The sequence below is a fragment of the Arachis stenosperma genome, chromosome 7 (genome assembly GCF_014773155.1).
Source record: "Arachis stenosperma cultivar V10309 chromosome 7, arast.V10309.gnm1.PFL2, whole genome shotgun sequence".
NCBI lineage: Eukaryota > Viridiplantae > Streptophyta > Magnoliopsida > Fabales > Fabaceae > Arachis > Arachis stenosperma.
The window spans coordinates 29,841,081-29,913,169 of NC_080383.1; the positions used below are offsets into that span (position 1 = coordinate 29,841,081).

At 36.7% G+C, this 72,089-nt stretch overlaps 4 protein-coding genes, 1 long non-coding RNA gene and 1 other non-coding gene across 6 annotated transcripts; 2 read left to right on the plus strand and 4 right to left on the minus strand.

Moving 5' to 3' along the window:
* Nucleotides 1-5,228: 5,228 nt before the first annotated feature.
* On the plus strand, nt 5,229-5,336 carry LOC130943061 (small nucleolar RNA R71). The gene has a single exon (XR_009071597.1). It is a non-coding gene; the product is annotated as a small nucleolar RNA R71 (small nucleolar RNA).
* Nucleotides 5,337-13,225: 7,889 nt separating this feature from the next.
* On the minus strand, nt 13,226-14,420 carry LOC130939650 (uncharacterized). Its single transcript, XM_057867738.1, has 3 exons — nt 13,802-14,420; nt 13,328-13,495; nt 13,226-13,236 (listed from the first exon to the last, which is right to left on the minus strand). The coding sequence occupies exons 1-3, from the start codon at nt 14,418-14,420 to the stop codon at nt 13,226-13,228; spliced, it is 798 nt and encodes a 265-aa protein (XP_057723721.1).
* Nucleotides 14,421-16,830: 2,410 nt separating this feature from the next.
* LOC130939651 (uncharacterized) lies at nt 16,831-17,748 on the minus strand. The gene is made up of 2 exons (XM_057867739.1): nt 17,172-17,748; nt 16,831-17,093 (listed from the first exon to the last, which is right to left on the minus strand). The coding sequence occupies exons 1-2, from the start codon at nt 17,746-17,748 to the stop codon at nt 16,831-16,833; spliced, it is 840 nt and encodes a 279-aa protein (XP_057723722.1).
* Nucleotides 17,749-19,183: 1,435 nt separating this feature from the next.
* On the minus strand, nt 19,184-22,515 carry LOC130942056 (uncharacterized). Its single transcript, XR_009070765.1, has 4 exons — nt 22,351-22,515; nt 22,210-22,259; nt 21,988-22,116; nt 19,184-20,978 (listed from the first exon to the last, which is right to left on the minus strand). It is a non-coding gene; the product is annotated as an uncharacterized LOC130942056 (long non-coding RNA).
* A 15,014-nt stretch (nt 22,516-37,529) lies between these two features.
* Nucleotides 37,530-38,876, plus strand: LOC130939652 (uncharacterized). The gene has a single exon (XM_057867740.1). The coding sequence runs from the start codon at nt 37,530-37,532 to the stop codon at nt 38,874-38,876; it is 1,347 nt and encodes a 448-aa protein (XP_057723723.1).
* Nucleotides 38,877-67,260: 28,384 nt separating this feature from the next.
* Nucleotides 67,261-72,046, minus strand: LOC130941819 (phosphoinositide phospholipase C 2-like). The gene is made up of 9 exons (XM_057870417.1): nt 71,640-72,046; nt 70,647-70,843; nt 70,431-70,566; nt 70,072-70,248; nt 69,576-69,805; nt 69,365-69,482; nt 69,114-69,257; nt 68,925-69,011; nt 67,261-67,609 (listed from the first exon to the last, which is right to left on the minus strand). The coding sequence occupies exons 1-9, from the start codon at nt 72,000-72,002 to the stop codon at nt 67,316-67,318; spliced, it is 1,746 nt and encodes a 581-aa protein (XP_057726400.1). The 5' UTR covers nt 72,003-72,046; the 3' UTR covers nt 67,261-67,315.
* Between the last annotated feature and the right edge of the window lie 43 nt (nt 72,047-72,089).

Consider the following 72,089-nt stretch of genomic DNA (forward strand, 5'->3'; position numbering starts at 1 on the left):
GGCGCAGCGCAGGCACAACTCCCTGGAAAATGTATGGAATGTAGAACTTCTCAATCGACGCGTACGCACACATGGCGCGCGCGCGTGGATGGTTGGTGCGCGAAATCGTGATCACTACAACTTCGCACAACTAACCAGCAAGTGCACTGGGTCGTCCAAGTAATAAACCTTACGCGAGTAAGGGTCGATCCCACGGAGATTGTTGGTATGAAGCAAGCTATGGTCACCTTGTAAATCTTAGTCAGGCAGACTCAAATGGGTATAGATGATGAATGAAGCATAAAGATAAAGATAGAGATACTTATGTACATCATTGGTGAGAGCTTCAGATAAGCGTATGAAGATGCCTTCCCTTCCGTCTCTCTGCTTTTCTACTGTCTTCATCCAATCCATCTTACTCCTTTCCATGGCAAGCTTATGCAAGGGTTTCACCGTTGTCAGTGGCTACCTCCCATCCTCTCAGTGGAAATGTTCAACGCACCCTGTCACGGCACGGCTATCTATCTGTCGGTTCTCGTTCAGGCCGGAATAGAATCCATTGATTCTTTTGCGTCTGTCACTAACGCCCCGCCTGCTAGGAGTTTGAAGCATGTCACAGTCATTCAATCATTGAATCCTACTCAGAATACCACAGACAAGGTTAGACCTTCCGGATTCTCTTGAATGCCGCCATCAGTTCTTGCCTATACCACGAAGACTCTGATCTCACGGAATGGCTGGCTCATTTGTCAGGCGAGCACTCGGTTGTCAGGCGATCAACCATGCATCGTGTATCAGGAATCCAAGAGATATTCACCCAATCTAAGGTAGAACGGAGGTGGTTGTCAGTCACACGTTCATAGGTGAGAATGATGATGAGTGTCACGGATCATCACATTCATCAAGTTGAAGAACAAGTGATATTTTGGACAAAGAACAAGCGGAATTGAATAGAAGAACAATAGTAATTGCATTAATACTCGAGGTACAGCAGAACTCCACACCTTAATCTATGGTGTGTAGAAACTCCACCGTTGAAAATACATAAGAACAAGGTCTAGGCATGGTCGAATGGCCAGCCTCCCAAAGTGATCAAAAGATCTAAAGAAAAAGGTTCCAAAGATCAGAAGATGTAAATACAATAGTAAAAGGTCCTACTTATAAAAAACTAGTAGCCTAAGGTGTACAGAGATGAGTAAATGACATAAAAATCCACTTCCGGTGCAGGGAGGTCAGAATCCAACAGCATCTGCAGTCCTTTTCAGTCTCTGAATCAGATTTTTGCTCAGGTCCCTCAATTTCAGCCAGAAAATACCTGAAATCACAGAAAAACACACAAACTCATAGTAAAGTCCAGAAAAGTGAATTTTAACTAAAAACTAATAAAAATATACTAAGAACTCAACTAAAACTACTAAAAACATACTAAAAACAATGCCAAAAAGCGTATAAATTATCCGCTCATCACAACACCAAACTTAAATTGTTGCTTGTCCTCAAGCAACTGAAGATCAAATAAGATAAAAAGAAGAGAATATGCAATGAACTCCAAAAACATCTATGAAGATCAGTATTAATTAGATGAGCGGGGCTGTTAGCTTTTTGCCTCTGAATAGTTTTGGCATCTCACTTTATCCTTTGAAATTCAGAATGATTGGCTTCTTTAGGAACTCAGAATCCAGATAGTGTCATTGATTCTCCTAGTTAAGTATGATGATTCTTGAACACAGTTACTTTATGAGTCTTGGCCGTGGCCCAAAGCACTCTGTATTCCAGTATTACCACCAGATACATACATGCCACAGACACATAATTGGGTGAACCTTTTCAGATTGTGACTCAGCTTTGCTAGAGTCCCCAACTAGAGGTGTCCAGGGTTCTTAAGCACACTCTTTTTGCCTTGGATCACAACTTTATTTCTTTCTTTTTCTTTCTTTTTCTCTTTCTTTTTCGTTTTTTTTTTTCGCTTGCTTCTCTTTTTTTTTTTTTTGTATTCACTGCTTTTTCTTGCTTCAAGAATCATTTTTATGATTTTTCAGATCCTCAGTAACATGTCTCCTTTTTCATCATTCTTTCAAGAGCCAACATTCACGAACCACAAATTCAAAAGACATATGCACTGTTTAAGCATACATTCAGAAAACAAAGTGTTGCCACCACATCAAAATAATTAAACTGTTATAAAATTCAAAATTCATGCAATTCTTATCTTTTTCAATTAAGAACATTTTTCATTTAAGAGAGGTGATAGATTCATAGGACATTCATAACTTTTAGGCATAGACACTAATGATCACAAGACACAAACATAGTCAAACATAAGCATGAAAATTTCGAAAAACAGAAAAATAAAGAACAAGGAGATTAAAGAACGGGTCCACCTTAGTGATGGCGGCTTGTTCTTCCTTTTGAAGGTCTTATGGAGTGCTTGAGCTCCTCAATGTCTCTTCCTTGTCTTTGTTGCTCCTCTCTCATGATTCTTTGATCTTCTCTAATTTCATGGAGGAGAATGGAGTGTTCTTGGTGCTCCACCCTTAGTTTAGTGATGGGCTTTGAGGTCATGCCTTCTCAGTTGAACCGGCTTTCCTCTTGAATCTCTCTTCCATTGAGCGCCCTCTTCACAAATGTCTGTGAAGACTTGGTCCAACCTTTGATCAAAGTTGACCCTTCTTCATGGCCACAACTTCATAGAAGTGGTCTTCATGCACCCTTGAGATGAATCTCTCCATCTCTCATGACTTGGAGGTGAAAGCTTTTGCCTTCCCTTTCCTCTTTCTAGAGGTTTCTCGGGCCTTGGATGCCATAAATGGTTATAGAAAAACAAAAAACAATGCTTTTACCACACCAAACTTAAAAGGTTTGCTCGTCCTCGAGCAAAAGAAGAAAGAAGAGAGTAGAAGAAGAAGAAATGAGGAAGAAGGGAATGGCTTTGTGTTCGGTCAAAGAGGGGGAGAAGTGGTGTTTAGGTTGTGTGAAAATGAAGGGGTGAAGAAGGGTTTATATAGGAGAGTGGGGGTTCATGGTTCGGTCATGTATGGGTGGGTTTGGGAGGGAAAGTGGTTTGAATTTGAAGGGTGAGGTAGGTGGGGTTGGTGGGGATCCTGTGGGGTCCACAGATCCTGAGGTGTCAAGGAAAAGTCATCCCTGCACCAAATGGCATTCAAAATCACGTTTTGAGCCAATTCTGGCGTTAAACACCGGGCTGGTGCCCATTTCTGGCGTTTAACGCCAGGTTCTTGCCCTTTTCTGGCGTTTAACGCCAGTCTGGTGCCCCTTTCTGGCGTAAAACGCCCAGAATGGTGCCAGACTGGGCGTTAAACGCCCACCTGCTAGCCTTACTGGCGTTTAAATGCCAGTAGGTTCTTCCTCCAGGGTGTGCTGTTTTTCTTCCTGTTTTTCATTCTGTTTTTGCTTTTTCAATTGATTTTGTGACTTCTCATGATCATCAACCTACAAAAAACATAAAATAACAAAAGAAAATAGATAAAATATAACATTGGGTTAACTCCCAACAAGCGCTTCTTTAATGTTAGTAGCTTGACAGAGGGCTCTCATGGAGCCTCACATTTTCTCAGAGCAATGTTGGAACCTCCCAACACCAAACTTAGAGTTTGAATGTGGGGGTTCAACACCAAACTTAGAGTTTGGTTGTGGCCTCCCAACACCAAACTTAGAGTTTGACTGTGGGGGCTCTGTTTGACTCTGATTTGAGAGAAGCTCTTCATGCTTCCTCTCCATGGTGACAGAGGGATATCCTTGAGCCTTAAACACAAAGGATTCTTCATTCACTTGAATGATCAGTTCACCTCCATCAACATCAATCACAGCCTTAGCTGTGGCTAGGAAGGGTCTGCCAAGGATGATGGATTCATCCATGCACTTCCCAGTCTCTAGGACTATGAAATCAGTAGGGATGTAATGGTCCTCAATCTTCACCAAAACATCCTCTACAAGTCCATGAGCTTGTTTTCTTGAGTTGTCTGCCATCTCTAATGAGATTCTTGCAGCTTGAACCTCAAAGATCCTTAGCTTCTCCATTACAGAGAGAGGCATGAGGTTTACACTTGCCCTAAGTCACACAGAGCCTTCTTGAAGGTCATGGTGCCTATGGTACAAGGTATTGAAAACTTCCCAGGATCTTGTCTCTTTTGAGGTAGTTTCTGCCTAGACAAGTCATCCAGTTCTTTGGTGAGCAAAGGGGGTTCATCCTCCCAAGTCTCATTTCCAAATAACTTGTCATTTAGCTTCATGATTGCTCCAAGGTATTTAGCAACTTGCTCTTCAGTGACATACTCATCCTCTTCAGAGGAAGAATACTCATCAGAGCTCATGAAGGGCAGAAGTAAGTCCAATGGAATCTCTATGGTCTCATTTTGAGCCTCAGATTCTCATGGTTCCTCATTGGGGAACTCAGTGGAGGTCAGTGCACGCCCACTGAGGTCTTCCTCAGTGGCTTTCACTTCCTCTCCTTCCACTCCAAATTCGGCCATGTTGATGGCCTTGCACTCTCCTTTTGGATTTTCTTCTGTATTGCTTGGAAGAGTACTTGGAGGGAGTTCAGTAATTTTCTTGCTCAGCTGTCCCACTTGTGCCTCCAAATTTCTAATGGAGGACCTTGTCTCAATCATGAAACTTTGAGTGGTTTTGATTAGATCAGAGACCATGGTTGCTAAGTCAGAGTGGTTCTGCTTAGAATTCTCTGTCTGTTGCTGAGAAGATGATGGAAAAGGCTTGCCATTGCTAAACCTGTTTCTTCCACCATTATTGTTGTTGAAACCTTGTTGAGGTCTCTCTTGATTCTTCCATGAGAAATTTGGATGATTTCTCTATGAAGAATTATAGGTGTTTTCATAGGGTTCTCCTAGGTAATTCACCTCTTCCATTGAAGGGTTCTCAGGATCATAGGCTTCTTCTTCAGATGAAGCATCCTTAGTACTGCTTGGTGCATTTTGCATTCCAGACAGACTTTGAGAAATCAGATTGACTTGTTGAGTCAATATCTTGTTCTGAGCCAATATGGCATTCAGAGTATCAATCTCAAGAACTCCTTTCTTCTGACTTGTCCCATTGTTCACAGGATTCCTTTCAGAAGTGTACATGAATTGGTTATTTGCAACCATTTCAATTAGCTCTTGAGCTTCTGTAGGCGTCTTCTTCAGATGAAGAGATCCTCCAGCAGAGCTATCCAAAGACATCTTGGATAGTTCAGACAGACCATCATAGAAAATACCTATGATGCTCCATTCAGAAAGCATGTCAGAAGGACATTTTCTGATCAATTGTTTGTATCTTTCCCAAGCTTCATAGAGGGATTCTCCATCCTTTTGTCTGAAGGTTTGGACTTCCACTCTAAGCTTACTCAATTTTTGAGGTGGAAAGAACTTTGCCAAGAAGGCATTGACTAGCTTTTCCCATGAGTCCAGGCTTTCTTTAGGTTGTGAGTCCAACCATATCCTAGCTCTGTCTCTTACAGCAAAAGGGAATAGCATAAGTCTGTAGACCTCAGGGTCTACCCCATTAGTCTTGACAGTGTCACAGATTTGCAAGAATTCAGCTAAGAACTGATGAGGATCTTCCAATGGAAGTCCATGGAACTTGCAATTCTGTTGCGTTAGAGAAACTAATTGAGGCTTAAGCTCAAAGTTGTTTGCTCCAATGGCAGGGATAGAGATGCTTCTCCCATAGAAGTCGAGAGTAGGTGCAGTAAAGTCACCCAGCACCTTCCTTGCATTGTTGTTGTTTTCGGCTGCCATGGGTTCTTCTTCCTTGAAGATTTCTGTTAGGTCTTCTACAGAGAGTTGTGCCTTAGCTTCTCTTAGCTTTCGCTTCAAGGTCCTTTCAGGTTCAGGGTCAGCTTCAACAAGAATGCCTTTGTCTCTGCTCCTGCTCATATGAAAGAGAAGAGAACAAGAAAATATGGAATCCTCTATGTCACAGTATAGAGATTCCTTGAGGTGTCAGAGGAAAAGAAAAATTAGAAGGAAGAAGGAGAAGAATTCGAACTTAGTCAGATAGAGTTCGAATTGTGCATTGAGAAGGAGTGGTACTCCATAAATAGAAGGATGTGAGAAGAGGGGAAGAGAATTTTCGAAAATTAATTAAAAAGATTTTAAAAACATTTTGGAAAGTTGATTGATAATTTTCGAAAACTAAAAGTGGAAAAGAAATCAAGTGATTTTTGAAAAAGATTTTGAAATTAAAAATAAAAAAGATATGATTAAAAACTAATTTGAAAAAGATGTGATTAAAAAAAAGATATGATTAAAAAGTTATGCTTTTAAAAAGATATGATTGAAAAGATATGATTTGAAAACAATTTTAAAAAGATTTGATTTTGAAAATTAATGACTTGCCTAACAAGAAAAGATATGATTCAAACATTAAACCTTTCTCAACAGAAAAGGCAACATACTTGAAATGTTCAATCAAATCATCAATTGTTAGTAAGTATCTTTGAAAAAGGAAAGAAATTGAATTTGAAAACATTTGATTGAAAAGATATGATTTGAAAAAGATTTGATTTTGAAAAACTTTGAAAACTTGAAAAAAAAATTGATTTGAAAACAAAATCCTCTCCCTTGTGCCATCCTGGCGTTAAACGCCCAGAATGGTGCACATTCTGGCGTTTAACGCCCAATGCACTACCTTTTTGGGCGTTAAACGCCCAACCAGGTACCCTGGCTGGCGTTTAAACGCCAGTCTGTCCTTTTTCACTGGGCGTTTTGAACGCCCAGCTTTTTCTGTGTAATTCCTCTGCTGCATGTTCTGAATCTTCAGTTCCCTGTACTATTGACTTGAAAATAGAACCAAGATCAAATAAACAATGCATGCAAGACACCAAACTTAAAATTAGACACTAGACTCAAACAAGAAACATAAAATATTTTTTTGGTTTTTATGGTTTTGTAATTTTTTTGTGCTTTTTCGAAAATTATATGAAAATAGAAAATAAAGGTTTCAGAATTCTCAGTTTGGATTCCAGGAATCATTGCAATGCTAGTCTAAGACTCCGGTCCAGGAATTAGACATGGCTTCACAGCCAGCCAAGCTTTCAAAGAAAGCTTTGGTCCAAAACACTAGACATGGCCAATGGCCAGCCAAGCCTTAGCAGATCATTGCTCCAATAGCAAGATTGATAGAAATCAACAAGCTCTTGTGATGATCAGTTGAAACCTCGGTCCAATAAGATTAGACATGGCTTCTCAGCCAGCCAGATTTCAGCAGATCATCATGAAACACTAGAATTCATTCTTAAGAACTCTGAAGAAAAATACCTAATCTAAGCAACAAGATGAACCGTCAGTTGTCCATACACAAAACAATCCCTGGCAACGGCGCCAAAAACTTGGTGCGCGAAATCGTGATCACTACAACTTCGCACAACTAACCAGCAAGTGCACTGGGTCGTCCAAGTAATAAACCTTACGCGAGTAAGGGTCGATCCCACGGAGATTGTTGGTATGAAGCAAGCTATGGTCACCTTGTAAATCTTAGTCAGGCAGACTCAAATGGGTATAGATGATGAATGAAGCATAAAGATAAAGATAGAGATACTTATGTACATCATTGGTGAGAGCTTCAGATAAGCGTATGAAGATGCCTTCCCTTCCGTCTCTCTGCTTTCCTACTGTCTTCATCCAATCCTTCTTACTCCTTTCCATGGCAAGCTTATGCAAGGGTTTCACCGTTGTCAGTGGCTACCTCCCATCCTCTCAGTGGAAATGTTCAACGCACCCTGTCACGGCACGGCTATCCATCTGTCGGTTCTCGTTCAGGCCGGAATAGAATCCATTGATTCTTTTGCGTCTGTCACTAACGCCCCGCCTGCTAGGAGTTTGAAGCACGTCACAGTCATTCAATCATTGAATCCTACTCAGAATACCACAGACAAGGTTAGACCTTCCGGATTCTCTTGAATGCCGCCATCAGTTCTTGCCTATACCACGAAGACTCTGATCTCACGGAATGGCTGGCTCGTTTGTCAGGCGAGCACTCGGTTGTCAGGCGATCAACCATGCATCGTGTATCAGGAATCCAAGAGATATTCACCCAATCTAAGGTAGAACGGAGGTGGTTGTCAGTCACACGTTCATAGGTGAGAATGATGATGAGTGTCACGGATCATCACATTCATCAAGTTGAAGAACAAGTGATATCTTGGACAAAGAACAAGCGGAATTGAATAGAAGAACAATAGTAATTGTATTAATACTCGAGGTACAGCAGAGCTCCACACCTTAATCTATGGTGTGTAGAAACTCCACCGTTGAAAATACATAAGAACAAGGTCTAGGCATGGCCGAATGGCCAGCCTCCCAAAGTGATCAAAAGATCTAAAGAAAAAGGTTCCAAAGATCAGAAGATGTAAATACAATAGTAAAAGGTCCTACTTATAAAAAACTAGTAGCCTAAGGTGTACAGAGATGAGTAAATGACATAAAAATCCACTTTCGGTGCAGGGAGGTCAGAATCCAACAGCATCTGCAGTCCTTTTCAGTCTCTGAATCAGATTTTTGCTCAGGTCCCTCAATTTCAGCCAGAAAATACCTGAAATCACAAGAAAACACACAAACTCATAGTAAAGTCCAGAAAAGTGAATTTTAACTAAAAACTAATAAAAATATACTAAGAACTCAACTAAAACTACTAAAAACATACTAAAAACAATGCCAAAAAGCGTATAAATTATCCGCTCATCAATGGTCGAAAACACTTGATGCACGCGTACGCGCACAGTGCGCGTACGCGTGGATGGTGCTCTATTTTTCAAAAAGTTTTGCTATATTTTTGCACCAATCCAAGCATTCCAAACCTCCAAACAGCTACCAAAACACCCTAAAACCTTATTTAACATGATAAAATGCTAATTAAAATCAACAAACTAATCAAAACATGAAATTAAACTACTTTTACCAATATGTACAAAAAAAAAAGAAAATGAAAAGAAGTTACCATGGTGGGTTGTCTCCCACCTAGCACTTTTGTTTATTGTCCTTAAGTTGGACTTATGGGGAGCTCCTCTCAAGGTGGCTTGTGCTTGAATTCATCTTGGAACTCTCACCAATGCTTGGTTCTCCATTGTGCCCCAAGATTTCGTATGGATTGAGCCGAGTGTTGATGGAGTTCTTCACAAGCTTGGGGCTCCCAAAGTTGATCCTCTTTTTCTAATCCGGGATCCCACACTTTGTTTTCACACCCGTCTTGAGGTTGATCATCATTATTAGTCCATCCGGGTGGTGAACAAGGTGAATTCTCTATGAAGTGCCCAACAATTCTCCTAGACCCATCTATTTGAGCACTATTCCCACCTTTGTATTCAACTCTTGAAGTATCAACCAAAATGGGCCTTGATTTGCAACGCCAACCACGAAACATCTTTCGCTTACGCTTCATCCCACAAAGCATCCTAAGTTGACCATCCATTTCAAGCAAGCCATACTCAAGTGGGACAATGAAGCTATCGTTCATGGTTCGATATTCTGGTGTCCTAGGCGTAGAGGAACCACACCAATCCATCCCGAACTTGGTAGTTAAACTCTACTGTAGTGACGATACTGTAGGGGAGGTCCTGCGAAAAAATAGCTCGGCGCCAGGATGATAAAAAGCTTAAGACCTCTCTTATTACTTTTTCATAATTTTACCCACTCAAGTGAAGGGGTAGATGACAACCTAGACAAAGATGCCTCCAAAGATCTTGACAAAGCATAACCAACCCCCGTTCTTCTATTTCTAGGGACTTCCACCTCTTCATAAGATCTCTTAATTCCAATCCTTGGTTCATCAATTTTATCTAAACATTTTCCCTTACTCAAATCATAATAGGGAGGGTGAGAAAAATTTACCTCCTCTACGCCTTCAAATCCAATGGGAGAAGGTTCATCATGCTCAAAAGATTCTTCACCATTAAGACTTGATGCTTGATTTTCATACTAAGGGAACTCAATTCTTGCTCTATCCCATCCAAGTCTTCATATGGAATATGCCTTGGAAGGTGTGCACTTTCCTCCCTAGCATCAATTTCAATCATCTTGGAGGGGTTTTCTTCAACTCTATGTTCCCATGGAGGCTCCGCATCTCCTAAGTCTTCTACCACTTCTTCTTTGTCTTCAACAATTAAAGCTTTCTCCAATTGTTCCAATACAAAGCAACTTCCCTCATTTTCCACCAGAGTTTCTAATCTCTCCTTCATGCTATGTTCATTCGATTCTCCACATGTAGCCATGGGAGTTCCTTGAGTGTTCAAGCATTGGGAGGTTAATTGATTTGTTACCGTATCCAAGGCGGTCATGAAATTTTGCACATCCCTTTTCATCTCTTCTTGCCCTTGAACAAGAACACTAAGGGTTTCATCCATTAGAGATTGGGGTGGATGGAAGGGTTCCTCATATTGGGGAAATGGTTCATAGTAGGAAGGTGGTTCTTCTTGGTAGAGTTGTGGTGGTTCAATATTTTCTATTCTTTCCACTTATTGCACAACACACTCCATGGTTGCTTGAAATTGATCCAATGCTTCCTCGAGATGATCTCTTGACTCTTGTTCCTCTTGGATATCATGAGTAGGATCATAGGGCTCTTAGATTGAAGGACATAAGTATTCTTCCATGGGAGGTTGTGATGGAAAGTAGTATTCATCTTGTGGTTGGAAATTTTCATATATTGGAGGTGGTTCATCTTGGTAATAATATAGAGGGGATGGCTCTTGAAAATGTTGATGTTGGAATGGTGGTGGCTCTATATGTGGTTCATATGGCTCGTATGGTTGTTGGTAGGATGGATATGGATTAGGGTCATATGAAGGTGGTTGGTAAGACGGGGCTTGTGAGTATGGTTAAGAGTTATGTTGAGGGTATGGATCATAGGCATATGGTGGTGGTTCTTGAAAGTCACAAGGTGATTCACCATAGCCATTAGATTGATATGCATCATAGAATGGTTCTTCTTCATAGTGCATTGGTGGGGGTTGTTGCCATGAGGATTGATCACAAGCATATGGCTCTTCCCACCCTTGATTATCCCATTCTTGATACACATTCTCATTGAAGCTCTCATTACCTACAACATAGTTGTAACTACACTCATAGCCAAAGTGAGAATTCATAATGAAAAGAGAAAATAAAATTCAAAAGCTAATAGAAATCAAGAGAAACAAAATTCTACAACTAGTAAATAAAGTAAAAGGCAATATATTCACAATATTCACATATATACAATAACCAATAACACAACACCATTGCAACTCCCCGGCAACGGCGCCATTTTGATGATTGGATTTTTGATGGTTTAGAATTTCACAAATGAATTTTCGTTGCAAGTATAGTTCCTAAACCAAACAATAATCTTTTCATACAAAAAGTTGTTTGTCACTAAAACAAACCCCTAAATTTATAAATCGAAGTATTGAAACCTCGGGTCGTTCTCCCTAGGAATTACAATAAAGTGTCTTGTTATTGGTTATGAGATATTTTGGGGGTTTTGAGATTTTAGACAAGAAATATAAATGGCAAAGAAAATAAAATAACAAATAACAAAACTCTTGGCAATATATGAGAACTAGAAATTCTATCCTAGTTATCCTCCTCAATCATGACCACAAATTGTTCATTGCTCCCACTTAGTTAACCTCTAACCATGGAGGAAAGTCAAGTGGATGAATCAATTTGATTCCTCAAGTCCTAATCAACTCCTAAAGAAGAGACTAGCATTAGAGGCATTCAAATCAATTAGAAACTTCTAATTATCAATCAACAAAGAAATTAGATAACTCAAGAGTCACTAATTACTCTACCTAGGCCAAGAGGAACAAAATCTATACTAAAATCCAACCAAGCATTTCATCAAACACTTGGAAGGTACAAAAGAAAAGCAAAGAAAATTGACAACAAGAATAGAATCTAACAACATTTATTGCAAGGAATTAACAACAACAATCAAAAGAAACACATTTATTATGAATTACCTTGATTGAATTGAAAGAGAGTAGAAGAAACAAAAGTAGATCTACAACAAAACACAAGAATAACATAAAAGAGATTACAACAAAAGAATGAAAGAAGAATGAACGTAACTACAAGGAATTGAGAAGAAGAAGTAGAAGAAGATGAATCAAAAACCTAGATCTAAGAACTAACCTAATCCTAATCCTAATCCTAGAGAGAAGTGAGAACTTCTCTCTCTAAAACTAACTTTCTCTCTAAAACTAAGCTAAACTAAACTAATGGTAACTAGATGTCTTATCCCTCTTCAATTCTTGGCTTAAATAGCATCAAAAATGAGTTGGATTGGGCCCACAAGGCTTCTAAAATCGCTGGCCACGAGTTGCATTAAGTGGATCATGTGCCACCATCGGCGCGTCCGCGTACCGTGCGTGTGCGCGCTCTTATGCGCGATGCAACTATGGCGAATCTTATATCATTTCAAAGCCCCAGATGTTAGCTTTCCAACCCAACTGAAATCGCATCATTTGGATCTCTGTAGCTCAAGTTATGGTCGATTAAGTGCGAAGAGGTCGGCTTGACAGCTTTTGCGATTCCTACATTTCTTCATGAGTTCTCCATTTTTACATGCTTTTCCTTCATTCCCTTGATCCAATCTTTTCCTCCTAAATCTGAAATCTCTTAACAAACATATCAAGGCATCTAATGGAATCAACGTGAAATAAATTTAGCTATTTTAAGACCTAAAAAGCATGTTTTCACTCTTAAGCACAATTAAGGGAGAAGTTATAAAACCATGCTATTTCAATGGATAAATGTGGGTAAAAGGTTATAAAATCCCCTAAATCAAGCACAAGATAAACCCTACAAATGGGGTTTATCACCATCCAAAATTAATAACTAATTATCCGATAAACTTCAACCAAATATATTCATCGACAAATTACTAAACATTAAACATACACCTGCATTCCAACTTATCCTATGGTCGTCTAGCCTAAGTTTTCACAGAACATTATATATTAAATACAAGAAACCTAAACCATACCTTAGCCGATTCCCAAGTATTATTCCAAGACAATTTTTCTAAAAGAAATCAGCCCTCAAAACCTTAACTAATCTGCTTCTTCCAAGTTCTAATATTCACAATTTCAAGCTCCAATTATTTATTTTCAACCTAATACACATATATAACACATATATATATATCCAATTTAATACTCAAAGCTCAAATTCAAAGAAAATAAAATAAAATTATCGTATCCTCACCTTACCCAAGCTTCACATAAGCAAGAGTGAACGTTTCCCTCAAACTAATTGGATCCTAAAACATCAGAAATCAAAGAAATTCAACATTCCCACTTAAAATTTGAAAATTGGGGGAAAAGAGGGCTGAGAGTGATTAAACAAGTTACCAGTAAAATTGTTCCGGTAGAAATTTAGAGCTCGACGCGGTGGATGCGTGGCTGCAAACGGTGCGGCAATCGGAGCTCGGACGGAGAAGTTACGGGGATCGGAACCATCGTAAGGGTTTTCGGCGAAGTTCTCATCCTTCCCTTCCCTGGAAGCTGAAAGCTTCGTTTCTGTTAAAGTGAAGGGAGGAAAGGCTTTGGGTTCACTTAAAAGGGCTGGTCTGGTTGGACCGATAGCCCGGTTCGGGTCCGGTTCAATCGGTTCGGCCCGTTCGGTCCAATTTTGGACCGTTTTCTTCAAAATTGGTGTCAAAATTTTTGTTTCGATGAGCTCTATCCTAATTTGATATAATATTCACATTTCTAATCCTCCTTATTAAAAACTAATTTATTGACTAATTATTTACTAATTTAACCGGGGTTTACATCCTACCCACCTAATAAAGAATTTTGCCCTCAAAATTCAAATCTAGTTACCTGAAAAGAGATGTGGACAGTCCTTTTGCATATCTGATTCGAGCTCCCATGTATGTTCCTCGATACCAGCTCGACTCCAAGCTACTTTTACCAATGATACTTCCTTTCCGCGTAATCGTTTAATATTAGTATCATCGATTCTCACTGGAATTACTGGAAGTGTTAGATCTTCTCTCACTTGGATTGGTTCTGGTTCCAGAACATGACTTGCATCAAGAGTGTACTTCCTAAGCTGTGACACATGGAACACATTGTGCAAATTTGAAAGATACGGTGGTAAGGCAATTCTATAAGCCACTGGCCTAATTCTCTTCAGGATCTCAAACGGTCCAATATCACAGGAATTCAGTTTCTTAGTCTTAATAGCTCTTCCTACCCCAGTGGTTAGTATAACCTTCAGAAAGACATGTTCTCCTTCTTCAAATTCCAAAGGCTTTCGCCTCTGGTCATCATAGCTCTTTTGGCGGCTTTGGGCTGTAAGCATTCGACTACGAATCTTCTTTATCTGCTCAGTCATTTCAGCTATCATCTCAGGCCCTAATAGACTCCTTTCTCCAGTTTCATACCAACACAACGGAGATTGAGATTTTCTGCCATACAGAGCCTCATATGGAGCCATTTCGATGCTCACATGATAGCTATTATTATAAGCAAATTCTATTAATGGCATATACCGATCCCAGCTCGCTGGCTGGTCCAAAACACAAGCCCTTAGCATATCCTCCAAGGTTTGAATAGTTCTCTCTGATTAACCATCTGTCTGAGGGTGATATACAGTACTCAAACTTAGCTGAGTTCCAAATGCACGCTGAAAAGCTCCCCAGAACCTTGATGTAAAGTGAGGATCCCGATCAGATATAATGGTAGAAGGCACGCCATGCAACCTGACAATCTCTTTAATATACATTCGAGCTAATTCCTCCATTGTGCAACTTATTCGGATAGGAAGAAAGTGAGCTGATTTTGTTAGTCGATCCACAACCACCCAAATAGCGTCACAACCTGATTGGGTTCTAGGCAAACCTATCACAAAATCCATTGCAATACTCTCCCATTTCCATTGTGGAATCTCCAAAGGCTGAAGGGTCCCTGATGGTCTCTGATGCTCAATCTTAACCTTCTGACACGTTAAACATTTAGATACATGAAATGCCACATCATTCTTCATACCTGGCCACCAGAACATCGCTTTCAGATCTTGATACATTTTAGTACTCCCCGGGTGAATTGACAATCCACTCTTATGAGCTTCCTTCAAAATACTCTGTCGCAGGTCTCCAATATCTGGCACAATAATCTGGTTCTTGAACCTCCACAAACCATCCTGTCCTTCTGACACTCTCCACTGTTTTTCCTGTTCAACTACTGGTAATACCTTACGTAACGCTTCACTGTCTCGATGAGCCTTCAGAAGTTCTGATTTAAAATCACTTGAAATCTGTAACTGACTCAAACACAAAATTCCAGATTCTTCTCTAATTCCCAAATTCAAACCTTGAAATGCTTTCAGTAACTCTTCCTCTTGTAGAGTCATCCAAGCTGCATATAAAGACTTCCGACTCAAAGCGTCCACCACAACGTTCGCTTTTCCTGGATGATAATTCAATTCAAAATCATAATTTTTCAGAAGCTTCATCCACCTTCTCTAACGCATATTCAACTCTTTCTGCTCAAAAAGATACTTCAAACTCTTATGATTTGAGAAAACATGAAACCTAACGCCATAGAGATAGTGCCTCCAAATCTTTAAAGCAAACACAATAGCAGCAAGTTCTAAATCATGTGTCGGATAGTTCATTTCATGCGGCCTTAATTGCCGTGCAACATTCTGGTGCTGCATCAAAACGCACCCTAAACCTTTTGGCGATGCATCATAGTACACTTCAAACGGTTCACTTGGTTCAGGTAATACCAATACAGGTGCAGTAGTCAACCTATGCTTTAATGCTTGAAAACTCTCTTCACACTCCGGAGTCTAGATAAAAGGCATATCCTCCCTAGTCAATTTAGTTAAAGGTAAGGCGAGCTGTGAAAATCCCTTAATGAATCTGCGATAATACCCGGCCAGACCTAGGAAACTCCTGATCTCTGTTACTGAAGTTGGTCGCTCCCAATTCATCACTGCTTCCACCTTAGCAGGATCCATAGCTATTCCCTGCTTACTCACCACGTGGCCAAGAAACTTCACTTCACTCTTCTAGAACTCGCATTTAGATAACTTAGCATATAACTTCCTGTCTCTCAGAATTTGCAGCATAGTTCGCAAGTGATCAACATGTTCCTCTTCAGACTTCGAATAAACAAGAACATCATCAATGAAGACAATAACAAACTTGTCCAGGTACGGTCAGAAAATCCTGTTCATATAATCCATAAATACTGCCGGGGCATTAGTTAACCCGAAAGACATCACTGTATATTTATAATGACCATAACGGGTTCTAAAAGCAATTTTTGGAATATCCTCGTCTCTAACCCTTATCTGATGATACCCGGATCGTATCAATCTTAGAAAACACACCGGCACCCTGTAACTGATCCATTAGGTCATCAATTCTAGGCAATGGATATTTGTTCTTCACAGTGATCTTATTCAATTGCCGATAATCGACACAAAACTGCATACTACCATCCTTCTTCTTTACCAGTAACATTGGCGCTCCCCATGGAGAAACACTTGGTCGGATAAAATGCTTACACAACAGATCTTTCAGCTGAGCCTTCAGTTCAGCCATTTCTAAAGGTGACATCCTATAAGGAGTAATTGAAATTGGACCGGATCCAGGTACCAACTCAATTGCAAATTCAACCTCTCGGTTAGGTGGAAATTCATTAATATCATCCGGAAACACATATGGAAATTCACATACAATCGAAATCTGCTCTAAACTCTGATCATCACCTGATACTCCCGCAGTTAATAACATAATACCCTGACATTCAGTTCCAGAACAGTTTACTATCATAGAATTCAAATAGTAACTATTCACCACAACCGGTGCTTCTGACCCTTCCGGCATAAACTGTACTTACTTCTCAGAATAATCAAGCAAAACATGATTCTTGGATAACCAATCCAATCCCAAAATGAGATCAAGACCAGTCATAGGCAAACAAATCAAATCATGCACAAATTCACGCTGTTGTACTCGAAAGAGAACTTGTGGACATCCTATCCTAGTCACCATAGCTTCATGAGTAGCATTATATACTTTCAAATCATAACCTAAAACCACCATTCTCAATCCTAACTCATAGGCCTTTTCAAATGCAATAAATGAATGACTTGCTCCTGATTCAAATAAAGCATTTAAGATTTTACCAGCCATTTCACAGTTACCTCTAATCAGTGTCTCAGATCCCTCAGCACCTATGGTAGAAGTAGTGTATACTCTCCCTGGCTGCTGCACCCTTCCAGTCTCATACTTCTTCTTTTCCGGGCAATTAGTGGCCATATGTCCGGGCTGTCCACAGGAATAGCATACTCCAAGTCCTACTCTACACGGAACTCCAGGATGATACCTTCCGCACCTCTGACAATTCAGATCCTGCTGTGGCTGCTTCCCAAACCTTCTTCCCTGATTAACATTGGTATTCAGCCTTCTGTAATTACTTTGACCCTGAGTCTGCTGTGGAACAAAGCCTCCATGCTTGAAATTCCTACCTCTCGGAGCAAAGTTTCTTCTTGAAGGTCTCTGAAAAGGCACCCTCAAACTCCCTTTCTCTGCTGTTGCCTTTCTCACACAATTCTTAGCCACCCTACTCTTATTCACTAATTCAGAAAACACCCTGATCTCCATTGGGGCAACAAAGCTCAGAATATCACTCTGAAGACCTCTCTCATACTTAATACACTTCCATTCGGCAAAATCTTCTGGTGCCCCTTGACAGATACAAGAAAAGTGACACAACTCCTTAAACTTACTAGTATACTCAGCAACAGTCATCTACCCCTATTTTAACTGTATTAATTCAAGTTCCTTGGCATTTCTAGCTGAATTAGGAAAGTATTTCTTATAGAACTCTATCCGAAAAACTTCCCAAGGAATCGCAGCACCATTAGGATGCAGGATACGTCGTGTTCCCTGCCACCAATACTGAGCTTCACCTTGCAACTGATAAGTTCCAAACTCAACCCATTACTATTCAGGAACCTGCTATGCCTGTAATGCCCTTTCCATAGCCTGAATCCAATTATCTGCATCAGTAGGATTTGAGGTTCTCCTAAAAGTCGGAGGGTGAACTTTCAGAAATGTAGCAAGTGTCATAGGACCGTCCTCATCATTATTGTTCCCATGATTACCCTGGTTTATCTGATTACCCAATGCCTCGGCTGTTGCCTGCATAGCTGCAGCCATATTTCCCAGGGCAGCTATAAAGTCTACTGGAGCAGTCCCTATAGGGGCAGGAGTAACAGTGCCTGTCCTACCTCTACCTCGCCCGTGACCGCGTCCGCGAGTCGACATCTGGTCCCTATACACACCAAACAAGTGATATTAAGTTGATCAGTCTCAATATCGCAGGTCTAATGCTTTAAGTTCCAAATGCATGCTCACAAACATTTATGCCATATATATCAATCAGATATCCTAATAGCACATAAACACATATACAGAGAATGCACAGAAGTACAATCAGTCCGTCTCTCAGGCTCTTGATGATTGGATTTTTGACGGTTTAGAATTTCACAAATGAATTCTCGTTGCAAGTATAGTCTCTAAACCAATCGCTAATCCTTTCATACAAAAAGTTGTTTGTCACTAAAACAAACCCCTAAATTTATAAACCGAAGTATTCAAACCTCGGGTCATTCTCCCTAGAAATTACAATAAAGTGTCTTGTTATTGGTTTGAGTTGTTTTGGGGTTTTGATAAGAGGCATGAAAGTAAATGGCAATAAAAATAAACTAACAACTATAAAAGGCTCTTGGCAAGGTATGAAAATTAGAAGTCCTATCCTAGTTATCCTTCTCAATTGTGATGAGAATTGTTCATTGCTACCACTTAGTTAACCCTTATTAGATAAAGGAAAGTCAAGTGGATGAATTGACTTGAGCCACAAGTTCTAGCCAACTCCCAAGGAAAGACTAGCTTTAGTGCACTCCAAACCAATTAGCAATCTCTCCAATTATCAATCAACAAAGGAATTAGATAACTCAAGTGTCACTAATTACTCTACCTAGGCCAAGAGGAACAAAATCTACACTAAAACTAAAAGAGACATTTTAACAAACACATAGAGTGCAATAAAAGTAAACAACATAAATTGCAAGAATTAAAGAGAGATCTAACTACAAAGGCAAGAGATTAACAATGGAAAAGCAAAGAAGAACAATTATTATGAATTACCTCTTATTGAATTGAAAGAATGTAGAGGGAACAATACTAGATCTACAACAAAATGTAAGAACAACATAAAAGCAATTACAACAAAAGAGTAGAAGAAGGTGAATCTAACAACAAAGAATTGAAATGTAGAAGTAGAAGAAAGCAAAGATTAAAATCTAGATCTAAGAACTAAACCTAATCCTAATCCTAATTCTAGAGAGAAGTGAGAGCTTCTCTCTCTAGAAACTACTTTTAAACTAATCCTAATGTGTGTGTAATGAACTAATGAGTTGGAATCTCCTTTGCTCTTCAATCCTTGGCTTTAAATAGCATCTTTGGCGCCAAATTTGGTTAGGATTGGGCCCCACAACCCTTCAGAATTCGTTGGCCACGTTTTCATTAAAAATCATAAACCAACACCGACGCGTACGCGCACAGCACGCGTACGCGTCCATGGAGTGATTCGCAGGTGCGCGCAAGCGCCAGGTGCGCGTGCACGTCCATGGGCGATTTCAACTTCTTTGGCTTTTCATCATTTCTCCACTTTGCATGCTTTCCTTTTCACTCCTTTGATCCATTCCTAGCCTTTTCAATCTGAAATCACTAGCAAACATATCAAGGCATCTAGTGGAATCAAAGGGAGATTAAAACCATCAAATTAAGGGTCTAAAAGCATGTTTTCACATCTAAGCACAAATAAGGAGACAATCACAAAACCATGCTATTTCATTGAATAAATGTGGGTAAAAGGTGATAAAATCTCTTAAAATCACTACAAGATAAACCGTCAAAACGGGGTTTGTCAGCTCTATAGGAACGAACTGCTCTGATACCATAATGTAACACCCTACCACACTATGCTTTACGCTTAAGTCGTAAAACAAAGGTGGTGTGGTATTACGACCTCTAAAATAAAATGAGTACATATAATAGCAGAAAAATTATAATATGCTAGGAGCCTTGAAGAATAGGGGAAATAAAAATTGCGAGATAAAAGCGCAACGCTCAAGAAACGAGTTAACTTGCGTGCTAAGAAAACCGTAACTGTCAAACATAAGATAACAGAAGTAGGAATAGAGTGCCAAAGATACAAAATAACAAGCTCTTAACTCAGCCTGCAAAGTCAAGACTGGCCGGAGAATATTTACACATATATACATACATATTCCAAAAACCTAAAAGTACATATACACAATCCTGCCTCTCCATAAACCTCTAGGAGGATCAAAAGAACAAGTTATGCAGAGAGAAAGCTAAGTACATATATACACATCATAGCATAACAAAATAACCATGTAACCACTCCGCTTCAAGGGTCCAGATGCCTAACGAGATGCCTCTCGACCTACATCTGAAAAACAACAACATAGTATGGAATGAGAACCAGAGGTTCTCAGTATGGTAAAGATGCCACACACATAATATATAAGGCCCTGGGAATGCCAGAGGCAATCCTAGAACGCTAACTCTCAAATTATAGAGCTTAAAATATTAAATAGAAGCCATAAAAGGTGGTTTTCTAAGAATATGTAAACCTGACTTAACTTAACCTCAAATCTAAATCTCATACTGCCATTCCTCCATACCTCCATCTTCTTCAGTATTTCACAGACAAATAAACAGATAAAGGCAAGCATAGGAAGGTTACAAATACCGCAGGTAACAAATATACATTTAGCATGGCAAATACATTTAGGCACACCCAATTAAAGCACAAGCAAGTAGTTCAAGTAATATGCATATGATGCATACCTGTCCTATGGCTGATGAGGCTCATCTGTCGGTTATCCAGCCAACCCGACAATTCTGAATTGCACTTAGACTGTCCCCCGACATGCATCCCCATGAGTCTATGCATAGTTTTATCTCAAATAATCAATATTACTCAATAGGGGTAACATTCCCGGGAATTTATATAGTGCCCGGTCACACTTACGTCGTAGGGTCAATAAAGTATCGAGTTTTCTACCTGGTACACGTGGTGGCAAGCCACGACACTTTATCCAGGGAATCTCGTATCTCAGATCATTCAAATTCAGAAGCCATATAAATAATTCAATTATAATTCACCAACATCCACATCATTCTCAATTGCATCTCATTCATCATTATACATTAAACATATTCAATCCTTATCCTTCATTATCACACCTCCCATACCGTCCATCAATAGTTCCAATTCAAAACATAATTCTTTCTTTTCTAAGAATCAAACTTCAAACTTAAAACATACTCATTTTCTTAATAACTCAAAATCAAACCATATAACCCCTAAATCTAAATCTCTTTTAAATAATCATCTAAACAAAATCTCTAATTTTTATAAAATTTCAGTAGCATCTCCTCTAAAACTCGGACTTTGCCACCCTTTTCGGGTCCAAACTTGTTTTCTTTTCAATTCAACATACCCTTTCTTATCATCATAACAGTCACCACAATAAATCTACCTTAGATCAACAATTATACTCATATAATATTCAAATCCAACAACCAAAATTTAACTAAGGATCATAGTTCACTAATCCTAGGCTTCTAACACAAAATACCTCATTATCATAACAACCTCCACAATAGTTATACCTCAAATCAATAATTCACCAAATCATTAGTTAATCAACAAGCACCCAAACCAACCATGTTCATCAACAATAACATTCAAACATAATTCTCTCCAAATTAACATAACAACATTCACCATCCAAAATTAATAACTAAATATCCAATAAACTTCAACCAAATATATTCATCGACAAATTACTAAACATTAAACATACACCTGCATTCCAACTTATCCTATGGTTGTCTAGCCTAAGTTTTCACATAACATTATATATTAAATGCAAGAAACCTAAATCATACCTTAGCTGATTCCCAAGTATTATTCCAAGACAATTTTTCTAAAACAACTCAGCCCTCAAAACCTCAACTAATTCGCTTCCTCCAAGTTCCAGTATTCACAATTTCAAGCTCCAATTATTTATTTTCAACCTAATACACATTTATAACACATATATATCCAATTTATTACTCAAAGCTCAAATTCAAAGAAAATAAAATATAATTATCGTATCCTCATCTTACCCAAGCTTCACATAAGCAAGAGTGAATGTTTTCCTCAAGCTAATTGGATCCTAAAACATCAGAAATAAAAGAAATTCAACATTCCCATTTAAAATTTGAAAATTGGGGAAAAAGAAGGCTGAGAGTGATTAAACAAGTTACCAATAAAATTGTTCCATTAGAAATGTAGAGCTCGACGCGGTGGACGAGTGGCCGCAAACGGTGCGACAATCGGAGCTCGGACGGAGAAGTTACGGAGATCGGAACCACCGTAAGGGTTTTCGGCGAAGTTCTCGTCCTTCCCTTCCCTGGAAGCTGAAAGCTTCGTTTCTGTTAAAGTGAAGGGAAGAAAGGCTTTTGGTTCACTTAAAAGGGCTGGTCCGGTTGGACCGATAGCCCGGTTTGGGTCCGGTTCAACCGGTTTGGCCCGTTCGGTCCAATTTTAGACCGTTTTCTTTAAAATTGGTGTCAAAATTTTCGTTTCGATGAGCTCTATCCTAATTTGATATAATATTCACATTTCTAATCCTCCTTATTAAAAACTAATTTATTAACTAATTATTTACTAATTTAACCGGTGTTTACATCAAAAGTGTCTAAGGTTAATAATCATTAGAAATTTTCATTATATTTATTGTTCGGTTAATAAAATAAAGGGTTGCTTAATAATATGTGATCTAAAATTACTTTCTTAAGGAGGTGAAAAAGGATTTATATTAAAATTTAAGTTTTTGATATTTTTAATATACTTAAGTAGTGTCCTTATGAAATTTATTAACTAAATCTTAAACAAAAACCTAGAAAAACTTTTAAAATACAATAAATAAATACTATATTTACACAAATATGTATTTTTTTCATAAATTTACTTTTTTTTATTTGGTGTATCATATTTCGATTATATTGTGTAACAAAATGTATTTTATTTACATTACAAATGAATAAGTAACATAAAATCCTCATCCATATTTCTGGTCTTGTTTGTAAATAAGATAAAAGTAAATAAGTATTTATTTTTTTAAGTGAAAAAAGTTTGGAACCAAACTTAGGAACTAAAATCAGTCAAAATTTTTTATTTTTAACTTTATTTAATGAGGTGAGCAAAATTCAATTGTTATCCTTTTACATGTATTATTCTTCACATACAAGCGTTTTTTCAATACAAGTTATATAAGTCATTTATATTTACGCGTTTTTACGTTTTTTTTTTTCGTTTTTCGTAATTTTTTTTCTCGTTAACGTCGTCATCAACACATCTTCCTCTTCCTCCTTTTCCTCCTTCTGTTTCATTGGAATTTCTTCTCCTCTTTTCTTTTCTCTTTTTTCTCCATCATTAGTTATCTCGTTGTTGAAGATAATAAATAATTCAAGTTCAGATTATCAATTGAACCAAAACAAAATTGATTATTGTTTTAAATCCAATCAAGTAGTTGAGGTATGGTTCAATTCAGAAGAAAAAATATAGCATTAGAGAAAATATTTTTCTGTATTTGCAGCAAATTTAGGTGTAGCACGAAGATATTTGGGTGTAACACGAAGATATTTGGATGTCTTTTAAGAATTTGTTGGTGTATTTTTATTTTGATAAGTTTTGCATAATTCAAAACTCTTCTTTTTCCTCCTCCTCATCTTATACTACTTCTTCTTTTTTTTATCATCATCACAATCTTCTTCTTCTTTTTTTCTTATTCATCTTTTCTTTTTTATTTTACCTTATCAAGTTTCTTCTTATTTTACTCTCTTAACAAGAATAAAAAAAAATCAAACAAAGAAAAAGAAGAAATACATAATTTTGTAAAATTACTTGGAAGAGGATGAACTTACATTCATTTAACTAAAAGAAAGAAAGAAATAAGGAAAAGAAGAAGAAGAAGAAAAAATACAGCATTAGAGAAAATATTTTTATGTATTTGTAAAAAATTTGGGTGTAACACGAAGATATTTGGGTGTATTTTTAAAATTTTTTAGTATCTTTTTATTCTAATAAGTTTTGCATAATTTAAAACTCTTTCTCTTCCTCCTCCTCATCTTCTACTGCTTCTTCTTCCTCATCTGCTTATTTCGTTTTCTTATAATTCTTCTTGGGAGAAAAAATTAAAAAAAGAAGAAAAAATACATAATGTTGCAAAATCAATAGAAAGAGGAGGAGAAAAAAATGCAGCAACAACAACAGTAATAAAAAACAATGAAGATGAAACACGCGAAGAAAGAGGAAGAGAAACACAAAAAAGAGGGAGAAGAAGAAGGAAGAGGAGGAGGAGAAGGAGAAACGCGAAGAAGAAGAAGCCTCTTCCATAATGGTGTGTGAGAGCATGCTTTGGAAACGGTTGAGTGACGCGCGTGTTATCACGCTCCAGTGTGAATGTAGTTTTTGTTAGACTTGGCCCAACTTGTAAGATTTGTAAGCCAAAAAAACTTATATGTATAGCATAGCTCGTAACATCTATATATTCATACATATAATTTTTATAATTAATATATTTTTACAATTAATATTATTCAATTCTAAACTATATTTTATTATATATTTCAAATTATTTTATATATGTACTAATAAATTATGATTCAAAATATTTTAATTTTTTTTAAGACATTATACATTTAAATCAATGTATAATTTTTTAAATCACTGTCTTTTGATAATTTAAAAATTTGTTTCATATTTTCCAAAGTGAAAATGATTTATTCTGATTCACATATATTTTCAAATTTTACTATAATTAGATTTGAAAAAAAAAAGTCAAATACCTAAATTAATTTATTCAATTTATAAATTTATTCATAACATCCACAAGTTCATACAAATAACATTTATAATTAGGTAAGGTACACATAACATCTAAAATTTCATATTAATAATATCCATAATTTCATACGGATAACATTTATAATTTCATACATATAATATTTATAATTAACAAATTTTTATAATTAATATTACCAAATTTTAAACTATGTGTCTTGTTATATATTTTAAATTATGTTACATGTACACCAAAGAGTCATAATTTTAATATTTTTTATTTACTATTCATATGTATGCTTATTTATTGATTTTAATATGACGAATTAATAATTATTTTTAAAATTTTATTTCTTAATTTTTGTTTATATTTTATTTTTTTATTTTATAATAGTCTATACGTAAAATATGAGTTGTATAATAGAAGTTGTTAAATTTTTTAATTTATGTTACGACCTGGCCCAGGCCATTTGCGGGTCAACCCGACCCAGGGATGACCCGACCCGAACGGTCGGGCACGTACGGTTCACTACACGACCCGGACACGCGTCCCTGACAGCTCTCCACTGCAGTTGTGAGGAAGCTTCGAGAAAGGTGGGCCTGTCCTTGAATGGCCCACCTCTGACACGGTATAAATGGGGAAGGACCTGCCCTTCCCCCAAGGTACGACACACTTTTCCTCCTAACCATTTCTCCACCTACTCACTGACTGACTAGGGCATCGGAGTGTCTTTGCAGGTGGCACCCCCTCTTTCCTCCCGCAGCAAGAGCTCGGCTACCCGGCAGATCCGAACCCAGCACGGCCACGATTGAAGAGTTCTCACCTCCCCCAAACATCCACCCGAACTGTCCGGTACCCGACAACCGAACATTGGCGCCGTCTGTGGGGACTCCTTAAATGGACGTTGTGCCGGGCCCCGGAGAAGAAGGCCGAGGAGCCGGAGTAGAGGGGCGGCCTCTGTTGCCTCACTAAAAGGACGGCGAAGGTCCCCCCGACAATGCGCTGAACCACACACAAGGGCGCGACCCTTCGGGGGAACGGGCGGCGACAGCGCCATAATAATGCAGGAGCTACGCCACAGGGTCCAAAACCTGGAACGGCAGCTGGCCGACCAGGAGCGCGACCGACAAACCACTGACCCCAGCTACACCCCACCTCCTGAAAGCCAAGAGAGAGACTCCCACCGAAGCCATGTGCGTCGCGCCTCCGCATCTCGAACGGAAGCGGAGAGCACCCGTTGTAGAACCTATGCACAATTACTCAAGAGGGGGGGTGAATTGAGTATAGCAGTAACAATGAATCTTTTTACGAAAGTTAAAAACAATATACAAAAGTGTTATTGTACTAGTATTTTTCCAAGAGCTTAACTCAATTGCTAAGCATTTATAAGGAGCTTTTACTTTCCAATAGACACCAACTCAAATAAATTGATCAAGTTTTTCACCAATCGGACTTAAGCCACTCCTTAAGTACTTACGAAGCTACTTTTCTATCACAATTTATTTGCTCAAAAGTAAAAGACAATAATATTGAAGAGATGAGTTTGAAGAAATGCAAACGCTATTTAGAGTGGTTCGGCACAATCCTTGTCCTACGTCCACTTTCTTTCTCAATCGCAATTGAGAAGTTCCACTATTGCCAAGTTTCAAGGTGCTCGCGCAAAACCTTTTACAATCCGAGTCCTTAGTTTCTAACACCTCACGGTATATGATCACCACTCGTATACTAACCCACTCCACTTAGAGATACCTTCTCTAAGATTTGCCTTGGGTGCTTAGTATACCTCTTTGGTATCCTCACCGACTATAGTGTTTATAACTCTTGACTCAACCTTGGAGATCACACTCCAATTTACAAAGTGTATAAGAAAAACAATTCTCAGAGAATTGTTGAGATGAAATGAGTACTCTCTAGAAGAGTGTATGATTACAAGTTTAGCACTATTGAACCAATTGATATTGCTCTCTCAAATTGTGTATTATAACACCTTAAAAATGTGTAGAATGAAAGAATATGAACAAGATAGTTTGCAAATGCTCAACGTTGTAAAATAAGGCTTCAATCCATCCATTTATAGATTCCCCAAACCTTAGAAACGTTGGGGAATTAATGGGATGGAGTCTTTATGTCAAAACTAGCCGTTTTTTATGTTTTTGAATTATTTGCATCGATGCATAACACTTTGCATCGATGCAAATGTGTCTTTGACGCTGAATTTTGAATTTTCAGCTTGGTTGCATCGATGCAAACATCTTTGCATCGATGCAAAAAGTCGTTGCATGCTTTGCATCGATGCAAGATGAGTGTGCATCGATGCAAACCTTAAAGAATGGCTTAAAATCACTTTAAAATACTTAGGATTGATCTCAAACTTGTTGGAGTCAATTCCTATGCTTTTGTACCTTTGAAAACAAGTTTTTTTTAAACCATTTGGCTAGCATTGAATTGTAAGATATGCATCAAAACATTTTGTGAGTGTGTGTTGAGAGATTTAGCAATTGGTTCTTAACAAGAAGTTACCTAAGTCCTAAGACACTATACTTGTCTTCAAATGTTGTGGACTTGAGTTTCTTGTTGTTGTTGTGTTGCTTTCAACTCTTCATTCCTCAACGTTGAATGTTGGTTGATCTTTCAACATGCTTGTTCATTCAAGTTGTTTGGTTTGTCTTTCATGTCGTTTGTTGGTTTGTCATTCATCAAAACCTACGAATACAAACTTCGCATACAAGCAACATGTTTTACAATTTCCCCCTTTTTGATAATGACAAACCAATTTTGAGGATATGCATTTATAAATGGTTTTGAAAGCAACAATAATGCACTTTGTTTTATAGAATGCTTTAGAGAAGACTTCACAGAAAAAAATTTGCAGAAGTTCCCCCTAAATATGTGCATTTGTTCCCTTAAAGGGCGTTTATCAAAGAAAACGATTTAGATATCAAAGTTTTTGCTTAGCGGAAGTCTTTTTGAAATCATTGTTTCGCAAACTTATTTCTTCTTTTCAAATCCTCAAACTTCTTCTTTTTCAAAAATTCAAAACTTCAAATATCCTCAAACTTTTCTTCCCCCTTTTGACATTATCAAAAAGAAAGGAGTTTGAAATGTGTTATAGAAGCATGCATAAAACAATGAATTTTTTTTTTTAAGTTCAATTTCTCTATTAATCTCAAGGATGAGATATTCCCCCTTTCAAAAAGAATTTGATTTCCTCTTTGTTTTATGTTTAACAAGCATGCATAATTCCCCCTAAAGAAGTGAAATATATCAAAGCATGCATATTAACTTAAAATAGGGGTACCAAGCCTATTTTGAGTTATTCACCAAATAAGCATACAAGCATTAATCATTAAACAGATATCAAAGTATTTAAACCATAATAGAAATCCTTAGCTTGCTAGGAGTTAGTTTAACAATTCATATAATCAAATAAACATAAAGCAATAAAAAGTGAGTAATCTACCTCAAGATTAATTACTCATTCATCAACTCATAAATCTACAAAACAATGGCTAATTGGATATCTCCAATGCTTAAGTTAGTAAGAGATACAAAAATAGCAATATAAATACAATGAATTCAAACAAATCATATTAGATTAGAATCCAAGATACCAAGTTCATTTCGGATGTTAAAAAAACTTTCTTTACATAAAGGTTTAGTGAAGATGTCCGCTAGTTATTTACTAGTTTCGACAAATTCAATAACCACATCACCCTTTTCAACATGGTCTCTTATGAAGTGATGTCTAATCTCAATATGCTTGGTTCTTGAATGTTGAACCGGATTCTTGGTTAAATTTATTGCACTAGTATTATCACATTTGATAGGAATGTGATCAAGCATGAGTCCATAGTCCATAAGTTGTTGTTTCATCCATAAAATTTGGGCGCAACAACTACCGGCGGCTACATACTCGGCTTCGGCGGTAGACAAGGCTACACTTACTTGTTTCTTACTATGCCATGAAACAAGAGAGTTTCCTAGTAAGTGACAAGTGCCGCTAGTACTTTTCCTATCCAATTTGCAACCGGCAAAATCGGAATCGGAATAACCAATCAAATCACAAGTGGATCCTTTCGGATACCACAATCCAACATTTAATGTTCCTATGAGATACTTCATAATCCTTTTAACCGCACTTAAGTGAGATTCCTTAGGATTAGCTTGGTATCTCACACACATGCATACACTAAACATGATATCTGGCCTACTTGCCGTTAGATAAAGTAATGATCCTATCATGCCTCTATACTTCTTTATATCTATGCTTTTACCTTGTTCATCTTTATCAAGGTAGCAAGTAGTGCTCATTGGTGTGTCCATTGCCTTAGCATTGTCCATTCCAAATCTTTTGAGCAGTTCCTTGCAATATTTGGTTTGGCTAACGAAAGTTCCTTCTTTTCCTTGTTTGATTTGCAAATCAAGGAAGAAGTTGAGTTCGCCCATCATGGACATTTCAAATTCACTTTGCATGAGGTTTGAGAAAAACTTGCAAAGTGATTCGTTAGTTGAACCAAATATTATGTCATCGACATAAACTTGTACCAAAAGGATATTTTTGTTTTCAATCAAGATAAATAATGTTGTATCAACCTTCCCTCTTCTAAAACCCTTTTCTAATAAAAATTTGCTCAAACGTTCATACCAAGCTCTTGGAGCTTGTTTAAGACCATAAAGAGCTTTCTTGAGTTTAAAAACATGATTAGGATTTTCATAATCCTCAAAACCGGGAGGTTGTTCAACATATACTTCTTCTTTAATGAAACCATTAAGAAAGGCACTCTTAACATCCATTTGATAAAGTTTGAAGTTATAAGAGGATGCAAAAGCAAGTAACATTCTAATTGCTTCTAATCTAGCTACGGGAGCATAAGTTTCGTCATAATCAATGCCTTCCTCTTGATTATAACCTTTAGCTACTAATCTAGCTTTGTTTCTAACAATTGTACCATTTTCATCGAGTTTATTTCTAAAAACCCATTTTGTTCCTACAATTGTTTGATTACTTGGTTTAGGCACCAATTCCCAAACGTCATTTCGTTTGAATTGGTTAAGCTCCTCTTGCATTGCCATAGCCCAATGTTCATCATTAATTGCGGACTCAATGGTAGATGGTTCAATTTGAGAAACAAAAAGCACTATATGCAAATAAATTTCTAAAAGTGGATCGAGTTGTTACCCCTTTCGAAACATCACCAATGACGTTGTCTAGAGGATGATCCTTTGAAGTACGCCAATCCTTTGGAAGTGCATTTATTTGCGCTTGTGATGGTTCAATTTCTTCAACTTGAACACTATCCTTTGTTGAGCTTGTAGAGGCTTCATTTAAACCTTTTTCTTTGTCTTCACCATTCAAATTTAGTGAATCAAAGTTTTCTACATTTTCATCAAAATTTTTCCAACGTCGATTACTTTGCCGGTGTTGTTGTCTCCATAGATCACGTTTCCTCCGTTTGTAGGCTCTATTGCGGTGAACTTTGATTCATCGCCGGTCATGTGTTTGGAGCATCCACTATCAACATACCAATTTGTATCCTTAGCTCCAACACTTACCTACAAAATAATTAAAATTGGGATTTAGGTACCCAAGTGAATTTGGGTCCTTGATGGTTAGTATGAGCATAATGCCCATAAGGTGCCCATCTCGTATCTTGACTACGAAAGTTTATATGTTTAATTCTAGTAAAGCATACGGGTGCTATATGACCTACTTTATTACAATAATGACATATGACATTTGGATTATGCATCCTATGCATGTTTCTAAATGGTTGCCTAGGTTGTTTCCTAAATGCAACATCTTTTGATCTATATGCATTGTGATTATAATTTCTAAATGAAGCATGTTGAGGAGGATGTTTAAAGGCTTCATTCCTTTTAGGCATGCTTGCCTTTTGGGCTTGCGGTTGCCTAATAGGAGTTTTAGCATTTTTAAATTTTCCTTTTTCAAAACCTAAACCTTCCTTATTATGAACATGCTTTTGGTTTTTCAACATTTTATCTAAGTTCTTTGAAGATTCATTGAACTTAGCTAAAGTGTTCTTAAGATTTGTAATTTCATTTTCATGCATTTTACAAGATTTGTATGGATCACTACTTGTGCTACACTTATCTTTTCCAAGATTGATATTCTCGTTTTTCAACATCTCATTTTGTTTTAAAAGATCTATATTCTTTTTCTTTAGGAGAGAATAATCTTGGGTAAGTTTTGTGTACACCTCAAGTAAGGCATCATATTCATCTTGTAAATTAAAAGAAGTGGAGTTGTCATGACTAACCTTTTCTTCGCTTGCCATTAAGCAAAGATTTGCAACCTCGTCGTCATCGGAGTCGGATTCATCCTCGTTCTCCCATGATATGTATGCTTTCTCCTTCTTCTTAAATTTCTTGTTTTTGTCCTCCTTTGATTCTTTAACGTGGTCGGTTCCTTCATAAGTGATTTGGAGTTTATCCCAAATCTCTTTAGCGGTTTTGCATGTGGAGATCTTCATATAATCATGCTCGTTAAGTGCACAATGAATAAAGTTGATGGCTTTATCATTCATTGCCACTTTCTTCCAATCATCGTCACTATATTCATCTTCTCCTTTCGGTACTTGCTTTAAGACGGAGGCTTCTCCTTCTTTAGCGCTTGTTGTCTTTGTTGGAATGTGATTTCCATTCTCAATCACTTTCCAAATACTCACATCTTGAGAACGGATCCAAATTCTCATCTTATTTTTCCAATAAGAGTAATTTGTTCCGCTAAAAAGAGGAGGTCTAGCGGTTGAGTTACCTTCGCTAGTGTTGTTGTTGTTAAAGCCTGTGCTTGCCATGATCTTTTCCCTTAAACGGTTAAGTCTTTCAAAGGGTTAAGCTCTGATGCCACTTGTTGAACCTATGCACAATTACTCAAGAGGGGGGGTGAATTGAGTATAGCAGTAACAATGAATCTTTTTACGAAAGTTAAAGACAATATACAAAAGTGTTATTGTACTAGTATTTTTCCAAGAGCTTAACTCAATTGCTAAGCATTTATAAGGAGCTTTTACTTTCTAATAGACACCAACTCAAATAAATTGATCAAGTTTTTCACCAATCGGACTTAAGCCACTCCTTAAGTACTTACGAAGCTACTTTTCGTTCACAATTTATTTGCTCAAAAGTAAAAGACAATAATATTGAAGAGATGAGTTTGAAGAAATGCAAACGCTATTTAGAGTGGTTCGGCACAATCCTTGTCCTACGTCCACTTTCTTTCTCAATCGCAATTGAGAAGTTCCACTATTGCCAAGCTTCAAGGTGCTCGCGCAAAACCTTTTACAATCCGAGTCCTTAGTTTCTAACACCTCACGGTATATGATCACCACTCGTATACTAACCCACTCCACTTAGAGATACCTTCTCTAAGATTTGCCTTGAGTGCTTAGTATACCTCTTTGGTATCCTCACCGACTATAGTGTTTATAACTCTTGACTCAACCTTGGAGATCACACTCCAATTTACAAAGTGTATAAGAAAAACAATTCTCAGAGAATTGTTGAGATGAAATGAGTACTCTCTAGAAGAGTGTATGATTACAAGTTTAGCACTATTGAACCAATTGATATTGCTCTCTCAAATTGTGTATTATAACACCTTAAAAATGTGTAGAATGAAAGAATATGAACAAGATAGTTTGCAAATGCTCAACGTTGTAAAATAAGGCTTCAATCCATCCATTTATAGATTCCCCAAACCTTAGAAACGTTGGGGAATTAATGGGATGGAGTCTTTATGTCAAAACTAGCCGTTTTTTATGTTTTTGAATTATTTGCATCGATGCATAACACTTTGCATCGATGCAAATGTGTCTTTGACGCTGAATTTTGAATTTTCAGCTTGGTTGCATCGATGCAAACATCTTTGCATCGATGCAAAAAGTCGTTGCATGCTTTGCATCGATGCAAGATGAGTGTGCATCGATGCAAACCTTAAAGAATGGCTTAAAATCACTTTAAAATACTTAGGATTGATCTCAAACTTGTTGGAGTCAATTCCTATGCTTTTGTACCTTTGAAAACAAGTTTTTTTTAAACCATTTGGCTAGCATTGAATTGTAAGATATGCATCAAAACATTTTGTGAGTGTGTGTTGAGAGATTTAGCAATTGGTTCTTAACAAGAAGTTACCTAAGTCCTAAGACACTATACTTGTCTTCAAATGTTGTGGACTTGAGTTTCTTGTTGTTGTTGTGTTGCTTTCAACTCTTCATTCCTCAACGTTGAATGTTGGTTGATCTTTCAACATGCTTGTTCATTCAAGTTGTTTGGTTTGTCTTTCATGTCGTTTGTTGGTTTGTCATTCATCAAAACCTACGAATACAAACTTCGCATACAAGCAACATGTTTTACACCCGTGAAGAATCACCCATCCCGAGAAGACGAAATGATACAATCATTTACTCCCGAGGCAAGGAAACGCGCCGCGCAAGACGAGATCGCGATGATGGGGGAGAGAGGTCCGAGAGGACACGACAACCCGTGATAATGGGTGCCACCCCATTCCACCGATCCATCCTTGAAGTCCGGCTGCCGAAGCACTTCGACAAACCAACGGACATGAGGTACGATGGAACTCAAGACCCTCTGGAACACCTCACGGCCTTCGAAGCAAGGATGAATCTGGAGGGAGTAGGGGACGAGGTGAGGTACCGAGCCTTCCCGGTAACCCTGGCAGGACCCGCGATCAGATGGTTTAACGGCCTCCCGCAAGGGTCAATCTACGGGTTCTCGGACATCAGCCGTGCCTTCCTGGCCCAGTTTACAACACGAATAGCAAAGGCAAAGCACCCGATCAACCTTCTGGGGATAACCCAGAGACAAGGAGAGCCGACCAGAAAATACCTGGACCGGTTCAACGACGAGTGCTTGGAAATCGACGGCCTAACCGATTCGGTGGCCAGCCTTTGCCTGACGAACGGCCTCCTCAACGAGAACTTTCGAAAACACCTTACCACGAAACCAGTTTGGACAATGCACGAGATCCAAACGGTAGCCAAGGAGTATATAAACGAAGAGGAAGTCAGCCAAGTCGTGGCTGCCAATAAACGGCAGTCCAGCTACAGCCAACCTTGGCAACAAGGTAACGGAGAAAGACTAAAGGAACAAGCCAGGGAAGGAGCGCCAAGCAAGGCACCCAGGCCATTCCCCCGGGTCGGGAAATTCACCAACTACACCCCGCTCACTCTTCCCATCGTGGAAGTTTATCAGCAAATAGCCGAGAAAGGAATTCTGCCGAAGCCCCGACCACTCAAGGACCGTACAGGAGGAAATAAGAACTTCTATTGTGACTATCACAAAGGCTATGGTCACCAAACACAGGATTGCTTCGACCTGAAGGATGCACTAGAACAAGCGATAAGGGAAGGTAAGCTAGTAGAATTCTCCCATCTTATTAGGGAGCCGAGGAGGCGTTATCGCGACCAAGACGAAGAAGGAAAAACCCGTTCGGCAAAGCGGCGACAAGAGCCAGAAGACAGAGACCACGGCCTCACCGTGATAAACGTGGTGACGGCCAAAAACGCCGCGCCAAGGTCGCAATCGGCGCACAAAAAAGATGCTAAGGTCTTGGCAGTCTCCTCCTCGGTGGTGCGAAATTCTAAAAAGCCCCCTCCATTTCTTTCGGCCCGGAAGACCAGTGGTTCGACGATGCCCCAGAAAACCCACCCATGGTCATCACGGCCAGAGTGGGTACCGGTCTCGTCAAACGAATCCTTGTCGACACAGGGGCTGACTAGAACATCATGTTCTGCAACGTATTTGACACATTGGGATTAAGGGACGCCGACCTGACGACTCACCAGCACGGGGTCATTGGATTGGGCGACCACTTCATCAAACCTGATGGAGTAATATCCCTGCCGATCTCAGTGGGACAGACTCAAGGCCGGAGATCGGCGATGGCTGAGTTCGTGATCTTCCGAGATTCCACCACCTACAATATCATCTTGGGAAGGAAAACGATTAACGATGTTGAAGCGATAATCAACACGAAGCTTCTGGTCATGAAGTTCGTTACCGATGACGGATCTATAGGGTCCATAAGAGGAGACCTTGAGACAGCAGTCGCTTGCGACAATGCCAGCCTCTCCCTAAGGAAGAAATCCAAAGAGGCGTCCGGCGTGTTTCTAGCTGACCTGGACGCCAGAGTAGACGACAAACCCAGACCGGAACCAGAAGGGGACCTGAAAAAATTCATGATCAGTGACACGGAGGAAAAATTCACGTTCATCAACAAGAATCTCCCGCATGAGCTGAAGGAGCCCTTGGTCGAAATGATAAGGGCCAATAGGGATTTGTTTGCCTGGACACCGGCCGACATGCCGGGCATAGACCCCAAAATTATGTCACACCACCTGGCTGTAAAGTCGGAAGCACGCCCGGTAGCCCAACGGAGGAGAAAGATGTCGCGGGAGAGGGCGGAGGAGGTGGCCAGGCAGACGGCCAGCCTCCTAGAAGCAGGCTTCATACGAGAAGTAGACTACTCGACATGGCTCTCGAATGTAGTTCTAGTAAAAAAGCACAACGGCAAATGGAGAATGTGCGTAGACTACTCTAACCTCAACAAGGCATGCCCTAAGGATTGTTTCCCCCTCCCTAACATAGACGCGCTCGTCGATGCTGCGGCGGGCTACCGTTATCTGAGCTTCATGGACGCCTACTCCGGCTACAACCAGATACCGATGCACCTGATAAACCCCATTTGTAGAGTTTATCTTATGCTTCATTTAAGGGATTTTATGACCTTTTACCTACATTTATTCAATGAAATAGCATGGTTTTATAACTTCTCCTTTAATTGTGCTTAAGAGTGAAAACATGCTTTTTAGGTCTTAAAATAGATTAATTTAATTCACCTTGATTCCATTAGATGCCTTGATATGTTTGTTAAGTGATTTAAGGTTTAGGAGGCAAAGATTGGATCAAGGGAATGAAGAAAGAAAGCATGAAAAGTTGGAGAACTCATGAAGAAATGAAAGAACCGGAAAGCTGTCAAGCCGACCTCTTCGCACTTAAACGATCATAACTTGAGCTACAGAGGTTCAAATGATGCGGTTCCAGTTGGGTTAGAAAGCTAACATCCGGGACTTCAAAACGATATAATATTTGCCATAGTTGCTACATGTATGGTGGCGCGCACACACCGTTGCTGCCACCTGGTTCACTTAAAGCAAAACGTGGCCAGCGAATTCTAAAGCCTTGTGGGCCTAATCCAACTCATTTCTGATGCTATTTAACCCAAGGAGTGAAGAGGAAAACAGTGTTAGTTACCATTAGTTTAGTTTAGCATAGTTTAGTAGTTAGAGTTAGTTTCTAGAGAGAGAAGCTCTCACTTCTCTCTAGAATTAGGATTAGGATTAGGTTTAGTTCTTAGATCTAGATTTTATTCATCTTCTTCTACTTCTACCTTTCAATTCCTTGTTGTTACATTCATCTTCCTCTATTCTTTTGTTGTAATTTCCTTTATGTTATTCTTATACTTTGTTGTAGATCTACTTTTGGTCCTCCTATTCTCTTTCAATTCAATTAGAGGTAATTCATAATAATTGTGTTCATTTGATTTGTTGTTGTTTAGTTCCTTGTAATTGAGTAGTGTAGATTTACTCTTCTTGCAATTTTACTATGCTTTCCTTTTATGCCCTCCAAGTGTTTGATGAAATGCTTGGTTGGATTTTAGAGTAGAATTTTATACTCTTGGCTTGGAAAGGTAACTTAGGACCTCTTGAGTTACTAATGTCCAAGTAATTGATGATTGGGATCCATTGACTCTAGTTCTCACTAATTGAATTAGTGGAGAGTTAGGACTTATGGACTAGGATTGATATAGCTCATTTGACTTTCCTTTACTACTAGTTAGAGGATGATTTAATGAGATTAATCCTTGCCAATTCTCATATTGTGGTTAGTGATTAGGATAGAGATCCTTGACCACCAACCCATGCCAAGACCTTTTTAGCCATTAGTTTACTTTCTTGCCATCTATCTTTCATGCTTCATATCAAAACCCCAAAATAACTCACAACCAATAACAAGACACTTTATTGTAATTCCTAAGGAGAACGACCCGAGGTTTGAATACTTCGGTTATTAATTTTAGGGGTTTGTTACTTGTGACAAACAATCTTTTGTATGAAAGGATTATTGTTGGTTTAGAAACTATACTTGCAACGAAACTTCAATAGTGAAATTCTATACCATCAAAAATTCAATCATCAGCACCCTCCAGACGAAGACAAGACGGCGTTCATAACGCCGGGGGGAACCTTCTGTTATAAGGTGATGTCATTCGGCCTAAAAAACGCAGGGGCAACATACCAAAGGCTGATGAACAAGATATTCCGCGACCTCATAGGCAAGACAGTGGAAGTTTATGTGGACGACATCCTCGCGAAAACAGCGCGACCCGACGACCTCCTGAATGACCTGGCAAATGTATTCACCTCTCTCCGACAACACGGCATGAGGCAGAATCCCCTCAAATGTGCCTTCGCCATGGAAGCTGGAAAGTTCCTAGGATTCATGATAACTCAGAGAGGGGTAGAAGCCAACCCGGAGAAATGCCAAGCGATACTCCAAATGAAGAGCCCAGGTTGTATCAAGGACGTCCAAAGATTGGCAGGGCGACTGACCTCGTTATCCCGGTTTCTCGGAGCGTCGGCAACAAAGGCCCTACCCTTCTTTAACCTCATGAAGAAAGGGATAGCGTTCGAATGGACACCGGCATGCGAGGAAGCCTTTCGGCACTTCAAGGAAATCCTGGCGGCACCCCCTGTGCTCGGGAAGCCAAAGGACGGGGAGCCATTATATCTATACCTTGCCATAACAGGAGAAGCCCTGGCCGCAGTTCTAGTGCGAGAAGAAAGGAGGGCTCAACAACCAGTCTATTTCGTGAGCAGAGCCCTGCAAGGGGCAGAATTAAGGTACAGCAAACTAGAAAAGCTAGCTCTAGCACTCTTGACCTCCTCACGGAGGTTAAAGCAATACTTCCAAGGTCACCAGGTTGTCGTAAGAACGGACCAGGGAATCCGACAAGTACTCCAAAAACCCAATTTGGCGGGAAGGATGATGACCTGGTCCATTGAGCTTTCCCAATACGACATACGATACGAACCCCGGCAAGCCATCAAGGCGCAGGCGATGGCAGATTTTCTAGTAGAAGTAACGGGAGATCCAACCGAAGAAACGAGCACACGGTGGAAGCTCCACGTGGACGGAGCCTCTAACCAGACGTCCAGGGGCGCCGGGATCATTCTGGAAAGCCCGGTCGGAGTCGTATACGAGCAGTCGATCAGGTTCGAATTCCCCGTTTCGAACAACCAGGCAGAATACGAAGCGCTCATAGGGGGCTTAACCCTAGCAGCGGAAGTCGGAGCAACAAGGCTGGAAATATGCAGCGATTCGCAGGTCGTTACCTCCCAGGTAAACGGGAGTTATCAGGCCAGAGACTCATTATTACAAAAGTACTTGGAAAAAGTCAAGAACTTAAGCCAAAGGTTTGAGGAGGTCACGGTCCACCACGTGCCCAGAGAGAGGAACACACGGGCGGATCTCCTATCAAAATTGGCCAGCACCAAACCGGGAGAAAGCAACCGGTCTCTCATCCAAGGCATGACGAGGGAGCCAGTGGTCACCCTGCATCTGTCAAGGCTGGGCTCTTCATGGCTAGACCCCATCACCAACTTCCTAGAAAATGGCAAACTCCCCGACGATGAAAAGGATGCCGCGAAACTGAGAAGGGAAGTAGCCAAATACGCGGTCATTCAAGGACAGCTATTCAAGAAAGGGCTCAACCAGCCCCTACTGAAGTGCTTACACCCCGACCAGACGGACTACGTCCTCAGGGAAGTCCATGAAGGCTGCTGCGGACACCACATAGGAGGCAAAGCCTTAGCAAGAAAGTTAATCCGAGCTGGATACTACTAGCCGTCAATAATGGCAGACTCTAAAGAATTCGTCAGAAAATGTGTCAAGTGTCAAGAGAATGCCAATTTCCACAGGGCACCAGCCTCCGAGTTAAGCCTGTTAACGTCCTCCCGACCATTCTCGCAATGGGGAGTCGACCTCTTGGGGCCCTTCCCAGTCGGTCCCGGGCAAGTCAAGTGTCTCATAGTCGCCATTGATTACTACACCAAATGGATAGAGGCCGAGCCGCTAGCCAGCATATCCTCATCCAATTGCAAGAAGTTCATGTGGAGGCAGGTGATAATGCGATTCAGGATTCCAGAAGTCGTTATCTCGGACAATGGCACACAGTTTACCGACAAGAAGTTCACGAAATTCCTCACCAGCCTGGGCATAAGACAGAAGTTCTCCTCGGTAGAGCACCCCCAGACAAACGGACAGGTGGAGTCCGCGAACAAGATTATCCTGTTAGGGCTCAAGAAGCGATTGGATAATAAAAAAGGTGCTTGGGCCGACGAGCTAGCCTCGGTCCTCTGGTCTTACCGAACAACCGAACAATCCTCCACTAAGGAGACTCCTTTCCGACTGACATACGGGTTAGATGCAGTAATACCCGTGGAGATCGGTGAACCGAGCCCCCGGCTACTTTTGAAAGGAGTGGAGGAAGCCGTGGAGAAGGACCTAATAGATGAAGCCAGAGAAATGGCCTATTTGACGGAAACAGCGCTGAAACAAAGAATGGCCCTGCGCTACAACACCAAAGTGCTCAAAAGGGAGTTTGAACCGAACGATCTCGTCCTAAGGCGCAACGACATCGGCTTACCGACCCCTGGAGTAGGCAAGCTGGCGGCAAACTGGGAAGGCCCCTACAGAATCAAAAAAGTGATGGGCAAAGGCGTTTTCAAGTTAGAAAGACTCAATGGCAAGGAAGTCCCAAGAACATGGAACGCAAACAACCTGAGAAGATTCTACTCCTAGTGCATGAGGCGACATACCGACCAATCGAGCTAAGTAGTTAATTCGCGGATTTGTACTTTTCATTATGTCCTATGGGCCTTTTATGCAATTACCGAATAAGATATACTTGTGCAAATTTTCTCTCTTTTGTTTTGTTCGCCTTTTCTGGACAACCCACTACGCAGGCGAATTCATTGCAACCCGACAATGAGGCGCGGCCCCGGGACTGATCACCCCGGGAGCCCGTCAACTACCGCAATAGCAAACGGCTACACTAAAAAGCCACAACCCGGCTCAGCCGGAATATCGTCAATACGTCAGAACGAACGGAGACTACAAACCAATAACGGTTAATAAAAACGATAACACAACCAAGCAAATAAGAAAGTATTAACTACGGTAAAGCGGGCAAACGACCCAAAAAGTCAATTGTTCACAAAAGCCAAAACGAAACGGCTAAACAAAAGTTTTACACAGAAGAAGAGGATTCATTTCCTAGGAACGTCAACAATTTTTCCATCTTTGATCACCTTGAAGACGCCAATCGCCGACGTATCGAAATCAGGAGCAACAATTTTGACCTGAGCTTTAAGGGCCTCCTCGGTCGCCAGGATCGCCCCCTTCCCCTGCTTGACGACGTCTTTATACTTTGTTTTTAGCGCTGCCAGTTCAGCCTCCGCAGCTTGCTTCTCCTTCTCCATCTCGGCCACCCGTTTTTGTGCCGCGCCGACCTGACTCTCTAAAGTCATTTCGCGCTCGACAAGACGTGAAACCGTGGCGTCTGACTCTTCCAACTTCTTCTCAGCGGTGGTGGCCTTCTTCTCGGCAGCAGTAGCTTTCTTCTCGGCGGCGTCAAGCTTCTCATTAGATTGGGTCAGCTGCTCCCGGAGAGTTTCAACTTCACTTTTAAGCTCATTATTAGCCTTCCCAGCAGATTCCAATCTCCTACGAAGGGACTCCATCCCGGACAGTTCGAACTTGGCTTTCCGAGCTATCACTGCACCGCGCAAGAGGGTGCGGTACATCCACCTCGCTTGCCCGGCAAGGGATGACTCATGAAAATGCTCCTCGGTACCAGGAATCAGCTGAGAATCTATAAAGTTCTTGGCGTCGAAATTCCTCTCCATAACAGTAAGAACCCCCTCGGGACTGGAGGACGTCTTCCTCTTCCTTTTGAGGCTAGGAACCTCCGCAACCTCGTCATCGGCATCAGGGTTAGACGTCGAACCCCCAGTGCCGACCACCTCACGGAAGGGGGAAGCGTGAACCACCTTGTCACCTTCAATCGAGGCACCTTGAGCCGGGGTGCCGGTCTCGCCAACCATAGCCCCTTGCTCGGAAGCGGCCTTGTCCTCTGGGGGAGCAGCAGATTTCTCATTACCTCCCTCGTCGTCACTTGCACACAGGAAGGTTTGGAACAAGTTAGGGAGACCCGTTATCTCGGCAGACATTCCCACTGTAAAAAGAAAAAGAAGTCGGTTAGTCACAATGAGTTATTAGGAAAAGCAAGAAGCTAAAAGACAAACAAGCAAAGACTTCTCACAAATATAGTTACGACCGGCCTCCCAGTCACCCATGAGGAGGTGAGGATTCACGTGATTCCTCCCAAAGACTGCCAGCAACACATTGGCAATCCTCCTGTCCACCGCAGACATGCCCTTATAGGATACTTTAACAAAGGCATTGGACCCTACCCCGAAGCTCCAATAAGTCGGGATAAGGCGTGCCCCCTCCAACGACAACCAAAAGGGATGACGACCTTTAACAGGGCGGACCTTGAAGTATTTATCCTTAAAACCGTGATAGGAGTCCTCAAACAAACCAAAAATCCTCTGACCTTGGGCTGACCGGAAGGACATGAACCCCTTCTTATGTTTCCCCTCCTTCGAAGGGTTTGTAAGATTGAAAAAGAAAAGAAAAACATCTACAGACACCGGCAGCTCGAGGTATTCACAAACCATCTCGAAACAGCGGATTGAAGCCCAGCTGTTTGGATGCAACTGCGACGGCGCCACGGAAACCCGACCTAGAAGCGCCATTTGGAAGGCGAAAAACGGAATACGAACCCCAACTTGAGTAAACATGGATTTATAGAACCAAATCCAATCGGCAACTCGGGGAGAGTTGAAATTGAGCTCGTACAAGCGCTCATGAGGAGCCGGGACGAAGACGTCATAATTGGCTTCCTCATCGGTCCCTCCGCACAAGTACTCGGCTTGACAGAACTCGGTGAGCTCCTCCTCGCCCATTTGGTTAGGAGAGTCCTTTACGTCGGAAACGACCCAGGCGTAGGGATCGTACGCCGCGGGAGAAGGGGAAGCCCGGGATGTCGTGCGAGCCATACCTACATGGGGAGACCATCCAGTCAGTCTAAGAGGACGGGTGCTCGGAGCGAATACAGATACTACCCCCACTACTCCCCAACTAAGACTAAACACAGTTAAATACGTAAAAGCCCCAAACAAAACCTATCCTGGAATGGTACCTCTCCCCTAACACATCTAACCAGCATCGAAAGGCCACATCACAACAAAAACCAAGCAGGACAGCAAAAATGATAAGCAAGTACAAACAACAAGCATGTAAGAACGAAGCAGAAAAGAGAAGGATTCAAGAACTACCTGAATTGGTTGTAAGAGCTAAAAAGGATGAAGAGAGGATGCACGAGGGCACTACAACAACGCTTTGAAACTTTTTAAAGAAGAGAGCAGGAAAATAGAAGAAACGTGAGTATGCAGAAGTGTAAAAGATAAAGAAATGAAACTGACTGTTTAAAACTGCCTCCCAGAAAGCGCGAAAAACCTGGGGGCAAAATAGTCTTTGCAAAAAGGGTTTTTCACCCCATTATGAGCATTCAATGCCCGGTGCGAAAAACGAGACGACAAAACGGTTGTTTGGGCAACCAAGAGACGCGCGCATAGGGGGCACGCCCCTCCCACGAGTGGCCGACCTGACGAGGATGAACGAAACGTGAATTAACACGCCATTGATAGCTCCCACGACTACCACTGGCGCGTGGGGGCACTGTTACGGCCTGGCCCAGGCCATTTGCGGGTCAACCCGACCCAGGGATGACCCGACCCGAACGGTCGGGCACGTATGGTTCACTACACGACCCGGACACGCGTCCCTGACAGCTCTCCACTGCAGCTGTGAGGAAGCTTCGAGGAAGGTGGGCCTGTCCTTGAAGGGCCCACCTCTGACACGGTATAAATGGGGAAGGACCTGCCCTTCCCCCAAGGTACGACACACTTTTCCACCTAACCATTTCTCCACCTGCTCACTGACTGACTAAGGCGTCGGAGTGTCTTTGCAGGTGGCACCCCCTCTTTCCTCCCGCAGCAAGAGCTCGGCTACCCGGCAGATCCGAACCCAGCACGGCCACGATTGAAGAGTTCTCACCTCCCCCAAACATCCACCCGAACTGTCCGGTACCCGACAACCGAACAATTTAACATCCATATTTTTATACGTATAATATTTATAATTATACATATATATAATATCCATAATTAATAAATTGGTGTTAATTTATTATTATTTATTATTTTATTTTGTAAGTCATGAACCAACAATTTTGGATATTTTTAATTTTTAATAAATAAAATGAATCAAATTTAAGATGTTTTTATTTTTTATAAAATGTGTTGAGGTGATTTGAGATTTTTTTTAAAAGTATAAGAATTTAAAATTTTTATTTGAGAGAAAAAATATCATAAAATCATAAATTCATTAATAATAATGAAGGAGAAATTTTTGAAATTTGATTCACATTAAATTTAGAATTAACTTTTAGTATAATTAAATAAGAAAAGATAAATAATTATAAAAAAATTAATTGTCTTAACTAAATTAAGAGAGTGATTCACACTCTCTTATAATGTTTATTAATTATATATCTTTATTTATTATCTATAATATTTTAAGCATCCAATTGCATACGAGATAACTAACTATAAGTAACGAAACGTTGTTATTTATTTAATTTGATTGACAATATAAACAAGATGAGGTTAGATGGTAGAGAGCTATAAAATATAGATATTTTATTGATTTGTCATGTTTGTATATCAGACAAAGATACGATATTTTGAACATTTGTTCGATACACGTGTTTTTTATATTTAATCCTGTCTTAATAAAAAATAACAAAATTTTTAAACACATTTGAACACACTTAAATACTATCACGTATCAGTATATCTAGCTTTATTTTTCACATATATGCTTAAAATGAGTTTAGAATAGTATATATTATTAATTATTAAAATAAATAATATTTTAAATATTTTATATAACTAAAAAATATTAAAAATAATTAAAAAATTAATTTATATTTTAATATTAATAAAATACTAAAATATCGTTATAATTTATTTAAAAAATATTTTATATTTTATATATATGTCATATCTTCGTATTCTATATTCATATCAGTATCTGTACATCATAAATAAAGAAAAAAAAATTGATCGAATTAGATTAAAATATAATGGATAAAATACAAATAGTTTAATTTGAATTTTATTAGATTACGTTAAAAAAATTAAACTAAAAAAATTTAAATCTTAATAAATTATATTAATTTTATTTTTAAATAAATCTAAATTACATTGCAAATACCTTTTTTCTCTCTCTTTGTCATTTAGCATTATCTCATTTTCATTGCTTACTAAATAAGTAATAATATTTTTGTATTTATCTCATCTGCAACCGTAATACTTAAAAACATTTATTTACGCATATATTCTGTACCCAAATGAAGTCATTGAGAATTTTATATTATTTATTTTATTTACAATCATGCACAGTATAAAAGTGACTGGATATAAAATGCAAAAATATAAATTATATATTATTTATTTAAAAAATTTTATTTGTAAGGTCCCACATTGGTTGGGGAGGGGAACGAAACATGCCTTATAAGGGTGTGGATACCTCTTCCTAGCATGACGCGTTTTGACGAGTGAGTGGGGGGTTTCGGCTAGCATCCCTATCTGTGAGGTCTTGTGTGCCAAAATGGACAATATTATACTAGCGGATGGTTTGAGCCGTTAGTCAGTGCTTGGGCTATTACACTATTGAAAAGAGAAAAAAGATAAAGAGAAAGAATTTGAGAATAGATTTTTTGGATGAAAAAAATATTATAAAAAATATTTTTATTTTTATTATAAAATATATTAAAAAATAAGGATAATATTAAAATAAAATAACATAATAAATTTTTTATTATTTTTTATTAAAATTAGAGAAAAAAATTGATAGATTTCATCAATTTTTTTATACTGTTTAATTATTTTTTTTTTCAATCAAATAATAAAAAATAATTATTTCTTTTCAACTTCTTTCTCTCCTTTTTCTTTTTTTTTTATTCCCCACTCAAATAAAGTCTTAATGAAAAGTGGGCATTTCTTATTTTGGAAAAAAGGCAAACTTATTTGAGAAATCACAAGCACTGTTGTGGGCTTGTGGCTGTTATCGTTGATTATTGGGTCATATAAGCTTTATGAATTATGAGTATACTATTTTAGAGCAAACCAGGAGACAAAGTAAGATACCTGGGACACACTTAGTGAATACTGATACTGTTCATCCCTCCTTTATAAATAACTGCATTTCCTGCTTATTATTTATCTATAAAATTAAAATCAAGATTAAATACGAGCAACTGTAAATTGAACCATGTGTGTGTAAATTAAAAAAAAAAAAAGTTCAAAATCTAAATTCTCATTATAATCATTTTAAAATTATTTTTAAAATTTAAATTCGGTTCATGAATTGGCTTATTTAACTTATTTTTTCACCAGAACTAACATAATCATTTATTTTTTATATATATAAACGCGAGATTAAAATGACTAATATTATATGTACTTCTTAATTTCTATATAAAAAAGTGGTTGATATTTTTTTCTTTTGAGAATTAATCCCAATGAATTTGGATCCTCTAAAGTTTGAATTTTACTTTAGAGAGTAAAGTGTGATTTCTCACTATTTATTTTATAGATGGGACCAAGAGTAAATATGAGAGAGAAATATTCAAAGATAAAAGATCACACTTTACCCTCTAAAATAAAAATTCAAAATTTAGAGGATCCAAATCCAATACGAACTTGGCTACATTGCAGATAGAGCCAAGAGAAAACGTGTCGATTTGTGCGTATGATTAAACATTTAAAATTTTCTTAGCTTAATTAATAGTTGACTTCGATATATGGAACACGAATGATGCATGGTTGTACAAACTAGACATCTCATATGCAGTGAAAGTGGGTGCTAACTATCAAGTGCGAGTAAATTGTTATTTTAATTTTGTAAAACATTTAATTTTTAATAAAATTCTGTTTAAAAGAAGAAACAACATTTTGAACCTATAAAAATATCTCAGTTTGTGTGTGTATATATATATAATTAACTCCAGCCACATGGTACTTGTAAATTAACATATTCAAGCTGCAGTTTAGTCCTTAAATATATTATAGTTAAAATATGTAAAACATTAGTTAAAGAATTATTGTAAGATGGCTTACCTTTTTTTTCTTTCTTTGATCAGAAAATGACTTATTCTTTCTTTCTTTCTTTTTTATTAAAAGGAAACGTGTACGTACAAAAAATTATGAAGAACAAGTACGAAAATTATTTTAATAGTTATTGGACAAGAAAAATAATTAGAGCATGTTTAGAATGTCTTCTTTTATTGATACCCCCCAATTCATCTTTAATAATTCTTATATAGGATAATTAAATCTCAAGAGAAAATAATTGAAAAATGGTCCTGATGTTTTACAATATTAGACAAATTAATTTCAGATGAAATAAAATGACAAATTAGTTCTCAAAATTTTTAAAAAGTGACAAATTAATCTTTCACTTTTTTTTAAAATAAGAACATTATTAAGGAGTTGAATATTGTTTACAGTTTTAATAGAAATGGAGTTACTTTGTCTATTTATTTTATTAGGGATTAATTTGTCTAATATTCTAAAATTCTATAAGACAAGGGAAAACATTTTCCAAATATTTTTAAGAGTATTTTTCTGATAAAATATTGTTAGGAACCAATATGGAGTTTCACCTTTTTTTCTGTTTTTGAAAAAAAAAAGGTATATTTAAGGTTAAACATAGAAAATAAATTATAACTCAAACCAGTAACTTTAAGTTAAGAAATAGTTTATAAGTAAAAATAAAATTTGAAGTTTATAATTAGATGAAAAACTAATTCATTTAGAATCTTAATGATTTTATCAATCTGATTTCAAATATTAAATAATATAAATAACAACCATTTCTTATTTAGTTTTCTAATATATTTTAAATATAATAAACCATCAGAAATTTAATTTTCAACTAAAATATTTAAATTAAAATTATTTTTCATATAATTAATTAACTATTTTAAATATCTATTATACAATTATTAAAATAAATTTATATTTTTAGAATTTTGAAACATATCTTAAGAGTGTGTACTGTGTAGGAGGAATTTTTGTACGTCCATTTTTAATTGATCTTACCGTTAAAAAATAGACAGGTGGTCATCTTTTTATTTTTTAAATTTTCAAAAGGCAGAGGGTTATTCTTTACTTTTTGGTCTTGATGCCATGAATGGACTCTTGATAACTTTAAAGATAAGATAGAGATTGTGTTTGGTTTGATGTGACACCCCTTGTCAATGGAAGAAAAGGATTTTAAAGGTGGGGACGGTAAAGATATGGTAAAATGGAAGCAAATGGGGACGAATTTTTTTTGGTAAAATATTTTAATGGGTGAAATTTTTGAAAATCTGGATTACAAGAAATTTATAGAAATATCAGGAAAAACAAAAGTCATAAGAGATTCAAATTAACAATTTCCTAATTTTAACTTTTTTTATTTTTCATAAGACAAATTTTTAATTCTTGAAAACTACAACATTGAAGACGAATTGATTTTTTTAAATTTTTAAAATGTTTTAAAAATACACTTAGTTGGATGCGAATCGACAAGATACAATTTACTCCTCGTTTTTTTATGAATTCTCAGATTAATTATATTTACTCCTGGTCTTTTGACAATTTCAATTTTTCTTATTACTCCTACCATGACTTTTTTTAACATTGCCAAAATTCTTCCTTCAATAACAATAATAACAACACCAACAACAATTAATTTATTTTAATTAAACAATACGAAACAAAAATTGAGAGAAAGAGATAACTAGGAAGAAGTGAGCTGAGATAGAGTGATGGTAGCAGCAGTGGAGAAAAGAAAAGTAAAATTGGAAGCAAGAGAGGGAAGCGAAATTAGAAGGAGAAGAGTATATTGAGTATTATTGACTAAGACTTTAGGAACAAAAAAAAGTTGTTAATATCTAGTTACTACTATAACTATAAGAGTATATATTGACTGGTGTGTATATCGGATGTAGCTAGATTTATTTGTCTCAAATGTGTTTTATTATCAAATCTTGATTTCAAGATATAATTATTGATCTTAAACTAACTTAAAAAAGACCGAGTTAACTTGAATTAATCTAAAAATTTAATTATTGGATATAATTTTATATATTATACATAATAAAATAATAACACGTAAAAATGGGCTAATTTTTTTGGATACAAAAAAAAAAAAATTGGTATAACACTTAATTATTTGATTTTATGGTATTTTTTAAATTCGTATTGTTCCGTCTTAAAATTTTAAAAAATACCATAAAATCTAATAATTGAGTGTTGTACTAAAATTTTATCAATATCTAAAAATTAAATGGTAAAAGATAAGAAAATAAAAATTCTATATATAAATAATTTATTTTAGTAAAAATATTATATATATATATATATATATATATATATATATCTTTTATTAAAGATGGGGAGATTCGAATTCGCAACATCTAAATAAGTATGGAGAGATTACATCATTTGAGTTATAACTCATTGACTAGTAAAAATATTATATATTATTAAAATATTAATAAAAAAAATATATTTCTAAATATAAAATTTCAGATCAGGTTAATTAGTTTATTCGGATGTATGATTTGGATTAGGTCAAGTTTTGAACGCATTACTTTATAAATAAAACTTTATAGGTTCTTTCCAAAATTTACTATAGGAACAAATTATACTGATTTTTTTTGTTAATTAATACTATCGCTTAATTTATTACTATGCTTACACTCAATGTTATATTTACAAAGAAGATTAATATTACATTTTATGAAATAAAATCTCAAAAAATAGTATAATCTGAGTGTATAAAATAGTACAATAATGATCCAAATTATAATGTCTTTGTCACTATACGTAATTATTAATGTCCTGAAAAATAAGCAGATTGAAAATTTCGAATTCTCCACTTAGCGTTTATCTGCAAACAAGTAATAATTAACAATTAGTAGTTAACATGCATGCATGTATATGCAGCTAATAACAAGTTGCATTGCCTTATTGGGTTCCATTCTTATCTAAAAATACTTGTGTGTGTGTTTTATATAAACCACAATAATTTCGAATGCTTACTAGGATCATTGTCAAATGCTCTTCTCTACACTGCTTTTAAGCAAGGCTTAGCTTCCTGAGTTTGTCAAGCCAAACTTCGATCTTATCAATTACTATTACTTTTGGTTATGGATCATTCTCTTCAGCTATATCTATCACTTCATAAAAGTTCTTCTTTTGAATTATTCGTTTTTAATTTATCCGCATAAATAAAATAAATTGAAAAAAAGTGTATAAACAAGAATTACATAACCATGCGTTAATTAAAAATTAAATAGAACTTTAATTTAATTATAATAATAAAATAAGCATTAATGATATATTTTCATTATATTTAAGAATAATTAAATCTATTACACAACTATCAGATTTATTTAATTTATTCATTTTTTTAATATTATATGCTTTTATTTTTTATCAATAGTTTTGAAAGGAATAGAACAGTTTTGGTTTTGGTTTTAGTTGAGACAATGGGTTATGGTCCCCCAAATTAAAAAAAAATAGTAGTACTTTTTTAAAATATAAAATTTAATTTAATTAACTCAAATATTTTACTATAATTTAAAATATTTAGATTCAATCCTCATCTCTTATTTTTATTACATACTAGTTTTGTCACGGATGGAGTCCTCAACATAAGAAAAAATGTAATTTTCAACAAAATATCAAAAAAAAAAAAAAGAAAATCATTAACAAAACAATAAAATCTTTGAGGAATTGCTTTTTTTTTTTTGGCCTTAAGCCGCTTTCTTTTAAAAGTGTATTGCGAAGCTATATACATGGGATAATAGTTTTTTTTTTTTTTAAACTGGGATTGAACGAATTTCTTTTTTTATGTAAACCACTTGACACATTATGTTAGGTAGGTATGACCCAAGCATGATCACATTGGCCAATGAGAATAATTGTTTAGCCCATTGGATTGGGCTCGCCATGATTTATTCATTTCTTATTATTATTAATTTTTTTTTTAATTGTCTTGAATCTTAATTATTACCATGGTTCTGAAAAACATATCAATTATTGAATCATTTTAGTTATTGATTTATTGATCTAACTAATTCAATTGTGGTTCAACAAAAAAAAATAATTTTATAATATAATAATAAATAAAATATAAATAAATATCCTAAACCATAATTATAGTTTAATATAAATTTTAAAATATCTTTTAAATTTAAAGTACTACATAAAATATTATTAACTAAAATCTTATAATTTTATCAAGTACAAGCTTAAAAATTAAATAACAAAAAAATATCTAAATATAAAATAACAACATAAAAATTTGTCATAATATTAATAATTTAATATCCATTATATTACTATTGAAATTTTTAATACAATCACAAATTAAGCACAATTAAGTTTAAAGCATAAACACAACACAACATAATATTTCAATAGGACATTACTGTGCCAAAAAAAGCACAAAACACAAAACAACAACACAGACAACCAAAGCTTAATCAATAATCAATAAATCATTCAATAAAAATACAAAACATTTAATAAAAATATAAAACATTCAATAATCATTTAATAAAAATACAAAATATAATATGATTTTTGAATCGAGCATAAAAAAAAATGAAGAACAAGTACTAGCAATAAGCATTGCATTTTTTAACTTCAAAAGGGGATCATACAACAATTGTTTCTATGAAAGTTTAATGGATAAACAAACAAACTACAATAATATGCAATGTCAAAAATAGGTCAATGATAAAATAATAAAGGATTTTTTTTTAATTCTATGTTCAAATTTGTAGGAGACCAAAATAACCATAGTAGTACCATTAGGATAGTCTTGTTCATTCTTATACACCTCAAATGATTTTCTATAAAATAAAAATTGAGCACAAAATACGACATTAAAATAAAAATAGAATAACAGTCAGAAATCAATCATCTCTTTTAAATACAGTCTTAAAACAAAACAGAACAACATTCAAAATATGAGCATTGATCACAAAAAGCACAGTAAAACCAGCAGCACATCACTAATCATAATCAATAATCAAAAGACATTTAATAATCAATTATCACATGATCTTCAATAATCAAGAATCAGCAAAATTACAACACACAAAATAGCAACACAGTAGAACCAGAACAAATCAGTAATCAAATAATCATTCAATAAAAATTAAAAACACAAAACATTCAAATAATCAGTAATCAAATAATCATTGAACAGGGCATAAAACAAACGCAGAAAAAGTAAGTAGTGAACTGACCTTTGAAGTCTGGGGTTTTGAATAGAGTACGTTGCTGCAACGGACAATGCTGACCACACGACGGCGAGTAGATGAAGACGACGGATGGGTCGAGCTCGTAGAAGAAGAGAGCAAAGACTAGAGACGCAGAGAATAAGACGAAGAGAGAAGCTCTGGCATACGATGGACGATGGCAATGGTTCGATGGATGGACGGATGAACGACGGTAGAGGCTAGGATTTTTGACTTCTTCTTTGGTTGAGGACTTGAGGTTGAGTTCTGGTTCTGGAGAAGGAGAGAGGGGGCTTGGCTCAGCACTAGTGAAGTGTTTCATTTTCTTTTTGGTTGTAAAAGAAATGGCGTCGTTTTGGGAGAATAAGTTGATTTTTGATCGGATTCGACTAACTAGTTTAACTATTCGCAACCGATTTTAAAGACAATAATTTTACAATGCAAACCAAACTATTTGAGCTGTCAATTTACAATTGGACCAATTCAACTGATCGATCCGGTCTAATTTCAGAACCATAATTATTATCAATTTTTCATCATCATCAGTATTATCCTCAAAATAATTGTAGAAAAGGTTTGTCACCTTCCTACCAGAATCAAGTGTCTATGGAGAAATTAAATGTAAAACCCGATTAATTAATGATTAATTAACCCAAAAATTTAAAATATATTCTAGAAAGTAACAAATGAGATTTTTATTGTCTAATATAATAGAGAAAATTAAAACGAGAATTTTGACACAAATTTTAAAGAAATCGGCCCAAGATTGGGCCAAATGGGCCAAACTGAGCCAACCGGACCCATGTTGGGCCCAAGGCCCAGCCAAGCTCTCTTTTAATTAGAGAGCTCAGCACTCTGTCTCCTCTCAAACAACACACTCACGCGGAAAGGAAGGGGGGGGGGGGGAACAAGAAACCCTTTTCCAAATTTATTCCAAACTTCAATGGATCATAACTTTTGATCCGAAGCTCCAATTGACGTACCGTTTGCGGCCACGCGACCACGGCGTCGATCTCTACAAAAATCATACAATCATTCTTGAAGTAAGTCACAGTCTTTTCTTCGAATTTACAGCCCTTAACTTTGAAAATTTTGGGCAAAAATATTGAAATTGTGAGTTTCTTTGTGTTATAGGATCTAATTAACTTGAAGGGAAGGCTTGTTCTTGCCTCCTTGGTCCTTGGGTAAGGTAAGAGGTCTCAAATCCTAGTGAAATTCTGAATTTAAGGTATTGGGTATTGAGTTATTGTGTTTGAGTATGATAATTGTGGTTTAGGAAGTGTGTATGTGCATATTGAAGCTTGATTGATATCTTGAAAAGGAACTTTTGTGCTTGGAAATCTGATTTTGGAAGCCTTGAGACATCAAAAGTTGAGGAAAAAGTGAAATTTGAAGTGTTTCGGGTGGAACGAAAATCGGCCAAGGTATGGTTTCGGTTTCCTGTATCTAAAATGTAATGTAGTAACGTAGGCTAGTGACCCTAGGATAGAATTTTGAAATGTTGATGTAGTTATTGGATGAATTGGATTGAGTTGAATATATGAATAATGGTGGTATGATTGTGAGTGGTGATAGTTGTTGGCAAAGCATGTAAGATTGTATGTGATATGTATTAATATGTTTAATTGATGATAATGTTGAGACTCTTGTTGATGAGCATGGTTTGGAATGTGATATTGATATGTGTAGATATATGATGATTGATGAACTTGAATGTTGATTGAAAATTGAGGTATGGAATGTAGATTATGAATTGAATTATTGAATTGAGATTTGGTTAAATGTAGAAGAATTGGTGGGTTGATGATTGAATGAGGGTTTGGTAATGATTGATGTTGGAAGGATGAGTTTTGGTTGGTTTTGAATGAGTTTGGAAGTGTATGTTTTAGAAATTGGAAGTTTAAGAGTTTTGGTAAAAATGAAATTTTGGTGAACTTCAACGGATCATATCTTGAGCCATTATTTTTGGAATTTGATGATTTTTATATCAAATGAAAGATAATTTTATAAGATTTAAAATGGTTTAAAGTTGGTGAAAATCTGAATTTTGTGGAAGAAGAAATGATCATTGGAAGTTTGGGCCTGAAACTTGAATTATGCAAATTCTGCAGAATTTGTAATTCTTAGTTTGTGTGCGCACGCACTCCCGTGGATTTTTGAACCTATGTGCACGCACAGCCTTGTGCGTACGCACACACGGGGACAAGGCTACTGATGGGAGTGCTAGCACGCCCTGTGCACACACACAACCAACGAATGTTTGCAAGCTGTGCGTACGCAAAGCCTTGTGCACACGCACACGTTGGGAATACCGTTCTGTTGTTGGCACTAGCACGCCCTGTGCGCACACTCAACCATGGAAATTTTGCCTTCTGTGCGTATGCACAACCCTGTGCACACGCACACTTTCTGAAACACTTCTGGGCGTGCGCACGCACACCCCTATGCGTACGCACACGACCCTGCTCTTTTCTAAAGCATTTGTTTTTAAGTCTTTCACATTCTCAACAAGATTGTAACCTTCCGAGAGGATGATTCAAGCTTATAAACCCCCCATTTTTCATCCTTTAAATCTTAAGTCAAAGTAAAATGCCTAGTGATTGAGAGGAAGCTAGAGAAGGGGATAACTTGTGGATGAAGAAAGGGGATGTTATGATGAGTTATGATTGATAATGATGATATGAGTTGTGGAGGAGGGTGGTGGAGTGCGGTGATATGAGCCAAATGGCTGAGTATGATATGAGCTGAATGGCTATGTGTGATGATGGTTTTTGGCTGGTAATGAATTATGATTTTTAAGGCGGATGGCTGAGATAAATGTTAATGTATGACTGAGAATGAATGCATATATACTGAATTGAATTATTGATATTGTGATTGTTGCACTCCACCTATTTGAGATACGAGTTTTCCTGAGTGAAAGCAGTGGCTAGCCACCACGTGCTCCAAGTGGGGACTCGATACTATACTGACCCTATGTCGTAAGTGTGGCCGGACACTGTGAAAGTTCCGGATGAGCTCGTCCCCGTGAATATACACCATTGAGGGTGTTGGATGTGAATGATGACTTATATTGTAAATAACTCGAGTTGGGGATGCACGACAGAGGGACAGTCCAATGGTTAGCTACCAGGATTTGTCGGGTTGGCTTTATAACCGACAGATGAGACTCATCAGCCACTAGGACAGGCATGCATCATATGCATTATATGTAATTTGTTTGGAATGCCTAATTGATTGCATAATTACTTGCTAATTGCCTAATTGCCATATCTGCTTCCTACTTGTGCATTTTCTTGTGTGATATACTTGGGTTTGGATATCATTACTGTTAGCGGTTGGGAGGTTTGAAGGATTTGGAAAGGGGATATTTAGTTAGACTGAAGATCCTTAAGTTAGTTGCCTATTTTCATTTCTCATGGTTTAGTATAATTATATGCTTCGATTATGATGGTAATCAGTGGCTAAGAGAAGAGGGGTTGAATCTTAGCCCCTTTTTGCTGAGTTATGCTTGCTGTCTGATAGAATGCCTCGAGGAGATATTTTTGCTTTTTGTCTCGTACCCAACCAAGAGACTTTTTCTTTTTGTCTCGTAACCAGGCAAGATATATTTTTCAGTTTTGTCTCCAATGCAGCAGAAATAGAAATGGAGTAGAAGAGAGAGAAAATTACATCAAGATGTATCCTGGTTCAGCTGCTAAGTGCAATGCAGCCTACATCTAGTCTCCATCACAACAATGATGGAATTTTACTATAATCATCTTTGATTACAGACACCAGGAACTACCCTTCCTATCTGGGACAAATCCAGAATCTAACTCCAATCCTGAATTTGACTTGGTTACTTACCAAGCTTTCAACTGCTAAGTGCTAACCCAACTTGCAAGGGAATTCCCACAGAATCATGAAACACAACACAGATGTACAAAGGACCTCTAGGACATCTATGACTTTTTCTTTTAATTTTGTATACTCTGTCTTTTTTCGTTCTATGGCTTTTTTATACAAACCTCACTGTTTGCCTTTTTCTATGAGACTCAAGACAGACAAAACTAAACAGAAAAATACAATATGAAACACATTGAAGGAGAAGAACTTCTGTTAGTTTGGGTAGCTATGAGAACTCTGTGCTTTCACTCTTTTCTCTTTGCTTCAAACCTTGGCTATTCTCCCTTATTTACAGAAGGAGAAGCCTCCAAGGTTGAAACTGTTGAACCAAGCTAATCTTCTTCTTCTTCAAACAAAACTGGTTCGGCTAGAGAGAGAAGAGAGATAACCAAATGCAAAAACCAACATGCAATTACCTCTGTGTCATCCCTTCTCACCAAGATTCATCAATCCGGGCCTTCCATCTTGACTTGCTCCCCAAGAAAGATTTCTGACCCTTGATGAGTCCTTGATGCTTGACAGCTCCTTCTGCTCTTATCTTCTGCCTCTTCCTCCACGTAGCTACAGTAGCTACCTCCTATGGTGGTTGATCAAAAGTAGAGACGAGCCATGCTTCCAAGGGATCTTATTTTCTGACCGAGTTGGATCTTCTTCCATTTTTGGGTATGGAGAGTTTGAGACTTCCTCACTACTTCTTACTATAAGTGCCAAAGATCTCTGCTACACCCTACTGTGGATCTTCTTTTTCCCAACGCCATCATCATAATGGCTTCATGCTTGCTCCTAGCTTCTTCTTCTTTCTTCTGATAACTTATTTTTGCTTCCATCTTTTCTGATGGATGTGACCGAATCTGAAGAGAGAGAAGAGAGTGTAGAAAAAAGAAAAGCTATGGAAGTAATGTGTGATATCAAATAAAATCAACTAAAATCAACTTCCTATGCTTTTTGCCTAGTAACGTGTAAGCTTCAATTAATGCCATCAAATCACATTGCTTTTTCTCTTTCATGTTTTCAAGGTAATTAATACAAGTTAAATGAATTTTGAAATCTATCAAAAGAGAGAAAGTGGCATCCGTTGAAATCATGTAGCAAATTAATTAAAGAAATGAATTCCATCATGTTAAATGAGTAAAGAAAACATTGTGCCCCATTTCCTTTTGATTTCGGATCATCCACTTTGTTGGGCCTCAAAATTTGTTTTTCCTGGCCCAACAAGCATAACAATAATTCAACCACTTAATTTTAAACAATTTTGCACAAGGCTGAAAATTATCATTATGTTGGACTTTTTTGTTGCTTAAACCCCATGACCAAAATCCTGCATACAAAAACAGAAATTATTAATCAATTAATTTGAAATTGAAATTAAATAATTTCTTAAATAATATTTTAATAATATTTGATCATCATCATATTAAATTAGAGTTTTTCAAACTCATCAATCTCCTCCTTGATGACAAACATTATTAAAAAAAAATTAATTGAAAAGAGTAAGAATTAAGAGTACTCCCTTTGAAGATTTGGAATCCTCCCCCTTTCCAATTGTTACATACCTCCCCCTTAATATATGCCATTTTACCAAGGGAAGCTTTACCTATAACTTTTAAAATCAAGTTTAAGGCCACAATGTATTCAACATATGAAATATTTGAAATGTTGAACAGCTTAATTTATGAGCAAAAGTGAAATGATAAGCAAAACTGATTTGTTATCATAAATGATTTTCTGCTCAATATGACAACCAAACTAATGCATGCTTGAGTACTTTCAGAGTATATTTTAACATATATTCAAAACTCAACATACTTCAAGTTAAAAAAATAGTTTTTGTTAAAACTAATTCCTGCCAAGAAACATTTGCCAAATAAAGACAATAATTTACAATCTATGAAGCTTTTTCTAAGATAAATAGTCAACATCCAAACTTTATAAAATTGGCAAAATCATTAAATAAAAAATTATCAGAGCTTTAATCAAAACTATCATAGCCAAATTCAGAGCATGATAAAACATAAACCAGAGCATATATCATAAAACATGACAAATAAGATTGGAACATATGCACAGGGGTGATCATGAATCAAATTGATTTCAGCCCATGTTTTTCAATTTTTCTAACTTTCTTTCCTTTTTTATCATCAATGGGGGAACCTGCAAAACAGACAAGAATAAACCAAAATGCATAATATTTGTTTAAACTAAAACATAAAGGTCCAAAGTATCCATCTTAACAGTTATATAGTACTCAAAACAAGAAAATAGGAAAATAAAACAGAGTTTATAGGAACTAGCAGTTAAACTGAATCAAGCATCAGAAAGGTTAATGTCAGAGCCAAGGGATTGGTTGTCTTCATCTGCATCACCCAAATCTTTTTCAAAGCTATCAAGCAGCAGATTAATTCGCTCATGGCACTTTTTCCAAGCCTTCTCATTCTCATACGCTTGTTTGCGGGCTTGTTTGTATGATCGTACCATCAGGTTTGACATATTAGAAAATTTAGTGAGAACGTCCTTGATGGAATCAGCAACCTTTGTTAGCTCATTGGGACGACTCTCAAGATCATTGTCTGATGGTTCAGAGGGCATTGAGTGTTTTCCTTTGGTACCTTTTGCGGATCCAGTGACTCCTCCTCCTTTGATGATGGAAACCTTGTTTTCTACATCCTCATTTGTTAAATCAACATGAAAATATTCAAAGATGCATGTAAGAAAGATTCCATACGGCAGATTAGCCTTTTTGTTACTGCGAACACATTCCCACATGTGATGCACCATTAAATGAGCAAAAGAAATAGGAGAGGAAGTAAGGATTGCAAAAAGAACTAAAGTATCACAAACATTTATTCTTTGGAAGGAACCACTCTGAGGCATCAAGATATGATTGATGAGTCTGTGAAGTAGCATTTTTACAGGTCCAAGAGCTTTATGCGTCAACACCATCCCATCCAGGGCAGAGAAGTTTTCACAGGTTCGATTCAGAGCAATCTGATATGTGACCCCAACTTGTGAATCCCACTTTTCAGTCATGTAGGCAGTTGTTCCGTCATTAACATATCCCAATGCAATACTGATTGTTTCTCTGTTGAGAGATAAGTGAACCTTCTTGATATATGAATGTATAGCTCCATCAAGGTACCTCATGTTCGCATAGAACTCGCAAACCAGTGATGGATATATAGGCTTTTGAATGTTGAACAAAGGAGTCCACTTCAGATTATCGAATAGAGTAACAAAGTTGATCCCCTTTGTGGCCAGAGACTCCAAGTTCACTATGTGAGAAGCACATAAGTGACGCTTAGTTAGAACTTGATCATGAAACTCATATGAAGCACAAGAGTTGAATATGCCCGGATAAAAATGAGAATGCCCCTTGTTGAACTTGTTTTTGAAATCAAGAGATTCCAAGTTTGGCGGTTCCCACTTGTTGCGAAGAGAGTAGCCTTTTGAGCATTGAGAACTGCAGCCGGAGGGGTGAGGAGTTGATTTTCTTGGAGGTGAATGAGGTAACGAAGATTGGGACTCCTCTTCTTCTTCTATCACAGGCTCCTTGTCTTCTCTAGAAATCTTGCGAGATGATGACCTTGGCTGAATAACCTTTCTCCTCATGGTTTTGGTTTGCTTGGACGAGATTAAAGGAGATGAAGAAGAGGTATAGTGAATGCGAATGTGAGTATGTATTTGAGGAGTGGAAGAAAATGGAGAATTTATAGAGAGCGGAGTTTGGCTACTTTTTTTGGGAGCCACTATCTTTTTCATGTTATGAAAATGGACAATGGAGGGGGAAGATGAAGGAGTGGCCGAAGAGATTGGAGAGAGGTGGGAGGTTAGAGGAGCATCTAATGCTAAGTGGAGAGAGATGGTTAAGTGAGTAATGGACCATTAAGTGGCGCGGTTATCAACAAGAAAAGATTTTTTTTTAAATTAAAACTGAAAGGTTAGCTCCTAGAATCAAGGGATGAGGTGAAAGAAAAGATTATGATTTGACAACAACTCCTTCTCTACAAGTTATGATATGACAACTTCCAAAAGGTATGATTTAAAAATTAAGGAACTCAAAACGGGCTAGGGTTATGAATGGAGTCAAAGAGGATTTGGTGGGGCCCATGATCATTAATATCAGAATTATTCTCCCCCTGTATCATGGCCTGCTTATCACATCCTCAGATTCGTCTTCTCCTTAGCTACGAGACAAAACCAAATAGAATCAGAAATTTTACAAATTATCAATAGAACTCAATTCTATCATTCCCAAACTGTTTCTTAGATAGCAGAATCTGTCTTCACACAAGGGTTTAGTAAAAATGTCTACAAGTTGTTCTTCGGATTTTACAAATTAAATATCAATGGTACCCTTTTACACATGTTCTCTAATAAAATGATATTTAATTTTAATGTGCTTAGTTCTAGAGTGCAACACAGGATTTTTTGAGATGTTTATAGCACTCATATGATCACAAAACAAGGGTATGCTATTGATCTTTAATTTGTAATCCTCCAACTGAGTTTTCAACCAAATTAATTGTGAACAACATGCAGATGCAGAAATATATTCAGCTTCGGCTGTGGATAGAGCTACTGTGGCTTGTTTTTTGCTTGACCACATGTTAAGTGAGCTTCCAAGGAAGCAACATATTCTGGAGGTGCTCCTTCTATCCACCCGATCTCCCGCATAATCTATATCACAAAATCCTACTGCACAAAAGTCATTAGATTTAGGATACCACAAGCCATATTCACATGTTTCCTTAATATATCTAATGATTCGTTTAACGGCTGAAAGATGGGATTCTTTTGGGTGAGATTGAAATCTTGAACATACACCCACACTTTGAACAATATCCGATCTATAGGAGGTAAGATACATTAGTGAACCTATCATTCCTCTATACCGTGTTTCATCCACATCTTTGCCATCATCATCTTTTTCAAGTTTAGTGTTTAGATGCATTGGTGTTCCCATAGGTTTGGAATTTTCTAGGCCAAATTTCTTGATTAATTCCTTAGCATACTTTCCTTGGTGAATGAAAGTGCCACTAGGAGTTTGTTTAATTTGGAGACCAAGAAATAATGTTAGTTCTCCCATTAAACTCATTTCAAACTCACTAGTCATGAGTTTTCTAAACTCTTCACACAAGGATTCATTGGCCGATTCAAACACTATATCATCAAGATAAACTTGAACAACAAGAATATCATCATTAGATACTTTAATAAATAAAGTAGTATCGGTGGCACCCATTTGAAAGTAATTTTCCAATAAAAAGGCACTAAACCTTTCATACCAAGCTCTTAGAGCTTGCCTAAGGCCATAAAGGACCTTTGAAAGTTTGAAAACATGATTTGGAAATTCTTTATCTTCAAAATCGGGGGGTTGAGCCACAAACACTTCTCTATCTATAAAGCAATTAAGGACAGCACATTTGACATCCATTTGGAACATTTTAAAACCTTTATGGGCAGCAAAGGCAAGAAGCAACCTAATTGCTTCCATTCTTACTACCGGAGCAAAAGACTCATCAAAATCTATACCCTCTTCTTGATCGTAACCTTGGGCCACTAATCTAGCCTTGTTACGAACAACCTTACCATCCTCACCTAGTTTATTTTTGAAAACCCACTTAGTAGCTGTTACCTTCTTACCATTCGGATGAGGTACTAGTGTCCAAACCTCATTCTTGTCAAATTGGGCTAGCTCTTCTTGCATGGCTTTGACCCATGAGGGGTCTTGAAGAGCTTGTTTCACATTGTTAGGCTCCATTTGGGACAAGAGAGCAAAATTGCTTTGTTCGGCTTGCTTCTTAGATGAGGATCTTGTGGTTACTCCTTGTGAAGGGTCACCTATGATAAAATCATGAGGATAACCTCTCATAGACTTCCACTCTCTTGGTTTTTGGAGTAAGGTTGAGCTTTGATGAGCTTTAGTAGCTTGTTCTGTTCCAGATTCTCTTACTGTCTCAAGAGACAAAATAGAAATATCTCCTCCATCCTGATGAGACAAATTTGAGAGGACAGATTTTTCATTTGGGACAGATTTAGGATTTTCTTCACTGGCTTCCTTGTTAATAGCATCTTCACAATCTGTATCATCTTCCACCACAACACTGGGAATTGAATTAGTATCTTAAAAAGAAACGTGTATGGATTCCTCTATGATTCTATGTTCTTTGAGGTAAATTCTATAAGCTTTGCTAGTGGTGGAGTATCCAACAAACATTCCCTTATAGGATTTTGGATCAAATTTACCAAGGTTTTCTTTATTGTTAAGTACAAAGTATTTGCATCCAAATATGTGGAAATACTTAAGATTATGAGGGGTTCCTTTCCATAGCTCATAAGGAGTTTTCTTTAACCATTTTCTAATAATAGTCCTATTCAAAATATAACAAGCTGTATTTACAGCTTCAGCCCATAGAAATTTTGGAACCTCATTTTCACATAGCATAGCCCTAGTCATTTCTTGAAGACTTCTATTCCTTCTTTCAACCACCCCATTTTGTCTAGGGGTTCTAGGACATGAAAAGTTATGAACAATTCCAAAATCATCACAAAATTTTTCAAAGTCTTGATTTTCAAATTCTTTTCCGTGATCACTTCTTAAGTGGGCAATTTTCAAATCTTTTTCATTTTGAATTCTTTTGCAAAGAGTTGAGAAAGCATGGAAAGCATCATTCTTATGAGAAAGAAAAAGTACCTAACCGAATCTAGAGTAGTCATCCACCACCACCAATCCATAATGTTTACCTCCTAGACTTTGAGTTCTTGTTGGATCAAAAAGATCAATATGTAACATTTCCAATGGCCTCTTGGTTGAAATTCCATCTTTTGGCTTAAAAGAGAATTTTACTTGTTTGCCTAATCGGCAAGCATCACAAGTAATATCCTTATCAAATTTAATATCTGGAATTCCTCTTACCAAGTTTTTCTTAACAAGCTTAGAAATTTGGTACATGCTTGCATGATCCAATTTCTTATGCCAAAGCCATTTTTCAGATTCAAGTGATGTAAAGCATGTTACTTTTTGATCTTTTAATTCCTCAAGAGTCAATCCATACACATTGTTATACCTTTTAGCTTCAAACAAAATATCTCCAGTTTTTTCACAAATAACTAAACAAACCAATTTCCTAAAAATGACTTCATATCCAAGATCACATAATTGACTTACACTTAGCAAGTTGTGTTTCAAACCATCAACAGGAAAAACATCATTTATAAAAGAAGAAAAACCTTTACCAACTTTTTCAATGGCCACTATCTTTCCTTTGTCATCATCACCGAAAGTGACAAACCCTCCATCATATTCATCAAACTTAATGAATAAGGTTGCCTTTCCGATCATATGCCTAGAGCATCCACTATCCATGTACCACATATTGTCCTTTCGCTTGGATGCTAGGCAAACCTACAAAATGAGCTCAAGTAACCTTAGGTATCCAAATCTTCTTGGATCCTTTCATGTTAAATCATCTTCTTTGTTCCAAGCCATTGTAATCACAAACAACTTTACAAACTTTGTTTCCAATCATTCTTTCAATGAAAAAACATTGAATGGGAAAATGACTACTCTGATTGCAAAATCTGCAAAACCTTGGAGTTGCTGTTTTGTTGAAGCTTGTTGGGTTTTGAAACCTTGTATCATTAGAAGATGAAGCCATGTTTTCAAAAGAAGGTTTCTCAATAGATTTGAAAATTTTATGAAAACCCAAGCCAACTTTATCATAAAGAGATTTTTGACTAGCCAAGATTTGATTTAGATTTTCAGAACTTTGAATGAACTTGGCTAAGTCTTCTTTAAGCTTTCTTATCTCTTTATGCAGCCAATCATTTTCTTCAAGGTAATTCAGATTTGCAGTCACAGAATGGTAAAATTCACAGCTTTTAAGTTGAGCTTTTAACTGCTTGTTTTCTTCAACAAGTTCAATAGTGGTTTCAGCTTCCCTTAATTTATCTTTAAGAAAACCATTTTCAGCTTTAAAAATAGTAATTTGTGACTCAAGATCTTGGTTTTCAAGCAAGAAGCATCTAATTTTTTCAGAAAGATAATCAATCATGAGATGAAGATCTTCAGTGTTAGGGTTATTAAATACTACTTGTTCAACGTGATCTGCTATAAGGCACGGTTGAGACTTCGTGTCTGATTCTTCATCATCTTCTGAGTCGATTTCTAAGTCTTCCCAAGAAGCCATCATTCCTTTCTTCTTTCCCTTCTTCGGCTTCTCCTCCTTCTTCAACTTACGGCAATCAGATTTGAAATGCCCAGTCTCCTTGCAGTTGTAGCAGATCACTTTGCTGAAGTCTTTCTTTTGTTTCCTTGAGCTGCTTCATTGTTTCTTTCCTTCAGTTTCACCATTTTTCTGAATTTTTTGGCAAACAAAACAAATTTATTTTCAGAGGAATTATCACTGGATTCATCATCCAGGGAGTTAGAAACAGATGTAAGAGTTATTCCTTTTCTTTTTGAATCTTTTTTCAAATAAGTGTTTTCAAAAGCAAGTAGATTTCCTCTCAAGTCATCATATGTCATAGAATCAAGGCCACTACTCTCAGATATTATTAATGCCTTAGTTTTTCACTCTTTTGTGAGACTTCTCAAAACTCTCCTCACAAGCACAGATTCAGAATACTTGATCCCATAGCATCCAAGCCAACAATGATGATGTTGAATCTTTCAAACATTTCATCTATTGATTCTCCTTCCTTCATTGAGAACATTTCATATTCTCTATTCAACATATCTATCCTGGTCTTCTTCACTATGGTGGTTCCTTCATGAGTGACTTGAAGTTTATCCCAAATTTTCTTTGTCGTTGTGCATTATGATACCCGTCGGTATTCCTCGAAGCTGATTGCACAGTTGAGCAAGTTGATAGTTTTGGCGTTGAGCTCCACCTTTTTCCTGTCTTCTTCGATCCAACTGGCTTCGGCTTTAAGAGAGACTACTCCTTCAGCACTTGTGGTGGTTGGAAATTGAAGACCCTCCAGGATGATCTTCCAGATTCTGTAATCTACTGCTTGCACAAAAATCTTCATTCTTTCCTTCCAATAGGTGTAGTTCTTCCCATTGAAAAGAGGAGGTCTGCTGCTTGACTGTCCTTCTGTCAGATTGTAGGACACCAAGTTTGAGCCACTGTTTTTTGCCATCTGGATCTTTTCTCCAAGTTGCAAAGCTTGATCTCTTTGAGACCAAGCTCTGATACCAATTGATGCTAATCAGTGGCTAAGAGAAAGGGGGAGTTGAATCTTAGCCCCTTTTTGCTGAGTTATACTTGTTGTCTGGTAGAATGCCTTGAGAAAATATTTTTGCTTTTTGTCTCGTACCCAGCCAAGAGACTTTTTCTTTTTGTCTCGTAACCAGGCAAGAGATATTTTTTAGTTTTGTCTCCAATGCAGCAGAAATAGAAATGGAGTAAAAGAGAGAGAAAATCACACCAAGATGTATCCTGGTTCAGTTGCTAAATGCAATGCAGCCTACGTCCAGTCTCCATCACAACAATGATGGAATTTTACTATAATCATCTTTGATTACAAACACCAATTTTTCCTAGGAATTACCCTTCCTATCTGGGACAAATCCAAAATTTAACCCGAATCTTGAATTTGACTTGGTCACCTACCAAGCTTTCAACTGCTAAGTGCTAACCCAACTTGCAAGGGGATTCCCACAGAATCATGAAACACAACACAGATGTACAAAGGACCTCTAGGACATTCATGGCTTTTTCTTTTAATTTTGTATACTTTGCCTTTTTCTGCTCTATGGCTTTTTCATACAAGTCTCACTGTTTGCCTTTTTCTATGAGACTTAAGACAGACAAAACTAAATAGAAAAATATAACACGAAACACATTGAAGGAGAAGAACTTCTGTTAGTTTAGATAGCTATGAGAACTCTGTGCTTTCACTCTTTTCTCCTTGCTTCAAACCCTGGCTGTTCTCCCTTATTTATAGAAGGAAAAGCCTCCAAGGTTGAAACTGTTGAATCGAGCTAATCTTCTTCTTCTTTAACAAAACCGGTTCGGCCAAAGAAAGAAGAGAGATAACCAAATACAAAAACCAACATGCAATTACCTCTGTGTCATCCCTTCTCAGCAAGATTCATCAATCCGGACCTTCCATCTTGACTTGCTCCCCAAGAAGGATTCCTGACCCTTGATGAGTCCTTGATGCTTGACAGCTCCTCCTGCTCTTATCTTCTGCCTCTTCCTCCACGTAGCTACAGTAGCTACCTCCTGTGGTGGTTGATCAAAAGTAGAGACGAGCCATGCTTCCAAGGGATCTTCTTCTCTGACCGAGTTAGATCTTCTTCTATTTTTGGGTATGGAGAGCTTGAGACTTCCTCACCACTTCTTACCATAAGTGGCAAAGATATCAGCCACACCCTACTGTGGATTTTCTTTTTTCCAACGCCATCATCACAATGGCTTCATGCTTGCTCCTAGCTTCTTCTTCTTTCTTCTAATAACTTGTTTTTGCTTCCATCTTTCCTGATGGATCTGACCGAATCTAAAGAGAGAGAAGAGAATGTAGAAAAAAGAAAAGCTATGGAAGTAATGTGTGATATCAAATAAAATCAACTAAAATTAACTTCCCATGCTTTTTGCCTAGTAACATGTAAACTTCAATTAATGCCATCATATCACTTTGCTTTTTCTCTTTCATGTTTCCAAGGCAATTAATGCAAGTTAAATGAATTTTGAAATCCATCAAAAGAGAGAAAGTGGTATCCATTGAAATCATGCAGCAAATTAATTAAAGAAATGAATTTCATCATGTTAAATGAGTAAAGAAAACATTGTGCCCCATTTCCTTTTGACTTCGGATCATCCACTTTGTTAGGCCTCAAAATTTGTTTTTCCTGGCCCAACAAGCATAACAATAATTCAGCCACTTAATTTTAAACAATTTTGCACAAGGCTGAAAATTATCAATATGTTGGGCTTTTTTGTTGCTTAAACCCAATGACCAAAATCCTGCATACAAAAATAGAAATTATTAATCAATTAATTTGAAACTGAAGTTAAATAATTTCTTAAATAATATTTTAATAATATTTGATCATCATCATATTAAATTAGAGTTTTTCAAACTCATCAGATTATAATTGGGAGTTCTAGAATTGCCTTTGACTTTTCCAGGACATTACATGTTAGATATTTGGGTACTGTTACCATGCTGAGAACCTCCGGTTCTCACTCATACGAATTTTGTGGTTTTTAGATGTAGGACGTGAGGCTCCTCGCTGAGACATGTTGGAGACTTCTATTTTGGCGAAGATCCTTAGCTCTCGGAATTTTATTTTGATCTTATATACTTGCTTAGATACTTATATTCTCCATTGTATATATATATTTTGTATTGACTCCTCTTAGAGGCTATTTTGGAGAAATAGGTTCTGTATATTGTCTTTCGGGTTTTGTTTTGAATAGTTCCTTTATATATGTATGTATACTTCTATGCTCGGGCTGGTTCTCTTCGCAAAGCGAGTTCTGAGTCTTGATATCTGTATTTTTGGCACTCTCTTGTATATCTTATCATGTTAGCTTATTCTATATTTGTTTCATTCACGTTATCGATCGGAGTATTATGCTTTTCGTATTAATGGTTTTGATTTACCCTTTTTCTTCAAAAGCTCCTAATTATAAACCTTTTTACACTATTATATATACTAAATTTTATTTTTAGAGGTCGAATACCTCGCCACCTCTATTTAATAACTTAAGTATAAGACTATGTGTAATAGGGTGTTACATTAAATTTCATAAACGAACATGTACCCAATCAAAAGAGGCAAACTCATGAATTATATAATTAATAATGCATATATAAGCAGCATCTCTCTCGCACACACACAACTTCAACTTCTATTATAGAACCTTCGTTGTTACTATTGTTGTTATTGTTTTTATATAAATTGGAATTGCATAAGAAGCCTTACATGCTTATAAGGTTCACCTTTTTGGTTACACAAACGAATCGAACGAATGCCTTGTCTTAACTCAGAAACAGGCAAACATGTTTGTCCTCCAAAATCATTCTTTCCTTTGAAGTCATGTTCGACCACTTTGATGTATAAGAGTGCCAATTCCGGAACCGTTAATGGGAAGATAAATTCTTGGTTCCATACAGGTACCCACTCATCTTCAATTGTCATTGTTTCTTTTATACTTTCATCTGCTCGGACACCATAGATACGAAGCTGCACCATAAACTTAATGTATTAGCACTTAACCCTAAAAGTTAGGCTAATTAATTAGATTGGAGGTTTTATTTGTTATTCTTAAAATTGGTCAAATGTAGTCACCAAAAAAAATTGGTCAAATGTTTTAAAAATTATTTTAAATTTTTTTTGTTTCAATTTTGTTTTAAAATTTTTTTATTTATATTAAATATATCTTTATAAATTTTTAACAGCTAAATTTTTAAAAAATTTAAGACTAATCTAACAATAATACATACTAAATATATCTGATTTGTTTATGTTAAAAGTTATTCTTATAAAATTATTTAGTTATAATTTTTTGTTTAGAAATTAATGGTTAACGATAAATTTAATACAAATAAAAAAATTTTAGAATAAAATTAAAATAAAATAAAATTTAAAAATATTTTTAAAAATTTTTAATAAATTTAAGAATAAAAATTATATTTTACCCTTTCTATTATTTATTATATTGAACAAGAGAATGTTGGACGTGGCATTTGTTTCACTCAATGAGAAAATACGAAGAGTCAACATTTTTTAAAATCACCCAACAATTGTGAAGAGACAATGTGCTCTTCTTCTTCGACCGCTCTCTATCTGCATCTCAACACCCTTTCTTCCTCTACCTCTCAAATTAAATGTTCTGTTGTTTTAAATTTTGAATGTTCACTAAGATATGTTGAGAATTTTTGGATGTATCTTACGTTTAGAATTTTTTTTTAATTTTGGATGTTTAAACTAAATAAATAATTTCATAGATTGTTATTCTATTTTTAGATGTTATTTTTAGTGGAATTTTAGATATTTTTCTGGTGTGTTTTTTAATGTTTATTTGAATGTTATTATGAATTAAAAATAAAATTTTAAAAAAGTTAATTAATATTGATCGATAACTAACTAGTTTCATAGTTATTATATAATGGATGTAATAACTTAATTATTTCAGAAAACTAGGTCAAGAAAACCTATATTTATAATTATTCCCAAGGTGTATAGACATTTAATATAACTTCAGACTTCAGAGTGCGTGACTCTATCTGATACGATGCTAATTGATGAAATATATATACATTTGTTTTGTGGTTTATGATCTGGACAATTCTAGGTTAAAGAGATGTTTGTGTGAAAAAAAAATAAAGAGAAGTGTATAATTTATTTTAAAAAAATCAATAAAAATAAAATTACATATTCTCATAAATAAATATTTAATTTTTTATCAAAAAGAATCTTCATCTTTTCGCTATATCTCTGGTCCAATTTTTATCATTTTTTTTTTTTAGTTTCTAAACAATATATAATATTTATTTACCTCTACACTGAAGTCAGGAGGAGAATATAAATCAAAGTGTGTTGGGGAAAATTCTGAACGCCAACCTTCACCCATGTACACCATAACCTGCTTATTAATATCATCGATAATAAAAATTAGAGGTGGTTAAATAATTATAGAAAGCACAAAAAATGTTGAATAAAACTGTAGATTTAATAATTCAATGACCTGCAGATTTTTTTTAGGTAGTCTAAATGCACTAGGATCAAAGACCTCGTTCTCATCCAACAAGATATTTGGTTTCTTGACATAGCCACACCCACCATTTGCTCTGAACATTCCTTCCATCATCCTAAGCAAGTGCCCATGTCCCTGGAAAAAAATATTGTGCGTACATGTACAAAAGCATAATAACAAAATTCATGTTTTGTGATTATAATTTTGCAAATAATGAAGAAAAATTGGAAATTAATTGTAACCTGCATATTAAAGGCTACCATCTGAGCTCCATGCATCCATCCAACCATGGGGTTGTAATTAGATGAGTCCACACGCGTGCCCCTTGGATATATTCTAAGCAAATTCTTTTGGGTGAATCTGAAAGCATATTTACGGATTAACATCTTTATTTAACGATATAATTAAAGTTTTATATTCAAGAAAAATCATAAGAAAAGTGTTATTCACCACCTGACAATTTCTGTTGCCCTTGTTTTAGCAATTTCCTCAAGCTGGTCCTCGCTCAAGCTTAGACGCCTTACTTTTTCATGACTAATGAACAAATTCCCTGACCCACCTTTTGGTTTCCCCGCATGAATTGAGATTAAATCTCTGTATTCTAGAGAATTATCCTCTTCATCCTCACTCTCCTCTTTCTCTTCATCTCCATTTTTATCCTTGTCATATGAATTATATCGCATCTGAAAAAATATAAAAGATATCAAAAAAATAAAAATTTTTCAATATATAATTTCAAATATAAAATAATTTTATATTACATCAATAAAGATAATTATTTTTTGATAAATTTTATCTTATATCTAACGTTATGTTAATAAAAATAACTATATCTTATATTAATTATCTAAAATAATAATATAAATATAAAATGTTTTAAACGGTTCAGTGCATAAGATAAAATTAGTAAAATGATATTTCTGAAAGTCAAATGGAATATTTAACGTACCATATAGTTGACTTCAGATGATCTTTCTTCGTTGTGCTCTTGATCTTCTTCAGGAGTTTCTGGTGGTTTGGTTGAAATTAGAATCTTTTCCTTCAATGATTCTGGAGATGGGAACTTATTCATAATGTGTTGTGAAGAAGGGCGATACAGCATGTCCCCAAATATGCCATTCACCATCTACATACATTTCAAATCTATTTCCACTTAAACATATTAAATAAGAAAAATATTATCTATACATAATAATATTTGTGAGACACGACATTGATACAGCTATAGTATTGGATAAAATATAGACTCTATTTGCTGTGAGTCTCAATTTAATATTATAGTTAAATAATAACAAAAAATATTAATACCTTGGCAACTTTAGCTTGGAGAGGTGGAGTTATATGGTCTTCAAAAGTTATAACAACAGGATACTTAGAAGCATAAAATGCATATTCTTTAATTGCTTTCAAACAAGCTCTCAGTTTCACCGGACTAGTTAGAGTCCTGTAATAATATACAGCTCCAAATAAACACTAATATTAATCATAATTATATATGAATGAAAAGTAAAGGAAATTGCATACCTTCCATGACGAACTTCAACAGAATTACCAGTGGAGTTAGGCCACAAATCAAGTTCGATGACTCTAACACCTTTCTTGAGTGCCTTTATAATTGGGGCGGTGCTGCTATTACTACTAAATTGATTACCTGTTAAGTAGGAGTTATGGCCCGTGTATAAGAAATAATGGGCCAGTGGGCTTCTCATGTCATGACCAACCTGGATCATAGATCATAAATTGTTAGGAAGAATAATGAAAATAATAAGAAAAAACATTATTGATACACCAAACAAAATAAAATTATTATTATTAAGTAATTGTTTATTTAAATTATTTTTTAATTAACAAAACAAAAAAACACGTGTTTAGTTGTTAAGAAAATACTAATGTGAAAACAGTATTTATTATAAAGGTTATTAACGTAGCGGAATTGTAAAAGAATAAATCATAGAAACTATTTACCTATTAAATAAGTTTGAGTCAATTCGTCACGAGTAACTAACTAAAATTAAAAAGAAAAAGTATAGAGAGCCAATGAAATATCTGTACAATATATACAATGGGAGTTTAGGAATTTTCGATTCAGTAGGATATCAGATATTTATTATTTCTGGTACTCCAATGATTATTTTAGATAGTATGAGTATATTGTGTTTGAGAAATTAGTAATATTTTATTCTGAATATTCATTTTTTAACTCATATTAGGCCAAATAAATAACTCATTATACACATTGTACAAATACTCCATTAACTCTCGAGTAGGATTCAATTAAAAAATAACCCACTAAAATTGAGAAAACGGATTAACCCGGTAAATGTTAATTTGACTCAACTTGTATAAATTATCGAATTTAATATATTCGCTTTTTAGTAATTAAGAAAAATAGATAAATTTTAGCATTTTAAACTAATTTATATTCAGACAAGTAAAAAATTTTATGATATATTTATATATTTTCATACTAAAGTAATTAAAATTTAAAGTGTAGTTAAAAGCATGTATATTATTTACCTGAAGAAGAGGGGCATTATCATCACCTAAGAGATAGCGAAAGAATGCATCAAGATGAAAGCCTTTCCTTTGGAACAAGAAGAGATGCTTGTGACTATCAAATATAGCTTGAGCCTTGTGTTTTGTATCATCACAATCCCTTTCTCCTTGGAACCGAACCAAGAATCTGTAGAGCCCATCAACACTCATCACCGTGCCATTGTTGTTTTCCGAGAACTTCTCGAAGATACTTCGGATTTCCTCTGGCGGTTCCGACACCTTAAGCTTGAATATCCTCTTGAAACAGAAGCACACTTGGAAGTGTTGTTGGTGTTTCGGTTTTCTCCAAGAGCTAGATCCCAAACTAGTTCCTGATGAAGCCATTATTGTTATTGTTTAATTTAATCTACAGAAAAGATGGAAACAAGTTTGAGGTTTTTAATCTGTCAGGAATTGTTGAATTGCTTAGTG

Bases quoted from the DNA above. Each gene is read 5' to 3' on its own strand.
- LOC130939652 (XM_057867740.1), top strand. From the start codon at position 37,530: ATGAAGAGCCCAGGTTGTATCAAGGACGTCCAAAGATTGGCAGGGCGA.
- LOC130939651 (XM_057867739.1), bottom strand. From the start codon at position 17,748: ATGACTGTTGCTGAGTATACTAGTAAGTTTAAGGAGTTGTGTCACTTT. The intron at 17,094-17,171 runs GTGCTGAGGGAT...TATTTGAATCAG, and splicing joins ATACACTACTTCTACCATAG to GAGCAAGTCATTCATTTATT.
- LOC130939650 (XM_057867738.1), bottom strand. From the start codon at position 14,420: ATGGCTCCATATGAGGCTCTGTATGGCAGAAAATCTCAATCTCCGTTG. The intron at 13,496-13,801 runs GTAACTAGATTT...TCACTTTAACAG, and splicing joins CTGTCCACATCTCTTTTCAG to AAACGAAGCTTTCAGCTTCC.
- LOC130941819 (XM_057870417.1), bottom strand. From the start codon at position 72,002: ATGGCTTCATCAGGAACTAGTTTGGGATCTAGCTCTTGGAGAAAACCG. The intron at 69,806-70,071 runs GTACGTTAAATA...ATATTTTTTCAG, and splicing joins CATCTGAAGTCAACTATATG to ATGCGATATAATTCATATGA. The intron at 67,610-68,924 runs GTAAATAAATAT...TTTATGGTGCAG, and splicing joins CTCCTGACTTCAGTGTAGAG to CTTCGTATCTATGGTGTCCG.